This window comes from Salvia hispanica, chromosome 3 (genome assembly GCF_023119035.1).
Source record: "Salvia hispanica cultivar TCC Black 2014 chromosome 3, UniMelb_Shisp_WGS_1.0, whole genome shotgun sequence".
Lineage (NCBI taxonomy): Eukaryota > Viridiplantae > Streptophyta > Magnoliopsida > Lamiales > Lamiaceae > Salvia > Salvia hispanica.
The window spans coordinates 37,636,729-37,706,957 of record NC_062967.1 but is presented as its reverse complement, the minus strand read 5'-3'; the positions used below and the strand labels follow the sequence as shown (position 1 = coordinate 37,706,957).

General features: G+C 35.0%; 9 protein-coding genes, 1 long non-coding RNA gene and 3 pseudogenes across 11 annotated transcripts; 8 read left to right on the top strand and 5 right to left on the bottom strand.

Moving 5' to 3' along the window:
- Positions 1–2,478: 2,478 nt before the first annotated feature.
- Positions 2,479–4,642, bottom strand: LOC125215440 (annotated as a pseudogene).
- A 5,742-nt stretch (positions 4,643–10,384) lies between these two features.
- On the top strand, positions 10,385–11,113 carry LOC125215438 (annotated as a pseudogene).
- A 3,833-nt stretch (positions 11,114–14,946) lies between these two features.
- On the top strand, positions 14,947–17,142 carry LOC125215441. Its single transcript, XR_007175265.1, has 3 exons — positions 14,947–15,182; positions 15,942–16,025; positions 16,906–17,142. It is a non-coding gene; the product is annotated as an uncharacterized LOC125215441 (long non-coding RNA).
- Positions 17,143–18,100: 958 nt separating this feature from the next.
- On the bottom strand, positions 18,101–18,931 carry LOC125213068 (probable NAD(P)H dehydrogenase subunit CRR3, chloroplastic). 2 transcript variants are annotated; one of them, XM_048113422.1, is made up of 3 exons: positions 18,691–18,931; positions 18,479–18,621; positions 18,101–18,325 (listed from the first exon to the last, which is right to left on the bottom strand). In XM_048113422.1, the coding sequence occupies exons 1-3, from the start codon at positions 18,921–18,923 to the stop codon at positions 18,201–18,203; spliced, it is 501 nt and encodes a 166-aa protein (XP_047969379.1). In that variant the 5' UTR covers positions 18,924–18,931; the 3' UTR covers positions 18,101–18,200. The 2 variants fall into 2 exon arrangements, with proteins under 2 accessions (XP_047969379.1, XP_047969378.1); XM_048113421.1 differs by having other exon boundaries at positions 18,101–18,621.
- Positions 18,932–18,950: 19 nt separating this feature from the next.
- Positions 18,951–23,065, bottom strand: LOC125213065. The gene is made up of 9 exons (XM_048113419.1): positions 22,741–23,065; positions 22,137–22,487; positions 21,836–22,051; positions 21,113–21,762; positions 20,557–20,662; positions 20,428–20,481; positions 20,242–20,345; positions 19,802–20,013; positions 18,951–19,728 (listed from the first exon to the last, which is right to left on the bottom strand). Exons 1-9 carry the CDS (start codon positions 22,942–22,944, stop codon positions 19,112–19,114), a joined length of 2,514 nt encoding a protein of 837 aa, XP_047969376.1. The 5' UTR covers positions 22,945–23,065; the 3' UTR covers positions 18,951–19,111.
- Positions 23,066–23,170: 105 nt separating this feature from the next.
- LOC125213066 (NAD(P)H-quinone oxidoreductase subunit L, chloroplastic) lies at positions 23,171–24,178 on the top strand. The gene is made up of 4 exons (XM_048113420.1): positions 23,171–23,383; positions 23,454–23,564; positions 23,649–23,743; positions 23,838–24,178. The coding sequence occupies exons 1-4, from the start codon at positions 23,201–23,203 to the stop codon at positions 23,986–23,988; spliced, it is 540 nt and encodes a 179-aa protein (XP_047969377.1). The 5' UTR covers positions 23,171–23,200; the 3' UTR covers positions 23,989–24,178.
- A 9,091-nt stretch (positions 24,179–33,269) lies between these two features.
- On the top strand, positions 33,270–35,143 carry LOC125214332 (DELLA protein GAI1-like). The gene has a single exon (XM_048115321.1). It carries the CDS (start codon positions 33,445–33,447, stop codon positions 35,005–35,007), a length of 1,563 nt encoding a protein of 520 aa, XP_047971278.1. The 5' UTR covers positions 33,270–33,444; the 3' UTR covers positions 35,008–35,143.
- A 2,764-nt stretch (positions 35,144–37,907) lies between these two features.
- LOC125210077 lies at positions 37,908–38,578 on the top strand. Its single transcript, XM_048109655.1, has 2 exons — positions 37,908–38,065; positions 38,138–38,578. The coding sequence occupies exon 2, from the start codon at positions 38,156–38,158 to the stop codon at positions 38,576–38,578; it is 423 nt and encodes a 140-aa protein (XP_047965612.1). The 5' UTR covers positions 37,908–38,065; positions 38,138–38,155.
- A 73-nt stretch (positions 38,579–38,651) lies between these two features.
- Positions 38,652–40,350, top strand: LOC125210804 (protein C2-DOMAIN ABA-RELATED 7-like). The gene is made up of 2 exons (XM_048110397.1): positions 38,652–39,307; positions 39,943–40,350. The coding sequence occupies exons 1-2, from the start codon at positions 38,900–38,902 to the stop codon at positions 40,240–40,242; spliced, it is 708 nt and encodes a 235-aa protein (XP_047966354.1). The 5' UTR covers positions 38,652–38,899; the 3' UTR covers positions 40,243–40,350.
- A 1,231-nt stretch (positions 40,351–41,581) lies between these two features.
- Positions 41,582–42,730, bottom strand: LOC125212527 (kirola-like). The gene is made up of 2 exons (XM_048112727.1): positions 42,489–42,730; positions 41,582–42,034 (listed from the first exon to the last, which is right to left on the bottom strand). The coding sequence occupies exons 1-2, from the start codon at positions 42,676–42,678 to the stop codon at positions 41,769–41,771; spliced, it is 456 nt and encodes a 151-aa protein (XP_047968684.1). The 5' UTR covers positions 42,679–42,730; the 3' UTR covers positions 41,582–41,768.
- Positions 42,731–51,871: 9,141 nt separating this feature from the next.
- Positions 51,872–54,192, top strand: LOC125217121. Its single transcript, XM_048118948.1, has 7 exons — positions 51,872–51,958; positions 52,775–52,963; positions 53,067–53,122; positions 53,215–53,293; positions 53,370–53,508; positions 53,672–53,785; positions 53,861–54,192. Exons 2-7 carry the CDS (start codon positions 52,806–52,808, stop codon positions 54,050–54,052), a joined length of 738 nt encoding a protein of 245 aa, XP_047974905.1. The 5' UTR covers positions 51,872–51,958; positions 52,775–52,805; the 3' UTR covers positions 54,053–54,192.
- A 7,117-nt stretch (positions 54,193–61,309) lies between these two features.
- LOC125216036 (kirola-like) lies at positions 61,310–62,411 on the bottom strand. The gene is made up of 2 exons (XM_048117638.1): positions 62,240–62,411; positions 61,310–61,755 (listed from the first exon to the last, which is right to left on the bottom strand). Exons 1-2 carry the CDS (start codon positions 62,281–62,283, stop codon positions 61,500–61,502), a joined length of 300 nt encoding a protein of 99 aa, XP_047973595.1. The 5' UTR covers positions 62,284–62,411; the 3' UTR covers positions 61,310–61,499.
- A 1,213-nt stretch (positions 62,412–63,624) lies between these two features.
- LOC125210075 overlaps positions 63,625–70,229 on the top strand; it is an 8,351-nt pseudogene continuing 1,746 nt past the window's right edge.

The window sequence follows — 70,229 nt, the reverse complement described above, 5'->3', positions numbered from 1 at the left end:
GTTTGATTTTAAAATTGGGGGAATTTAGACGGACGCGGCGGACTGAGGTCGGGCGGCGAAGAGGGCTAGACTGGCCGTCGGCGGTGGCGAAGCTGACTCTAGTTTTGATTTTGTATTCTCAATTAGTTAGTCTTAGTTTTTCTTTTCTTTATTTAATTTTCTCCATTCGTCTCTCATTTTTGGTAATATTATGGATTTCCATATTTGCAAAGATGGTATGCGGGATTAATATTTCCATATTCAATCTAGATTAAATCTTCATATTATTTTATCTTAAACACAGAATACAAGCTATATTTCTCTTTTTCTTTCTTTTTCATACTTTATCAATTTTATCTTCTACTTTTCCATAATATTTTATTTATTTTCTCTTATTCTCTCTTTTCTTATCAATTTCTTATTAAAACACATTCATATTAATTTGTTTTTAATAAATGGAGTAGGAGGAGTAGTAGTTTTATTGACTCTATTTGATTAGTCAAAAAAATTGAGTCTAGAAACCGAATTCAGTTTTTTTTGCGAAGTAGATCCAGTTGAATTACTTCTTCCTCTCATGTGGGCTTTTGTTGGGCTGATGCATTACGTGGGCTTTAGAAGAAAAAAAAACCATATCATAAAGCTTTCTCTCAGCATAGGTGCAAAAGTTTTGTAGTGAAAACTCTCAGACTATAAGATGGCTAAGGGTCGTGGAAATCATTTTACATTTGAGTGTGTACTACTGCAATTTATTCAAAATATTATCGGTGCCCACTATAGTGATACACTGTGATGTGATAGCCAAACAGTTATAAGGAGGGCATAGAAAAATAGAAGAAGGAAATAAAGATGATTAGCAAGTTACAAGTTCTATTATACAATAAAAGAAGGAAATAAAGATGATTAGCAAGTTACAAGTTCTATTATATAATAGAGTGAACTACAAAATTGGTCTCTACGTATGATAAGTCGAACGCAGAGATACTCAGTTTAAAAAATGCATTGTAGAGCTCTACGTATGGATATAATATCATTTGAACCTTTTCACTATTTTGAGTCTTTTATACTCTTTTCCCCTCACTTTTAACCTAATTGTAATTCCAAGGATGTTTTAGTCCTTTTCATGTTTATTACTTCGTCCATTTAAGATGGCGTTTTAACTTTTTAGTTTGTCATAAGATGAGCATTTCCTTTTGGTAACTTTCTCTCTCCGATTAATATTCAACCATTTTTCTCACTCTATTAAAATATCCATCTTTCCTTATCTCTACTTTAATACTTACACCCCTTCTCTCTTCAATTAAACACTTTAAGCTCAATAACTCCTAAAATTGTGCGGCTAAGCAACGTGTCATCTTAGCCGAGACGGAGGGAGTACTATGTACTATGTTTATTTATATTAAAATATTATTTTATTTAATCCATAAATATTGTAAATTTAATTAGATTGATAAATTAAAATACTTATATCAATAGTTATCACAAGAATGATTTATGTTTTTATTTTAGTTAAACTAAATAGAAGATGGATTGTCGAAATATTAGGATTTATGTTTAATATTTTAGTTAAACATCTTCTATTTAATTTTAATACTAACCTAATTGAGAAATTAGGATTTATTTTACCTCTTTTCAATAGTAATCATACGACGTAAACTAAAATAAAAACATAATTCATTCTTATGATAACTATTGATAGGTATTTTAATTTATCAATCTAATTAAATTTAAAATATTTATGGATTAAATGAAATAATATTTGAATATAAAATAAACATAGTACTACATAGTAATAAAAATGAGAAAGACTAAAACATCCTTGGAATTACATTTAGGTTAAAAGTGAGGGGATAGGGGTATCAAAGACTCAAAATAGTGAAAAAGGACCTGAAATGATATTATCTTAAATGCGTGAGACAATGCGATTTTTTTACATTGATATACAGGAGTTCATTATTAAATACGTAGAGCATTTTGTAGTTCACTCTATATAATAAAAAAGTCGTTTTATCCTCTGAAGACAATAGATACGTCCATTCTATTATTCTATAGCACCTGCCATGACATAATGTGTCATGCGGAAAGAGCGTTCTTTCGAACTAACTTGCAATTAGTTTGCTAAGTTCGTTGTAATTTATGTTTCATTTAATTAGTTTGTTACACTTACAATGCCACCGAAAGTGAAAGTCTTTAATTGGATTCAGAGAAAATGACTTTATTTGGTGAAGTTTGGATTGAATAAAGCTAATTATTGATGCTGTTAATTCTCACAATATACATGGTTCATTGATAAATGTCAGCATTTAATATGCAAGAGGATATGTCAAGTGTGAGTTTAATAATTTCCGACTGGAACGCTCAACAACTTGTTTTGCATTTATTCACAGAATCATTGGGGATTCGACTATAAATTGTTTTAACAATTAATAAATTGTTTTAAGATAATCGGTTATATTGCAAAGATTCTTCAAAAAAGAAGCATATAATCCGAGACCAGTAACATATAATAAGGCGATATTATATTTAACACAATATTTTGTCGTCTGGGGAATGAGGAGACAACTCTTAACCACAGACACAAACACAATACCAAAGATGTGGATTGAGATATTAATAGTTGCTTTGGAAAAAATAAGCCTATGGAGATAGAATTAATAAGGATATATAGATCATAGATGGCTTGATTTAAGGTTAAAAATATGGATTAGAGAGAGGGTGAGCTTTGCCAACCACTCTTGCTTCAAATTGTGGTCATGATTCATGAATGTGCCGCAAAGTAAGCCAGAAGGCCGACCAATGGCGCGTTGATATAGGTCGTTGGCTCGGACTCCTGAAAGAAGCCTCGAGTCAGGGAAGGCGTCCGTGCTGTTAGGCCCCCAACCACCGCACCAACCAATATGTTCGGGTTTGGATTTGGGCTCAAGTAGTATCGCGACCCTTCCTTGCACGCAATGTGGGCCGGGTGGGCGTGTAGGGGAGTGAGCTCCCCGGTGGTGGATCCTCTCCGGATAACGCCTCCCGTACCCCACCATATACGACATTCCCATCGGATTATCCCCAAGAATGTAGTCCACCTACAAACACATGATCCAACCAACATGATCCAACCAACCAACCCCATTCAATTGGAGATAGATAAAGAGATATGGAGATAGATAGAGACCTGACGCTTGGCCAATCGTTTGAGCAGAGCAGGAGGCAGTGGTGTGGGGACATGTCACTGCGTGATTGGCGTGGCTGAGATAATTCGAGTAAGCCAAAAGCAGAAATGAAAAGGATGTGACATGCTGCATGTTACTACTCCCTGACTTGTATATCAGCCACCTTTTTTTCATATCATAGATTTAGTTAGTAAATTATGATTAATTTAGGTGGATAATTTGCATAATGGATTTATCTACCTGGTGAATACTGAATTTGAGGATTGGATATGCCAGGTAGTATTGAGCAAATGAAGCCATCTGCATTCACCTGGAATGATCTGAGATCATTGGCTCTTCCCATTAGTACTTCCCTGCATTAAATGTGTTGTTTTAATAACCCGAAATTGAATACGACTCAAGTAATATGCGACGGAGACAGAGAGAGTGTAAATGAAGTAAACCTTGGAAAGGAGGATGTTGATGCCGGCGTGCTTGTTGTCCCAACCGAACTCGTTGATGGTATCCCCGGCTCTTAACACGACCTCGTTCCGAACTATGTACTCACGGTACACTCTCCTCCAGGAGGCCTTGTGCAGCCATGCCGCGCCCCAGAGGAGCTCGTCCTGGTAGCCGTTCACGTCGCAGTAAAACGGGCACACTGCGCGCCTTAGGCTCGAACTGTACGCGCCACGGTGCCTGTCTGCGAACTCGAACACCTTCCATTTTTTAAAACAGAAAGGATAAGCCAAGACGACATTATTTCGTTAGACAAGATAATAGTGAGATGGATGTTAGATTAATTTGATAGTACAATTCTAATCATGCTTTTCATATTATATTTAATCATGTTTAGCGGCCATAAAACATGCGTTAATTACTCCTAAATTGACGTTTCTTTTTATTAATTAATTAATTAATCAATTTACCAGAAATCAACCAAACACGAGTGACTGTAAACACAGTCTGCACCTCTCAACATCAAAACGGAAAACTCATTGAAAAACTGAAACGATGAATTGGACTAGACTGCGAGCTCTGCTCACTCACGTGAAGCTAAAACGCAAAAGCATATGTCTCTGCAAATTAAGAAATTCTCACGCACCAAAAAAGGCAAAAAAAAATGTCAAACAAACTTACTTTGATCGCACGGCTGAGCAGCAGCCTCGAGTAAGCCGGATCGCGCGATCGGAAAACAATCGACGCCGCGGCGAGAGCGGCTGCGGTCTCCCTGCCACGTCAGATCCAGGGTGATTCGCGTCGATCTTATACGCCGTTCGCAGAGTATCCATATCCTCCGGCCTCTCCCAGCAGTTATGGTCGGATAACGGATCCCCTACCTGCACGTACACGACACCTTCGTGCGCCGTTGCTTTCAACAGATAATCCGTTCCCCATTTCACCGCCTTAATCGCATTCCCGAGCTCGCTCCCCATGATTCTGCCGAAATCGATGACGCTCCACGCCAGCAATGTGGTGGTGAACGCCATCGGGAAACCGAACTTCACGTTGTCGCCGGCGTCGTAGTACCCCTCCGGTCAAATCGACCTAATTCACAAATTAATTAGACGAGAAATGAATTGAAAAAGGATAAAATTGAAATGTAGGTTGAATTTGAAGAGTTACGCCGGCGGAGGCGCCGTCGGGGGAGGGCGGAGTCCTGGCGCCAGCGGGAGGCGCTGGTCGGGGGGAGTCTGCCGGAGCGCTGGCCTTCGAAGAAGAGGAGGCCTTGCGGAGAGCGTCTTTAGTTGTGGGGGGAAGCGGAGGAGAGGGGGGAGGAGGAGGAGGAGGAGGAAGAGAGAGGCGGAGAGTAGCGGAAAGCGGCGAGGATTTGGCGCCATTGTGATTGAAGTTGGTCGGGTCGGGGCGGGGCTCGAGAAGAGGAAATGGCTCCGGATTATAATTATATATAGGAGAAAAGGTGATGGGTGTCATCGGATTTGCGGGGCGGAGACACGTGGTGTTGCCTCATTGGACTGAGCTGCAATACGGGTAAAATCGTTGACTGGTTTTGACTGGAAATTGGGGAATTATATGAAGGTAGAATAGAATCTATTGAGCTAACGACATCCCAATCCTAACTTCTTTTTTACTTTTTTCTCAATTATATTCTTATTATACTCATTTCGTTTATGAAAAATAGACCATTATATCGACGCATGAATTTTAATGTATAATTTGTAAGTATGACTAAAAAAAAGTAAGTAAATTATAAATTAAAAAGTGGTGAAAAAGTTTTCTCAAAAAAAAATGAGACTATTTTTGTTGGATGGAATAGAAAAATGAGACTATTTTTCGATGAAATGGTATATTTCATTTATATGATTAGCGAATAAATGAAAATATTCCTCACCGCTGACATACATAATTTTAGATTTAGAGTGCAACAAATAATTACAACATTGGTGACTTTTAACATCTAAAATGGAGGTTCATAGATTATATAAGTCCTCAAAAATAAGGGATAAGGAGAATAAACATGAGTCTTAATACGAAATTGTTGAAGATGGAGAAATAGAAAGAAAAAAGTTATGGGGAGTTAATAGAGAATTGAGATTAATTTATGAACATACCTAAAATAGAAAAGAATAGTCTATTGTTTGAAGACATAAGAAGTACTTCCCATGCTCTATCAAAAGAAAGCTTTCCATTTTACGTATTAATTAAAAATAAAATGTTTCTTGAAATAAACAACACTATCTCGTAATTTGTAATCTATCTTACTTTACTCTTTCATTAATCGACAAAACAACACTACATAAATCTCGATCGAAAACTAAATGTTTCATATTCAACCACGTAGTTCATAGACCTTTCATTAAGAATATAATTGTAGATATTTTATTAGTTATATCGATATAATGCCTATACCATCCGTAGGGAGTAGTACTTTAGACGTAAACATTTCAAATTTAAATTATTTGAGCAAAAAATTTTTTTATTTTATAAAACATAAAAGGTAAAACGTAAATTACATAAATAATACTGTATAGATTATTTGAGCAAAGTTTTATTCATTTTCAAAGCATATAATAAGGTACAAAAAGTGTTGTTTTATATTTGTGTTCATTTATTTCAGAAATATAATAGATTAAAATTAAATTGTGTTTGATTTGTTTTAGGAAAGTAATAAACATAAATTGGAACAAGGACCAAGCATAAAAGATAAGAGTAAAAAAACAAATTATGTTTCATTTGTTTTAGAAAACAAGAATGTAATAGTTGTAGATTAGATTGGAACAACAGGTAAAAAAGTAAATTGAAACAATGAAGCAGATAAGGTAAAAAAAAAACAAATTATGTTTCATTAGTTTTATGAAACAACAAAGATAAAATTGAAATTAGAACACCAGGTACAAAAAATAACTAAGTGGAAAAATTTGCATGTAGTTTTATACAGTAGTTTTATGCAACATATATAACTATACCCATCGGCTCTTCCATATTCGATAATCACACTTCAAAAGAGATGAACCACGCAAATAATATTTCCATTATGTTAGTTAAATTGTTCTCGACTGACCTCGATAATGATCCAATCCCAATGACATAACCCCAACATGACCTTTTATTTAAAGATCTCGCTTCCGCCTTTAACCTCGAACATGACCGTAACTGATGTAATTCCTTTAACGTCACGATATAATACAAATTAACACGACATTATAACAACATGGTGACACAAACCTGATTTATATTATTAAATCTGAAATTTTAACCTAATTTATACCGTAAAACCCTAATTTACTTGTTTCTAATCTGATGCAAACAAACATAGGAAGCAAAAAATAGTAGTCTATCTTAGTCTAATCCAATTCACGAAATAAATCTCAAATTATTGGGTTCCTTACTAATTGACTTAATATGGACAAAAATCCAATTAGACTGAACTAGAGCTTATTAATTTACGCATTCGTGTCTAGATAATGAAGCTCCATTAATTTAGCATGTTCTTATGGTGAGATAAAATTGTTTGGGCAAATATTGTGAGGACTATATGGAGTGATCACCGGAATGTTATAGATGAAGTATTGAGAAAATGATGATGGAAGTAGGTGAATTTTAATGAGCAACGGTGTGGGCGGAAGAGGAGGTTGAAAATGATGATGAAAGTGGTTCTGTTCACCGCCAGTTGATGAGCAACACATGGAGAGCCTGAAAAGTGAATTTCAGTGGGTCCTCGCTCAGCTCGGGTGTACTAACTTAGTTTCGGATGGTGGAAATTTGGTAGGATCGATGAATCTTGTGAGAGAGAGAAAACTCCATTTGGACTATTGCAATTTGCTCAATTTATGTTCAGACCAAGTTGCATTTAAATTTGATTTTTTAATATCTAATGAAAATGTGGTTTGTTTTAGATCTAAATACATAATGTGTACTAGAGTAAATCTTGTGGAAATATGACATGCGTGTGAAAGAGTTTAGGAATGAAGAGAAAAGAGAAAAGCAATTACGGTTTGTTCGTCATCAAGCAGACAGAAAGCTACTACATGGTAATGGTAGCCATAGATTTGCTTTTGACCCAAAAAGTGTATAACCATTTTTTTCTACTTATAAACATACGAAAAAGAGAATGTGTATATGTATGTATGGGCTCTTTCACTCACTCTACACAAGGCCCAACTAAGTTTTTTTTATTAGCCCAATTGTATTTAGGTGATATTCATATCTAGGGAGTATTCATCTAATTTGTTTATTTTAATTTTATTTTTTAATTTTAGGTGAGGTTTAGGATGCTATTACAAACTATTAACAAAACAGCCAAACTAATACATACTCAACTTTATAAAATACTGATACAAACTTTACCGAGATTTGGGAAGAGAACTTGGTCTCACAAGTCACGCCCTTTAATTAGGCCTTTAATTCTGGAAAGTTGGATCTGTTAGCAATTCACAAATCAAGGAGAAACATAAGGAAAAGAATCCCAGGAACAAATCATGGATAATTCTACTAGAAATTAATAAACATATGATTTTTTGTATTTACTTGTTACGTCTATCCCATCAAAGGGATTGCAAGTGTCTTTTATCAGCGAGGATGACCCCACCATCACTTATCATATTTGTGTGTGTAGTAGGAGATGTAGTAGGTGATCTTTCTCTCATCTGTTATGTTATTATTCAGACATTGGCCTAGGCCAGGTCGCAATGGGCTAGGGCCTGGGCTTCAACCCAAACCGAGGTTTATAAAATGGCCCAATTGGAGCCCACTTCAACCAATGAGCTCAAGTCCGCTTTGTTTCACTAATGGACTGACTGACACTGGGTCTGGCTAGCCTGGCCTAGCCCAATTAACAACTAATCATTCCTCTCATTTTTTTTAGTCCAACCACGCAATGTCCACATACCACAATGTTATTGTCCTCTAGCCATCAATCTCCAATTTATTTGCACTATTATCTATTTTCACTTTAATTAATTGTAAATTTAAAATACATAGAACAAGTGAAAATTACTTTATTAAAAATATGGGGAATTACATACCCTAAAAAGTTTTAAATTTTAAAATTAAATCCTAACATTTGAAAACTACATAAGGTGGCTTGGGGGATCCATCTTTTATTTGAATTAATGTAGTTCAAATTAACCCAACATCAACAAAAACAATCGACAAAACATTTACACAGAAAAACCTCTTCTCAAACATGGCATCTGTACCCATTGATAGGAACACTTGAATAATTTTAAAAAGTTTTTCATTGGATGGGACGTGCATAAAAGTTTTTCAATGATAAAGGCATGCAGCAGTTAGCAGTGTGATGCCAAGATTTGCGGTACAAGATTATCATGTGTGGATGTGGTTTGTTATACTACATGATTATGTCTTGACTTTTTTTTAATCCTCAAATTTTACTTTTGAATCTTTTCTGTTTTCTGTGTAAAATCAGGAAAAATAGTGCAACCGAAAATTGCGGCAAAAGTAGTTATGACCATTTCACTTTCACATCTACTTATTGTGTTGCTGTCTCACTACTACTTCTAGTCCCACCTCACTCAAATTCTACCAAAAATGATTAAGCTTCTTGTCATTTGACTAACCTTAATCAATTTCTTTAATTTATCACCTATAAATAAAGGTTGTGCTTTAAATTAAGATGTTAATAAATACTCCTTCCTTCCCCCACAATATAATGACCAATTTTTATCATTTTCGAACTACCACAATGAAAAATGCATTTTCTTTTTCCATCTTAGTAAATTGACTCCACGTCTACTAAATCATTACTCACATTACATATTTAAAATAATTGATATAAAAATAAGATTCATAATCTATTAACTTTGTCCCCACACTTTCATTTATAGAGTCAGGTGTTACATCTTCTACTACACTAGTCATAAAATAACATGTGATTATAAGTTACTTACATAGTACCATTTTATAATTTGTATAGTAGAAGATGTAATAGTTAAATTTTTTAGACGACACGAACCCGCACGAAATTAATGGGTATGTGTCAAAGCTTATTGGGTTCGTGTCCTTCGTGTCGACACGATAAGGACACGAAACTTCGGTCGTCCTCGTGGTCGTGTTCGTGTTACACGTTAAGAAATAAGATTAATATATTATAATAATATTATTATTTTATTTATTTTAAAATTTTAAAATTAAAATTTAAAATTTAAAATTAAAATTTAAAATTTAATATTAAAATTTAAAATTTAATATTAGAAATAATATTTATATATTATAATATTATTATTATAGTGCCATATATGTGTTGTTATCGTATCGTGGTTACCGAAGTGGTTCGTGCGTTGTTCGTGTCCGAGGGTAAGATCGTGTTTGTATTCGTGTTTGGAGTTTTTTAACGGGTCGTTCGTTAAGATGTATCAGTGTCGTGTCGTTATCGTCGACACGATAACGACACAACACGCACGATTTGCCACCCCTAAATGTAGCAACAAATGTAGTAAGCGATCTTCATTGAAGAAAAAGCTGGTCTTCAAATCATGGAAGGATGAAGTAATAAAGTGGCTTAAAATGCCCATCTAAATAAGTTCTATTTTCTTTGGAAGAAATGTCAATTGAGATGTTGAACTAGAAAATTTTCATATAAAAAAGTTGAACTAGATATACCTGACAAGAAACCTTTAGTCATACTCATAGCTAATAATTGCAAGAAGGTTTAGTTAGTGAAAGGTGGGCAGTGGGGAAGCAACAAAAGGTTATTCAAATTCAAGATTGCCATATACAAACACAATAAAATAATTATATGAATTAGAAAATTAAATTTCCAAAAGACAAACAATAATCATTGCATGTAACTAAGGACACATATAAGTCTAAGTTGAGCTCTCTCACTACCATAACATTACTCAAACTAAATTCACATCCAACATGAAAGTCCTACTACTCCTAGCTCCAATTTTCATCGCCGCCGCCGCCACCATCGCCTCAGCCTCGGCCTCCCGGCCGACTTCATCCGGACTAACTGCGACACGACCCTCTACCCGGACCTCTGCTACCACTCCTAGCCGGGTACGCCAATGCCGTACAAAGCGACCCGGCGCGGCTTGGCCCGGGTTGCCGGGGGGTGTGCCTCTCACGCGCCAAGCGCACGACCCTCTACGTGGCCAACCTGACCCGCCAGGCCGACTACTCGCCCGACCACCGCGCCGCCGCCGCCCTGCACGACTGCTCCTCCGTCCCGGGCGACGCGGTCGACCAGATACGGGGATCCCTCAAGCAGATGCGGCGCCTGACCGCCCGCACCACCGAGGACCTGAGGTTCCAGCTCAGCAACGTGCAGACGTGGATGAGCGCCGCTTGACCAATGAGGACACGTGCGTCGACGGCCTCGATGACGTGGACGATGGCCCTGTCAAGGCTGACGTGTCGGCACGGATCCTCAAGGTCAAGGAGGTCACTAGCAATGCGCTTGCTCTTGTTAATATGTTCGTTACTAAGGTCACATCACTGCCTAATTAATTAATTATGTATAATTATCATTTTGTTAGACAAGCTAATTAATGTGAGTTATCTTAATTCCCATATTCACTAAAGTGTGTTTGTATTTAATTAATCTGTGCATTATCATTTTGTAACATATCTCTTCTATAGTATTTTTTTTGAATCATTGGAAACTGCATTTATTCTTGCAGGAATTATTGTAGTTTTGTCTTGGACCAGTAAATCTGAAAATATTGGACTTATTCATCTGAAATATGAAGAAGATAACATAAGATAAGATCAACAGAATTATTTGAAAAGTATTAAATGCCATTGTTCCCATCACTATTTACACTTTTACTAAATTAAATTTGTTTGCTCGATATTTAAGACATTTACAACTCAAAAAAACTTAAATTATGCTACACTTCAATTGAAGGTTATTATTTTAAACTACTCCCTCCGTCCTCCATTAACATGATCACTTTGATCTGGAACACTGCTTTAAGAAAGAGAAAATTTGGTTAAAAAGTAGTGAAGAGACCCATTTTTTATATTAGCTTTATAATAAAAGCTGAGTAATCGAAGCAATTAACGCTGAGACTATTTACTATTTACGTAAAACTGAAGTCATGACTCTTAATGAGGATGAACTCAAATGTAAAAGTCACGACTTTAATCTGATGATTGAGTATCAATTATGCTACACTAGTTCATCGATTAATTGAAGGTTAGTATCAAGAAAAGATATGGGAGTAGTGTATAGCTTCTTTTTTATGGAATAATGATTATGGGTTAATTATGGTGTTTAATCTTTATTACTTTAATAATTAGCGTTCATAGAAATGATTCAACGGGGTTTTCCCCTCACGAAAATTCCCCCTGTGGTGGCCATATGATTTTCACTTTTCATGATAGCTACTACATAATTATGTTGGGATGCCAAAAGAAAGCAATATTATAAAATATCAATATAAATATTTTAAATTTTTTAAAGGGGTTAAAAGGCCCCCTTTTAAAAATTTTAAACGGAAACGCTTATACGGAATATTAAAAAACCACACGGAATATTCAAATACGGGAAAGAAATCTATGATTTTGTAATAGTTTGGTTTTTTGTTTTTTTTGTGGTTTTAAAAAAAGCACCCGGGTTGTTTCCCCCGGCCTTTTTCCCAAATTTTTTTTTTATTTTTTTTGCCACGTGGCGGCTTATTATTGCCCCACGTGTATAAAGAAAAATTGGATTGTTTTTTTAAAGGGGGTGGTTCCCTTTAAAATCCATTAATTACTATAAAATTAAATATCAATATAAATATATTAACCTGACTAAATTATTATATCCACTAATCCACGCCACATGTTCGATTCAACTTACTAATCCGTCCTTTTAAAAAATTAAATTCAAATTCACCAGTTCAAACTAACCGTAGATGAAAAATTTGGGAATGATAGTTGAAAATAAAAAGCTATCAATTACCTACATAGTATAAATGAATTTGATTTTAGTTTAAAATATTATTTTTAAATAAGCGTGCTACACTATTTATCATGGCCTAGGTCGATTATGAAAGAGATGATCCTCTATGTGCATATTTTAGAATTCAATAGAATTATGTAGTACTCCTTCCGTCCCGGCTAAGATGACACATTGCTTAGCCAGTACGGGAATTTAGGAGTTATTAATTAAAGTGTTTAATTGGAGAGAGAGAAGGTGAACGTAAGTATTAAGTAGAGAGAAAAGAAAGATGTATATTTTAATAGGAGTGAGAAAAAGTGGTTGAGTGTATTAATTGTAGAGAGAAAGTTACCAAAAAAGGAAATGTGTCATCTTAGAGCGTCCTTCATCCGCAGGACCCACTTCTTTACCTCCTTGTCCAACGTTTAAGAAAGTACAACACCGCGCATCCAAGTGCTCTTAGCATGCTGGACATGCTCTCGGGATGGTCCATTAATTACTATTATTCAATTTTAAATACTCCAATTATTAAAAACATTTCTACATTATAAAATAATAAATTACATAATTAAAATCCTAAAAAAATAAAAATACATAATTAAAATCCTAGAAAATAAAAAAATACATAATTAAAATCCTACAAATTAAAAATTACACACGTAGAAGACTAGTCCTCTATCCCCAACCGCTCTCTTGAGACCCCAGATCGTTCCCTCATGTGTTGCAAGTTGATCAGGTAGTCATCTTAGACGTATCGTTCAAATAGAGTTGACCCAAGAGAGTCCTACAACGTGTTGTTCTGGGAAGGAGGGAGGCACAAAGGGACGGAGTGGGAGCGGGAGTCGGGGGCGGGTAGTCACGGATGGAGTCGGAGGCGCGGCGGCGGGTGGCCGTTGCCTTCTTCTTTCCTTGCGGCGGCCCGTGGAATTGCTCGGGCCGTTTGTCAGGAACTACCCAAGTTAGTTCCCAGGCAGGCGGGTACCCACATCATCTGGGAGCGCCGTCGGATAAGGACTACCGAGCCTCGACCGTTTGGCTAGAGGAGGCTGGAGGAGGATGCTACTACGCCGCCCTATACTTCGGATGAAGGCGCCCTCTCCGCCAACAAGCGAGGTACTTGAACGCTTTGAACTTCAAGCTTTGGTAGGTCGCCAAGGCGACGCTGATGATGTCGAACTCGCTCTTTGCCGCTCCTCGCCGCCCGCTCTTCCTGTTGGAAGTACCCTTGGAACTTAACGATTGTCTCGTTGCATCTGTAGATGCAATTGCGCACCATACTATCATCGCGATAGATGGTTCCCCCGACCGGGTTTCATTGTAAAGACGAGTGATGCGCCACCAATACGTATCCTCGGTCTGGTTCGTGCCAACGTCCGGATCTTCGGAGACTGCCAAGTAGGCTTTGAACATCGCCATCATCTCACCCGAAGTGTACGGGGTGCGGGTGCCACGAACAGGAGGAGTAGGAACAGAAGTAGGAGTAGGAGTAGAGCTGCTGCTCCCTCCCGATCCGGGTTCGGGTGCCCACCCGAACCCGGGGGCGTTTAGGTCGTGCACCGGGTAAGGACGGTAGCCACCCGGAGCTTGCGAACCTTGGGTTTGAGGAGGGGCCGTAAATTGCGTTTCCGGACTAGGGATCCGGCCTCGGAGTCGAACCAATCGTGGTTCCAACCGCGATTGCCGGAGGGGTGATCGCCGGAGCTGGACATTGTGTAGTGTGGTGGGAATTTAGATGAGTGAATATGAGAAAAAAGATGAGAGAATGTAGATGATAGAATAGATGAGAATGTGATTTTTTTTGTGTTGTAGTGAGGGTATTTATAGATGAAAATGTGAATTTTGGTGGAAAATAATTGAAAAATAAATTAAAAGTGGGTAGAAAACGGATATGATTTTTTGGGAAGTGGGAAAATATTTTTTTTATTTAAAAACATTTTAAAAATAAATTTCAAATTTTCAAATTTTTTTTTTGAATATGCCAACGGCTATGCCGTTGGCCAATCAGAACACGCCACGTAGGGCTGCTCAGCGGCACGGATGTGCTCTTAGCTAAGAGCAGCGCCGTGCCGCTGGAACGGACGGACGGCTCGCAGCGGCGGACGAGCTCGTCCTTGCCGCTGGCACGGTCAGACGGACAACCTTTTTTCAACCGCTACAGATGATCTTATGTAATAACCCAAAACCTTATAAATTTAGAAATTTGAGATTTAATAGTTAATTAGTGGTTTTATATATGTATATGCTTTTATTAATTTTATGTTATAGAAATATAGGAAATAGAAATAGAAAAAAAAATTAATTAGAATTAAGAAAAAGAATGAGATAAAGATGGAAATTAGAAGATAAAGAAAAAGAAGAAAGAAAAAGAAAAAGTGATTAGTAACTTAGGAAAAGAAACGTGTCTTATGGGAAAACAAAGAGGAAAAAGGAAAAAAAAAGAAAAGAAAAAAGAAAATAGAAAATAGAAATTAAAATTCATCATCCTTCTCATCTCTCTTTCGGCTCTCTCTATGCTACTCTCTCCCTCTCTGTAAAATTTCACAGCTTCTCTACTCCCTCCGATCAGCCACCGTGATAGCTCCGATCACTCCATCGTAAAGCATGTAGTACCCCCCATCAATCCAAGCTCTCAATTCTCCCCAGTTTTTCTCAATTTTGGAGCTTAGGTTGCAAACTCATCTCCACTTAACTTTTCAAATTAGTTGAAATTAGAGGTTAGACTCCTCCATAACCTCCTTAACCTTGTTTCTAAGCATAGTAGTGATGTTAATTCGATGTGATTCTTGTGGTGGGAGTCGAAATTAGGGTTCTTGAATTTGGGGTTTTGTGATTTTGATGCTTTTGTGTAAATTGACTATAGAAAAATGCAATTGGAAGTATGCTATGATATGTAAGCATGAAAGTGATAGAAAAAGCTAAGTTTGGGGATGATTTTTGACCATATGCTCTTGCCATGGGTTTTAAAACTACCTTCTTGATGGTTTGATATTATATAATGTTGGGGCTGATCTTGTTGTGAAGTTTAGAGTTGGTTGTTGATGCTTAAGCAAGCTGAATTTTTTTAAAAAGGATATGGTGAAAGAGGTTCAGTTGTGGGTTGATATCAAAAGACTTTTGGTTATGAGTTTAGCTTCAAAATGTCAAATTTTTTAGTTTAATGTTGAAATAAAGTTGCTGCCCCGTATTCTCAAAATTTATTAGGTTTGACTTATGGAGAAAAATGGAATTTTGAGGTTTATAATTTTGGGACAGCCGTGTATAGCTCTCTTTTTCCGGAGTTATTGAATAGTATTATCGAATCTCCTTGCTTCTTGTTTGTAGAAGTGACGTTAGAAATGATTTAACTTGCATATATGTTTTAGTTAACTTTTTGTGATGAATGAAATAGTATAGAAAGTGAAATAGGTAAAGGTGATTATTTGATTTTACTTGTGTTATTTATAAAATGTATATGTGACTGTTTTAAAAATTAGGTGAACCGAGTGCAAGCACAAGCGATAGGGGAAAGGGGCACATCCCTGGTTGACAAGTAATAGCGTTTTTGTTGACGTGTACAGGTAGTGTACGCGTGCTCTAGAATTTAATTCCTTTAACTTCGATAAATATTACTACTTGTTTGTGTGATTTGTATGCTTATGCAATAGAACAAAAAAATAATTGTGTGGATTGTCTACTTCAAGGTGAAGTGACAGAAACAGTGGTATTGAAAGATGAGAGTTTGGTATTTTTTTTAGAGAGATACAAAGTGATTTCCAACAGTTATATATGTTGAATGATGTGAAAGTTGATAGGAATTAGTTGTATTATACCCCATTGCTTGAGTGAATCACAGGGTATAGTTGGCATGCCATAGGACAGCAGTACTGCACACATGTTCGATCATTCGTCTTCTGGATAACCGAAGCGATGATCCATATGATATGTTGATAGTTGATATGAGCCATATACGGGTAATATGTGATAGATTCCTTATGATAGGCTATACGAAAGATATACAACGTCTGATAATACCTCACCCAGATGTATACATGACAGAGGCCCTCATCGGATTACTTATAGTATCCGTGTACCCGTGTTCATCGCTAAGCATAATTTGGGGGCTGATATGTGATATGAATGTGATATGGATGTGATATGAATATGATATTTGATTAAGAATTGATGTTTTTGTGCCTTAGATATCTAAATAGTTTTTCCTAAAGCATATTGTTGATTAAGGAAAGGAATTGATAGTTGTATGATATATGTTACTTTGTGCCATATGGTTTGATTAATAGATGGTAAATGGATGCGTTTGAAAATATACGACATTCCAGGTAGTAAAGCGTTTGCTTGTGATAGTAATATAGATTGAAGTTTTTAGAGACTTTTATTCTGGAATGCGATTACACTACGGGCTTTTTGAAGCTCACTCCCCCTTTCTTCTCCCTCCTGCAGAGTATAGAAGCGAGTGATCTCGCTCGTGGGCAGCTGCACGTGTCAAGTCACTACCCTCCTTTTTGCTGGTATAGTTGGAGTTCTCACGTGGCATGCTTAGGCTAACTTTTGATTGTATATAGTTGGTTTAGAGATGTAAGGTTTTGAAACCTTCTTTTGCTAAAAGGGTTGTAAATAAGTATCAAAACCTGTTAATATTACCTTTGTCATGTATAGTAGAAAAAGGCTGTTTTAACATGTTTAGTTACTTATATAATAATGTTGTATGTTGGGTGGGTGTAGAAAAAAAATTATATCACCAAGGAAAGGAGAGATTTCAGAATATGAATCTCAATTCGCTGACATTTCGAGATTTGAGGTTAAATTATTGAATCGAGGTATGCGGATTTTTAGGAATAAGAGTTTTTTTTTTATTTTTATCATTTTTTTCTCTTCTTTTGTCTTATTATTTCCCTTTCTATATTTATTAATTGACAAAACTACCCACTCAAATTTCAATCTCCCTCCTCTACATCATCTCTACCCCTCATCTTCACGTTGCCCCTCCTCCACAACACCTCTTCGCCACCTCCTCTTCAGACTTCAACATATACATGTGTACGAAGCATTAGTCCACTTTCAACCTTTTTAAGAACTTTGTTCACTTTATTTTTTGACTACAGATATATGGAGCCTTAGCTTGGGTTATGAAAGGATATAGATTATTAGATTGTGAAATTAGTTGTGATTTATCAAATTAAATATGTTGTAAGATTAAACTAGAAAATGGAAATCCTTTACAACATTGGAAAAAATAAATCATTAAAGTAAAATTATCCAAAATCTTTGTGAAATAGCAAAAAAAAAAAGTGAATTCATAGTATTCTATATTAGCTCACCACATCATATTAAATAAAACTAAATATAAAAAGTGTTTTGGAACGATATATTTTGATTTTATTTATGAATTAGGGGTTTGCCTAAACTTTCGCTCACACTGAGTATTTTTTATTAGAAAAAACTAAATATAAAAAGCAATTTGTTTTTATATACTAAATAAAATTTTGCGAATTCAAAGCAATTCATAATACTTAATTCTAGTTAATTTATAAACATTAATAATCAGATTAATCAATTAATATAAGCAATTATTAATGATAAGATCTAAATACAATGAAGCCCAGCTAACAAAATCAAATCAAATTAAGCCAAAATATGTAAAAAGTGGTAAAATAATATTGACACACTTAATCTGTGTATTGCATCCATATCTCTCACTACACATGATAATATCATCATTAATGTGACATTACAAATCAAGAAATAAGATCATCTAGAAATGGGGTGTGAAATGGCAGTGAAATGATGCCCGCAGCCACAAGAAATCCAGCTATCCACAGAGGTATAATCCATACAAATATGGTCATCAAGATTTGCTTTCCTGCAAACCACAAACTAGTTGATCAGCTACTCTTGCAAACCCGAGTTATCTTCGAGCTTTGATACCACTTATTAGGACGGTCGACTGTATTAGTTTGATATTGTCTGTCCGCTTTGGGATGAGTTTGCAACCCAACAAAAGAGCGATGAATACCTGCAGAGCGAGTTCTGGTCTCGGTTTGATCGAGAAGCCATTCCCCGGTCTCCCTCAGCCTCTTCTCCACAGACCCTTCATTCTTCCCAACTGAATTCTTCAGTATATTATCAACAAGATTTGCCTTCTCTCCTTCTCCTCCACTGCAAAATACTCAAACCATCAACATCATCGCCGTCGTCTTCTTCTTCCGAAAATAAATCCATACCTGCCTGTTGACATCTCTCTCCCGGAAAATCCCAGCTCCAATGGCCCGTTCAATCTCCATAACAGACGGCTGCTGCTTCTGCTTCTTTTTGTTCGCGACTCTATTAGGCCTCACCTTAACACCACGCGGCTGCTGCTGCTGAGGCTGAGAGGGCGAAGACGAGGAAGAAGAGGAAGAGTCATTTGAAGCCACAACCTCAAATCTAGTGACTAAACCAGAGCTGAGGAGGATATGCATAGTGTGAGCAAGCAGAATGATAACAAGTTGAGATAAAATTTTGGATTATTTGATAAAAAATCACAAGGAATGTATATGGACCCCACTCACATCCAAATATCTCCAACCACAACTCAACAACCTATGTATCAAAATGATAAGTAAAGTAAAAACATGTGTAACTAACTAACTAACTACTAACTAAGAAGCTAATCATATAATGTGGGCAGAGTTCGAAGCAAGCGAAGCGCACGCATCCACTGCGGTCTATCCGAGAGCACGAGCCTCCTCAAGACTGGAACTGCTCCGGCTGCTACAATCGCGGCATGGTTCTCTGCATCCATGCTCAAGTTGTACAGTATGGCTAAGCAGGCCTCCACCGCCTCCTCGCTCCCCGTCTCCATCAGCTTCACCACCACGAATATTCCTCCGCCACGAGCAACGGCTCTGCTGGAATCCACCGTCCCTTGAGATATTATCCGGTTCAGCTCCATCACCGCGCTTTCCTGTACTTGAGGGGAAAAGGAGCTCTCCATCTCTTCTATCAGCCTCGGGATCCTCTCGTGCAGTGTCGTCACTTCTACGTTAATGGGGTCTGGATGTATAGAGCTCAGTTTTACGAGGCAGGCAGCAACCCATTCTTTGTATTGGAGGGGGATACTCAATATGAGGATTGAACGAAGCAGCTTTGTGAAACTATCCGAATTCAGAGATTGGCAAAACTGTTCATAGTCGAGCAATCTTGTGAGCAGACGTGACGCTGCAGATACTGCTAGACCGGCTTCTTCCACCTCCAGGATGTGCACTTCGCTTCCATTCTCCTCCTCTGTCAAATCAAGATCGTTATTTCGCAACTTTGCCAAATGAATGTCGCATTATCAGTAACGATATGTATTTACCTGTTAAAGATTTCTGGCGAAAAACGGCTTCTAGGCCAGATACAATACCCGACAACGGTAGCTTTTCTACACTAGGCTCCTCGATCACCACAACGAACTCGAGGATGGAAGCAGCTTTTCTCTGCAGATCAGGGATTGGTGTCTTCAAGATGTCGACGAGGCAAGACAGCAAGCCAGAATCGACCAGCTCTCCCACACCAACGCTCTCCGTGCTGTCAAAGTGGTTAATTTGTACAAACTATGTTAATATAGGTACTTTTAGTTAATTTGATCGTGCCAAAAAAAAAAGTCGTTGCTGCTATAACATCAACAAGGATATGTTTTCATGACATGAGATAATAAACTAAATTCACGACATATTAGTAACGTAGAACAGTAGCATAATTAGTAATGTAGAACAGTAACTGCGTTTCTCTAAGTTTAAAGATGCTTGCAAAAACCTGAAAGTCGGTTCTGCTGAGATCGTATCTTGAGAGTTTACTGATGCTGTGGTTTTAGTCGAATGCAATCCCTTGTTCAATCCATTTACTGGTCCATCATATAACTGAAATATATAATTGTTAGAGAAACTGCTACGTACAAGAATACTGTTGAAATAATTTAATTAATATTTTATACGGACAGACCTTCGATTTCAGCTCTTTGTTAGGGTCTAGAATCCGAGTGAGGATATTGAGAATCTGCAGTTCGAAAATTCTTACTCAAGTAACCAACATATAAAATACTACTCAAGAGAGGATGTACTGGTTCAATACCGTTGAAGTTGAGCTATGGGAGATATCTGATCTAGACTGCTGCTTTAGCAAATTAATGAGAGGATGCAAAACGCCTTCTGCTTGGATAGTCCGACACACATAATTGCTGGAATGAGATGCAAATGCAAGATTTATTATAGTGAATATAGAGAAAGATCAAATGGATTGATGAATCATTCAAAAAGTTCATTTCCAGCCACTCCTCACTACAACATCACGGAAACTCATTGTCAAGTCGAGAAACAGATTCAACACAAACCATCAACATAAGACAGTAATATGATTCAAGAACAGAAAAAAGGATACATATCTAGACTGGTTTGATTCATGAACATACATATGTCTTATATGTATTCATTATCATATGTGTTATGTATCACATCAAATTTTAAAAACTCGACACTAAAAAAATGGCTGGTAAGGGCTGCTGCTCCCTCCCTAACCGCTATAAAGTCTACCAGAATATATTAAGTTATGCACGAGTTAGAATGAAAACAGTAAAAGATCGCTCTTTCGATATTTCTGTATCACATGCAAATCAGTAATATAGTACTACCTGATAGACAGCCGGTCCAAAGCTCGGATTACAGCCATTCTGACATCGTCACGAGGATGGTTAATCAGCTGAACAAGATGCTTGATTGCACCAGCTTCTCTAAATGAGACACGCATATGCTCATTGATAGATGCATCAGCAATCGACTCTGCAGCTTTGGCAATAGCAGACTCATCTTCAAGTCCGAGAATTAAAACCAAGCGTGCAACGGCATCCACCCATGGTAAAAGTGTGACTCTATGACTGGACGAAGATTCAACGTCAGATTTACCATCATCCTCAATTTCAATTGCTCCTATACGAGCAAGAAACTGTTGCTGCGTTCGTCCAACAACTGCTTTCATCTTTGCCTCCTCTAAGTTGGAATTCTTCTCTTCGATACTTAATCCAAGTAGCAGCTCTGAAGCACCATATCTAGAAGGACTTTTGGAGCCCTGTTCAATCGTTGTACCATCGGGTAACGAAGGCCATGAATATAAAGCTGGCCTAAAAGACTTGTATGCTGCTGCACCTACCAAGGGCACCGGAACTAGACCTTCCTCCATGACAAGTATTTTATAATACTCGTCTTTAACAAGTTCTAGCAATGCATTTCTTGCCACCTTCCGAACCACTTTTGATTCTTCCTCGTCAGCTGTCAACAGCTTTGCCTGAATAAGGCACAGAGTAATTCTCAATTCCACAGGTTAAGATGCTAAAGAGAGGCAAAGAAGATAGTCTTACCAATTTCGGAATAACTCCAGCTTCAACAAGTAGTTTATGATTTGATTGCGTCAATGCTAAATTCGCCAAAACTCCACCAGCAGTCTCCTTGACTTTAACATCTTCATCCTCCAAGTACTTGACAAGTAGAGGAAGGATCTCCGAGCTAGTCATTCGTGCACTGACCTCCTTATCTACGGACAAGTTCCACAGAGTACACATCGTCTGCTCCTTAACCTGCATATATTTGCTCAAACTTCACAAATACTATAAATCAAAGAAAGAGAGCATCAAAATACAAACAAAAGATTTTTTCAAATACATTCGAACATAAGGAAGGACGTGTCAACAGGACAGTCATCTCTTCTATCGCAGCACTCTCAGCTACTACGTCTCTATAAAGATTGGTCGATGATATAACCCTTAGAAGACCAGCAGCCGATTCACACGCAGAATCTGAGTCCGACTTTAGAAGGTTTACAACAAGGTTGACAGTTCCCGGATATTTCATGATGTTATCAACGCATTGTTTTCCGCCAAGTGAGTATTTCCAGAGAGCTTCCACAGCCTGCTCTCTATCCAACGGATCGTTGTCCAACCCAAGCATGCGAATAAACAACGCAATGTAACCATCACTGGAACTAGATGAGCTGTTTCTCAATGTCTCATCATCCTGAAATTAAAAGGTGAATTATTTCTAGTTCCAAAATAGCCAATAAACAATCTGCAATAAAAATAAATGTCGATTAACTACTCCAAGTAAGGCTATCAGTGAACAAACCCTTATAACAAGAACAAGAATCATCAAAATAGCATGCTAATTGGGGTAAGTAAGCCAAATATCATTCATATTCAAATACACACAAAATAAAGAAATATGCAAGCAGATAAAAGCCGAAGTAAACTATGAATGATAGGATTCTTACAGAAGCTGAAGACACCTTTTTGGGAGAAAAAATCTCAGCTTTACCACCATCGCTGCAAGCCCTTGTTAGCACAGAAAATCTAGAGCAAAATAGCATGGGATTCCTTCCTTGAAAACGAAAACAATACACTGAGGGTCTTGTAAAAACTGAGCAAACTGGATTTGGGGGTTTGAATTTCAAATGAGTTGGGATTGTCGAGCTCATATCGAGTTAGCAAAAGTAGCAAAATTGAAACACTAGAAATTGATTTCAGGGTTTAAGTGGTACGGGTTTTTGCAAGAGAGGATTTTTTAGGTACCCAGTAATGAAATGTGTGTTTCAACAAACGAAAATTAAATAAACAGATGGCTTCTAGAATATTGTATTTTTTCTCCTTAAAAATTGAGTCTTTATTGCTATTTTCTTAATACAAAATGTATATAAGTGAGAAAGATAAGGAAAGAAGACAATTGGCTGAGAAATGAGCAGCTCATTGAGACTGAGCTTCAGCATCCCCAAGGCCTTGCCTTCTCTCAATCCTCCCAATCATCATCCATTCACCATTTCATGTCAACAAAAACATCCCCAACAGAAGAAAAAGATTTCAAAATGCACAAGCAGAGTTCTTGGCCTGGCCCTTCAAGTTGGAGGAGCACTGGCAGCTGTATGATCATTCTTGTGTTTGGTTTCATTTCATTCATTAGCTTGTTTTCACATTTGAAGTGTTTGAACAGGTGGCAGAGCCTGCTTTTGCTGTTACTGGGATGAATAATGAAGGAGAAGATTTGGTGTGGATTCTGATCCAATCTGGAATCTCAGCCTTCATCTACTTCCTTGTTGCTCCAGTGAGTTAGTAGCATCAATTTCATATATATATATATATACATGTGTGTGTGTGTGTGAATTGTTGAGTGATTGTTTGTTTGTAGCCCATCATCATGAATTGGCTGAGGAGGAGATGGTACAAGAGGAATCTGCTTGAGATGTATGTGCAGTTCATGTTTGTCTTCCTCTTCTTTCCGGGGTAAGTGATGTTCGCCTGTTCGGTGCATTACTAATGGCGCGTTCTCTTTGGTTGTAAATTTATCGTATATCGTTGTTTTGGGGTTGTGTGGCAGAGTGCTGCTTTGGGCACCATTCCTCAACTTCAGAAAATTCCCTAGAGATCCTGCAATGAAGTATCCTTGGTCTGTGCCAGAGAATCCTTCAGAGATCAAGGGTGGATTCTTGAAGTATCCATGGGCTCAACCTGAGGACTATGAAGTATGAATAACACACCCTATTTGTTTCATGTATATCCAATTCATAATTTAGCATCAACTTCTTTGGTCTCTCTACAAGTAAATTATCAAACAACATAAGAATAGTTGAAGAATCTTTTAGTTTATACACATTGTACCTAAGTAAGATAATTCAATTTGATCAAATATGGATGGCTGCTTAGCCATTGCTTGTAGCAGTCTGGATTGTGATGGTTGTTGCTTCCTTTTGATCATCTGCTGTAATACTTGCTTCACATGAAGAGAAGAAGAATGTACAATGTCTCTTTGGACTTTGATAACTTAAAACAAACAACTATCTTTACCTTTATCAAAAGCCTTATATGTTGGTAAGGTTATCAGTAAACTACCTTGTGATAAAACTGCTTGCCTCTCACCCTTCCAAATGTTACTAGGGACTCTGCAACTGAAGAAAACGTGTTCCAAAGTCTTTGACCAATAGTTCCAAAAGTTACTAAACACTCTGCAACTGAAGAAAATGTGTACCAAAGTCTTCAACTCCTTGCACAATGCACACTAGTCATTTTCAATTCTTGAAATGCCAAAATCTGAGTAGTTTATCCTTTGTTTTGAGCCTCCCCCGCACAACAACCGAACATGTAGTTGTGCCCTTGGAGGGGCAACATTCCTCCAAGCAATTCATTTCTCCGGATAGCATTATCGTTGTCCAAATTTCGAATAATGTACAACACAAAGTTGGTTAGAGACAAAATAACGTGAGCAAAATTCAAATTCAAGTAACACAAATTTTTATTGAGCTTGAATTTGATTCTCTATAGTGATGATTATTTAATTGCTAGTACAACTTAATTACAGCCACCTTGCTTTAATATATAGGGTTGATCGACTCTTACACTAGGAAAGAGGATATGCACACACATTTGATCGAATTCAATTTCACGGGAAGTTAAATCTTGTTTACTCTCTTTCATTTCTTCACTTGATTTCTCTCATGCTTTCTAACACATTTGAAATTGGTTAAACATTCAAAGTCAAATCAAAACGTAATTAAGATAAAACGTAGTATTTGAAAATGACTCGTGCGCATTCATCACCTATAAAGTTGTACTTACTGTGTAATTGGAAAATATTAAAGTTAATCCAAATAAATTCCTAAAAATGTCAAAAGATAATTGTGTATCCAATTATAACATGGAATATGCTTTACCAAGAAAGTTGTGGTCACCATCTAGCAAAGGCAAATGCAAGATGAGATATGGTGAGTTGGAGAAACTATTAAAGGATATGGGACCGAAAGCATTGTATATATATCTTTTTCTTGAGTGGTGGTGATTGTTTGTAGATACATACATACAAGACTTATGCCTAATTAATTGCCTTATAATTTAAATTGTATTTAGCAAACAATGCATAATAGGCTTGTGAAACTTTGCGTTTTTCTGTTAGTGTTTCTCATGTTAATGGATTTCCGGTCCTATTGAGATATGTTATACTGAGCGCTAATTGTAAGCACATTTTTTCGCTTCATCCATCTCTGATCTTTTTGTTTTGTTTTATATATTTATTAGTTACTATTATAATATCTTAAAAACTATTATTGACGGCATTAATTCATAAATTACTTAAAATTTTTATTTTGATTTGTTCGTTTTCTCTATTACTTCCAATAATGATAAAGTAACAAATTGAATTTAAAATTGTTTGTAAGTTAATAACATTAATTATGTTAATAATAAGTTTAAGATGCTAGAATCAAACTAAACATATAAAATAAAATAAATATCACTAATACGTGAATTATATAAAAATGATGCTCACGTAAGATATGAACAGAAAAAAAGCCACTCTTACTTAGAAAACCGAATGAACCAAAATATATCTGAAAGAGAGGGATTCCGACAATATATACAAATTCGAAGTAAACTTAACAGTTTTAATAGATAACCTTTTATAAAGTTTTCTGATAACATATGAATAAAAGAAAACAAGCTGAAAATAGTTGTGTTGTTTTGAATGGATATCGTCAATTTGAGAGCCACATTGTTACAATTGGTGACATATAATATTTCTTATATCGAGTAACTAAAATGATAAGATACGTACATCACAAAATAATGATTTAGTGTATGCGCCTTCTTCCATTTTTTTCTATACATATAAGTTGAATATTATACTACATTGTTTACATATACAATGAGTTGGCATATACGTATATTATAAATTTAAACACATTATAAAGTCCGACAGCGTGGTTAGGAATGTTCGCCTATTAGATAAGCGGCGCCAAATAATTCTAACTGATCAATCATTCTTCATGTTTATTATTGATTGTTAATTCAACTTTATTTACAATATATACATTGTATATTAAATCATGTATTACGCCGATTTTAAGGTATCAAATAGTGCAAATTGGCGAGAATGAAAAGGTAAATTAAAGGTATTTTGTTTTAATCTAATCAAATATATATAGCTCACTCCTTGTGGCCTTGTAGTTAGAGAGAATTTAATCAAATGGATCACTCCTTGTGACCTTAAAGTTAAAAGGGAATTTTATCCATTGACAATTAGTCAATTACAATTGAAAATGATTGGTACAACAAAGCTTAAGGAATATGATGTTCCAACAAACAAGTGGCTAGATCATGTTCGCTTTAAATTTTCTAGTTATTGTTAGATGGGGCAATTATTTAGGTCATATTTAAATGCTTCATTTAGCCATCTTGGTTATTTGGTGGTAATCATATTCTTTTTCAACTATATTGTAAAAAGGAGATTGTAATATCTTTTGTATAAATATTATTTTGATGTTGATAAAAAAGATAGATGAAATATTGCTATATATTTTTTTATAATAATAAAACGTTTCATTCGCCAAGATAGAGATGAGCTTAAGCTCTATATAACAATCCAGATAAACAATAAAAACTAAAGCCCTTGCAACAAGTAGTAAAACAATCAGCGACATGACACTGTTGTTCTTTCGGTATACTGTGTTGATTTTGTATTGTTTGAATTGATACTATTTTTAGTGGACTCCATCCACTAGTTTCTAATTTTAAGCACTTTTACATTGATCAAAAAAATATAGACTCGGAGACCAAGAATACAACACGCTATCGATCAAAACTATGCCATTCCAATCAAACACAACCCTTGACTAAAACTCAAGATTTAAACTATTATCCATGGACAAGTAGTGTATCCAAGTAGAACCCCTCTATTCAATAATAAACAAATAGTATTAGCCACGTCTCAATCAAAAACTTTATACCTAATTTCCACTTGTAATAAATCGGAAAGTACTAGATACAATAATGCATCTAATTAATTCATTTAAGACTCATCATAACTACGTGGCCCTCAAATCCAACACATGCATGTTTCCCTAACAAATCTATGCTCCAAAATGCGGCGGCGCCGCCGCCAGAGGCGGCGGTGCCGGCCACCTGACCGCGCGTGTTCTGATTGATAGATACATCGGACCTTATTATGAATTTGGTAGCAATAAATAATAGACCGGCTTTATTAATTTACCTATATGAATAGTAAATGTGACATTAAATGAAATCTATTTAAATTACTCAGATTGGTTTAATATTAATGTATGACATCTTCCACTTATAATTTAGTCGCATTCAATATCCATTTTTTTTGTCAAAGAGTAGCTTATTGAAAACTTGCGAATCTATATCCTACTAAAGTAATGTGAAAAACTAGCCCTTTGAGTACACTACATAGTTGACTTAATAAATGGTTAATTAATCCTAAAATAAGCAAAATATATTAAAAGTAAACAGAGTTGACTTTAAATAGTGATAATATAATGAGGTGTAAATTACTAAGGGAGTGAAGAATATCCTATTTGTTGTATTATCTGTTAGAACTAGATGTTTGATAAGGTAAATAATAGTCATTTATATTCATAGAATTTTTTTTATTGTTAGATGAGTTATTTACCTTTCAAATATGCACTAGACTGATGGATAAAAAATAAAATGTGTAAATTATTCTTAATGTATATAGTTCATTTGACTAATAACGTGTTAAACTGAGGGTATACAAGTATTTTTATCCAAAGTAATAAATTGTTCAAAACTTATCCAAAGTAATAAATTGTTCTTAGTATGTCAAAATAAACTAATCATAAAAGGTCAACTAAGTAGTATTCCCTCCGTTAAAAAAAAATAGAGCACAATTACTATTTTTGGTCGTTCATAAAAAATAAAACACATTCATTTATGGAAAGTTTTCAATAAATAATAACCCTACACATCATTCCACTAACACTATTTCTCACTTATTTTTTCTCCTTCTCTCTTATTTTACCAATTCTACATTAATTTTCGTGTCATATACAAATTGCTCTACTTTTTGTGAATGGAGGGAGTACTATTTATTATCCCTTTGTCATACAATACATATCAAGATAAAATGCATACAATGCAAAAGGTTAATAGTAGTTTTTACAAACACAAGATCTTAATTAAGAGTAAGAGTTTTACTAACTTTTAACCCATTTTATAACTAAAAACTAAGAGTGGTAACCTTAAGTCCTTACATTTGATGTAATTTCATCGGTTCCGATTTGAATAAAAATAGAATCATTATTGGCTTGACAACATATTTGAAAATTCTGATTTTGAAAGGATAATCGACAATGCTGGTTGAAAATCGGTATTTTTAATCAATTTTAGCATTTTCCTGCAAAATTTTTAATACATTTTTTTTTCCAATTTTCTCCAATTTTGGGCCAAAATTGATAGTCAACTGCTGATTATCAATTCAAAATTATTGAAACCAAAATCAGAACGGTGGAACTAATAAACTAGTTCCGGCTAAAATAATCAAAATGAGGTAATTTGAAAAATAAAATCATAATCAAAGTGAGTGTAATTTGAATAATGAACACTGATTCGATTCAGACTTAATAAAGTGATTACTCAATGAATAAGCAAAAAATATTAATTAAAAGGAGTTGACATAATATAGGTAATATAGTACTCCTACTATATAACTTTATAACTATATTCGTTCCTCGTCAATTGAATTTTTTCACAAGTTTCAAAATAATTAAGTTATTTCTATTTTTGAAAATATTGATACTTTCTCACACTTTATTCTCACTTCAATTAACACAACATTTATTGCTTAATTTTTGTGCTAAAAAGAAGCGACTTGTTTGCTTTTTTAAAAAAATTATGGATAAAATATAAAATATCTAAACTATCCTCATTGTGTTTTTGTTCATTTCATTAATAGTGTTAAATTAAGGGCACCAAAGTCATTCAACCAATATGTTAATTTGTTCTTACTTTATTATTCCCTCTGTTCCATAGCAGTGAAGTCATTTTGCAATTTTGGTACGTTCCATAACAGTGAAGTCATTTATCTTTTTAGTAAAAGTTAACACATTTTTTCTAATTTACTTTACCATCTCTTATTTTATTCCTTCTACATCTCTCTACCTTTTTCATTTTTTATTTTATCCTTTCTTTCCTTAACTCACTTACCACAAATTTTCTTAATCTCTGTGCCGAAAAGAAATACATTCACTACTATGAAACGGATGAAGTACTATACAATGTCCTCGAATTTTTCGTAATATCAAAAAAAACGAATCATAAAATAACAACCGAAGCTTATCCCTTCGTCATACCTTGCACATCAAAATAAATGCACATGGTGCTTGCATCTTTTACTACAACTAGGGGTGGCAAAATGGATAGCGGGTAATAGGTAATTCCCATTTCGATCCGTTACCCATCGGGTACGTGCTACCCGACGAAAACAGAAAATGGGGCGGGATTGGGTAGTGTGTTTTAGAGTTTTGCGGGTATACCCATTAATCCCGATAATACCCGTTATTATTAGTATTAGCCATATACCATCTTTTAATACTTCATCCGTTCCATATTAATTGAGGCGTTTCAAATAGTTAAGTGGAGAAAAAACTTAAGTAGTTAAATAGTAATATCAATATATACACTCATTTTGAAAAATTAAAAATAAATAGTTGTAATGGAGAAAAAGTAAAGTAAGAGAGATAATAATGTAAAGAAGAGTATTTATATTATTATTTTTTCAAAATGAGTTAAGAAAATGAAACACCTCTATTAAGGAGGAATAATGAAAGTACTTTACATAATCTAAGAGTTCTTTTGAAATATTATTATATTTCAACGAACATACAATTGAAAATTTACCAGAACTATCCCATCACTTTTATTCTAAATCTATCAAAGCTTATCATCGATATTAAGAGCATCCCCATCCGTGCTCTTAGCTAAGAGCACGGAGGTGGGCCCGGACCCACTTTTATTCCTTGTCCTTAGCTAAGAGCACGACACCCACATCCGTGCTCTTAGCTAAGGACAAGCTCAAGGGTCCCACCATTCTATTATTCAATTTAAATACTCCAATTATTAAAAACATTTCTACATTATAAAAATACATTATAAAATAAAAATTACATAATTAAAATCCTAAAAAATACAAATTACATAATTAAAATACTAAAAAGAAAAATACATAATTAAAATAAAAAATACATAATTAAAATCCTACAAATTAAAAATTACAAACGTGGAAGACTATTCCTCTAACCCCAATTGCCTCTTGAGACCCCGGATCAATTGCTCATGTGTTGCAAGTTGTTCCGGAGTCATGTGAGACGTATCGGTCATATGGAGTTGACTCAAGATGGCCCACAACGAGTTGGTCGGGGGTGGAGGAGGCACAAAGGGAGCGGGGGCGGCGGAGGCGGCGGCGGCGGCGGATGGAGTCGGGGCGCGGCGACGGGTGGTCGTCGCCTTCTTCCTTCCGACCGGCCGGCGGGAACCGCTCGGGCCAGCGTCGGGGCTACCCAAGTTAGTTCCGGCAAGCTGGGTAGCCACATCATCGGAGGATGATAGAGCTATCGACCTCGACCGTTTGCTGGAGGAGCTGGAGGAGGATGCTGCTATGCCGCCCCTATACTTCGGATGTTGGCGCCCCTCCTGCCAACAATTGAGGTACTTGAACGGTTTGTACTCCTCCCGTTGGTATGCCGCCAAGGCGGCAGTGATGATGTCGAGCTCGTTCGTGCCGCTCCCCGCCGACCGCTCTTCCTGGAGGTAAATCCCCTGGAACTTCCCGATTGCCTCGTTGCATCTGTAGATGCAATTGCGAACCATACTATCATTGCGATATATGGTTCCCTCCGGCCGGGTTTCATTGTAGAGGCGAGTGATGCGCCACCAATAAGTTTTCCCGGTTTGGTTCGTGCCGACGTCCGGATCTTCGGAGACTGCCAAGTAGGCTTTGAACATCGCCATCATCTCACCCGGAGTGTACGGGGTGCGGGTGCCACGAACAGGAGGAGTAGGACCAGAAGTAGGAGTAGGAGTAGAGCTGTTGCTCCCTCCCGATCCGGGTTCGGGTGCCCACCCGAACCCGGGGGCGTTTAGGTCGTGCACCGGGTAAGGACGGTAGCCACCCGGAGCTTGCGAACCTTGGGTTTGAGGAGGGGCCGTAAATTGGGTTTCCGGACTATATCCGGCCTCGGAGTCGAACCAATCGTGGTTCCAACCGCGATTGCCGGAGGGGTGATCGCCGGAGCCGGACATTGTGTAGTGTGGTGGGAATTTAGATGATAGAGTAGGAGGAAAAAAGATGAGAGAATGTAGATGATGATAGTATAGATAATAGATGAGAATGTGATTTTTTTTGTGTTGGAGTGGGGGTATTTATAGATGAAAATGTGAATTTTGGGGGAAAAAAATTGAAAAATAAATTAAAAGTGGGTAGAAAACGGATATATTTTTTTGGAAAGTGGGAAAATATTTTTTTTTATTTAAAAACATTTTTTAAAATAAATTTCAAATTTTTTAAAAAAATAAAAATAAAAAATGAAATTGCCAACGGCTATGCCGTTGGCCAATCAGAAGCCGCCACGTAATTGTGCTCAGCGGCACGGACGTGCTCTTAGCTAAGAGCAGCGCCGTGCCGCTGGCACGGACGGACAAGCTCCATCGGCGGACGGACGGCTTGGTGCTCAGCGGCACGGACGGACGAGCAGCGGGTTGAGCACCGCTGCGGATGCTCTAATAAAGTAAATTAGGTAATATTGACAGATATTATGGTTTTCAACTTTTTTATTAGGATTTCGGATCAGGTACGGGATACCCGACACGGATATCAGGTAATCCCGGCATGTCGTGGGGCAAATATTGGGACAAAAATTTGACTAAAATCGGTATAGATACCTGACTTGTCGGGTGCGGATACCTAACTTGTCGAGTGCGGATATCCGCGAATAACCCATTTCGCAACTCCTAACTACAACAATTTCTTATTACATTTGACCCATTTTATAGCTAAATATTAAGAGTGGCAACCTTTACCCATTAGATATACTTTCATCTAATCCAATTCCAACAAGAAACCATAACCGAATCAGCTTGTCAATATATTCAATAGTCCCGATTTTGAACAGTTAATCGACAATTCTGGTTTAAAACCCAGCATTTAAACCAGTTTTAGCCTTTTTGTAAGTTTTCCTAATGTTTTATTCTCGAGTAAATGTCATTTTGGTCCTAAACAAGTTATCAAAATACGAATTTAGTCCAAAACATTCAATTTTTTGAAAAATAAGTCTATAACAAATGAAATCCTCCGTCAAGAAACTAACAGTCCGCACTGCACAGTAGCATGACCGTTAGTTTTTTAGTGAAACCGTTGGACCACTTTAACATGAATTTCATTTATTATGAACCTATTTTTTAAAAATTAAAATTTTTAACTAAATTAATATTTTAGTAATATGTTTAGAACAAAAATTGACCTTTACTTTTTAGGCCAAAATCAAAGCTAGATACATGCTACTTCTGTTCCTGAAAATTTGTCCCAGTTTACTATTTCGATCCGTTTCTAAAAATTTGTCCCATTTTACTTTTACCATTTTTAGCAGTGGACCTCATATTTCACTAACTAATTACTATTCACATTTTATTAAAAACTAATATATAAAAGTAGGACCTACAATTCACTAACTTTTTCAATTCACTTTTTATTACATTTCTTAAAATCCGTACTCGGTCAAACTGGGATGAATTTTTTGGACGGAGGTAGTAAGTGGTAAAAAGTTGGTCGAGTTATAATCATAAAAGTGAGTGTAGGGAATCACCGGTCCGGTTGAATCTAACCCCGAATCAAATTAACGGTTCCGATCTAACGACGGATTCGTGATTTACTGACAGTAAAAACAGGATAAGGAAAAAATTAATCTTATCTGGTGGATCTGTTTATGTACAGTCCGCAATAATAATATTCAGTGTTGAGCCTCGCGCCTCCTCTCTCTCTCTCTTCTTCTACTCTCCAATAGCATCCATTTTCTCACCACAAACTCTCCATCTGCTCCCAAATCACACCTCTTATGTCAAAAAACCAAGCACCTCTTCTCCAATCCTCGCTCCTCCACCACTTGTTTTGAGCAGCTATTCCGATGAAGCGGGAGCATACCAATCACTCCAGCAGCGGCAGCTGCAGCTCCTCCTCCATGCCCCCGATGTGGCCCTGCGACGCCGACGACGAGCTCTTCGCCGTCCTCGGCTACAGCGTCAAGCCCTCCGACATGGCCGACGTCGCGCAGAAGATCGAACACCTGGAGCAGGTCATGTGCAGCGTTGAAAACGACGGCCTCTCTCAGCTTGCCTCCGACACCACTCACTACAACCCCTCCGATCTCTCCTCCTGGCTCGAATCCATGATTTCCGGCCTCAATCCTGCTCCGGAATTCGATTCCGGCGTCAATAGGATGGTTGTGGACTCGGATCTCACTGCCATACCGGGGAAAGCGGTCTACCCTAACCCTAGGGCGAAACCCCCATCTCCGGCGAAGAAATTGAAACTTTCGCCGCAGGAGACTGAGTCGAGCGAGTCGATTGTGATGGTTGACTCGCAGGAGAACGGAATCAGGCTCGTTCATTCACTGATGGCGTGCGCGGAGGCTGTGCAGAAGGAGAATTTCAAATTGGCGGAAGCGCTGGTGAAGAACATCGGTTTTCTAGCGGTGTCGCAGGCCGGAGCGATGCGGAAGGTCGCGACCTACTTCGCTGAAGCCCTGGCGAGGCGGATTTACGGATTGTTTCCGGCGAATCAGGACTCCGCCTTCACCGATCTGCTCCAGATGCATTTCTACGAGACGTGCCCCTATCTGAAATTCGCGCATTTCACTGCGAATCAAGCGATTTTGGAATCCTTCGCCGGTAGAGATTTAGTCCACGTTGTTGATTTCAGTATGAAGCAGGGGATGCAGTGGCCGCCGCTGCTCCAGGCGCTGGCGCTGAGGCCGGGTGGACCTCCGAGATTCCGGTTGACGGCGGTGGGGCCGCCGTCGACCGATAACACCGATCAATTGAAGGAAATCGGACGGAAATTAGGTCAATTAGCTAATTCAATCAACGTGGATTTTGAATACAGAGGACTGGTAACGAATTCGCTAGCGGATCTGACCGCGGCGCTGCTGGAGAGACGAGCAGGCGAAACGGTCGCCGTGAACTCGATCTTCGACCTCCACCCGCTGCTAGCTCGGCCGGGGGCGATCGAAACAGTTTTGCGAGTCGTCACAGAGGTGAAGCCAGAGATCTTCACGGTGGTGGAGCAGGAGGCGAATCACAACGGGAGCGTGTTCTCGGATCGGTTCACGGAGGCGCTGCATTACTACTCCACGCTGTTCGATTCGCTGGAGAGCTGCGGGGGCGGGAGTGACGAGGATAGGGTGATGAGCGAGATCTACCTCGGGAGGCAGATATGCAATGTGGTGGCGTGCGAGGGCGCGGATCGGGTGGAGAGGCACGAGACGCTGGGGCAGTGGCGGAGGAGGCTGGGGGCGGCCGGGTTTGAGGCGGTGCACATTGGGTCCGACGCGCACAAGCAGGCGAGTGTGCTGCTCGAGCTTTTCGGGGGCGGGGACGGGTATAGGGTGGAGGAGAAGCATGGTTGTTTGATGCTTGGATGGCATACGAGGCCACTCTTTGCTACCTCTGCTTGGAGGCTTGCTTCTTAGTTGTTAGTTCTTAGTTTTCATTTCCATGGCTTCTTCATAAATACCATCATTCTTCTTTCTTTTGCTTGCTAGTGCTCCTCTTCAATGGTTGACGAGATGATGCTTTCATAATAATGCTTTGGATGTGTTTTTGTTCGATGTTTCTACTATTCGATTTCGTCACATTCGTGTTTCTTAGTGTATCGTGCGAAAGCCAAATAGCGAGACTTGTCGATGGGCGATCAAGAACGTGCACTTTCCTTTCGAATGTGTGTGCATGGAGTGACAAGAAATCCGTTATAGAGCTGAGCTCTCTTATTGATATCGTCTAAACAATAAATTCTCAACTGATATCGTAGCAATAAGTTGTCAATCATGTCATGCTATTGAACGACAATTTACATTCACCTTAAATCGCCTCAAGATCAAAGCAATAATTTCTGGATTATCATTTTATATCTACGACTATATCCATATTGTATCAATCATGAAAAGTAGACGAAAGTTTAGCAAGTTAGAATAGAACATACCATGTGTTTGCGACAAACTCCTGCTTCTGTTGTCTTTTTATCATTACGAAACAATCCTCCACCAAACGTACGGCCAAACCCTCTGTAAACATATGTGTCTAGCTTCAGTACAACCATTGGCGAACCTAAATGAGAAACTTAAGTGAAAAGTTGTGTAAAATCGTTATAGAAAAGCATCTATCCCTAAATTTCTTTAAAATATTTTGTCAAATAAAATGTGAAAAACATACTCTGTTACTAGGAGTATTATTTTTTTATACATTCGCCCCTGAAATTGGTTATGTTGCTCTATCGTGCATCTTTTGCTACACTCATATTTAATTATTCCAAAGCTATGATTGAGTTGGGGGAATAAAATCTAACCAAATTACCTCCATCATGTGCTTGCTTAATCATTTCTTCATTATGATTGTTGCAATGGAATAAATTAATTCCCAAAACCGTTTAGACTTTGTAACTCAACAAAAGAGTAGTACTCCAAAAACAGTCATCGTTGCCGGCACAATTATATTTAACAACGCAACTTTTCAACACTTCACTTATTGGCGATTCGCCACTAGCCAGCTCATTTCTTTTGATTTAATAATTGCTAATTGTGAAAGTTACGTGGGATTGATAATGACATGTTCACAATAAAGTTTTTTTGAAAAGATTAAAGATACTTTCTCATTTTTGATATGACATTCTTTTACCATAGTTCACATTACACTATTAAAGTGCCAATAATTAATTCTTTAATAAAGAATTAATATTACTAAAGAATCCATAAGTTATGGCAAACATTGAAATTATGCATATGGTGTACATGCACAATTATTAAATGCAAAATTGACAAAGACAATTTTAAAGACAATGGGGCAAAAATTTCAACACCAACAATAGTTGTTTCAACATATATTTGATGGAGTGGGGAATGAGAAAGGAAAATTAGATGGGAAGTCAAAATCACTTGTTTTCAACAATACACCGCCGTCTTCCACTAAAAAGAATGTCCCTTTTGCCTTAGAATAATATTCCATTTCCATCTCATATTATTCTATCTTAATCTAAGAAATATGAATATTGACCACTTTTTTATTAAGTGGTGTTCAAAATTTTCTCATTCTTCCTTCTTTCTTGCACTACTCAATTAGTTGCTCATAATCATTTGAAGTTTGTATTGAATGCAACGTAATCATCATAAGATTATAATGACCAAATAAATAACTACAACTTAGTTTTTAAAGAGTTTCAATATCAAACAATTTCCCACAAATGGAATATTTCCAAGTTACTTGAAACCCACGCACTATTAACAGTGACACATTTGAATTCAACAAGTCCACATTCTCAATCTTGCTTAACTTGGGCTTAGTGCTAGATTATTTTCTACATAGAAGAAGCCCAATACAATTTATAGTAAGAGTGTCACATTTGAAGTGAGCGTGTTAATCGTAATTTGATGGAAAACTCTGAAGTTTGTTCAATTTTGGCCAATCCAACAACTAAGTATCATTAAGATTTAAAATGCATACTCCTATATTTCTTGCCACCCCAAATTGTAGTCATCTACTTATTAAAGGGTGTGTATTGACTCTTTAAGGCATGTTATTCATAATATTGATGGGAATTCCTAAGTTTCGTCAAATTTTTTTACCAATCCAGAGACTTTTGAAAATAGTTGATCATGTTATAACTTTAATATTTACCTTATTTTTCACATTGATTTGAATTTGGAGGATATTGTATGATATAGAAGCCAAAATCCATAATTCTTTTACGTAGACTTGTAATATCACTTACAAAAGTCATACTGAATAATACTCCTGGCTATCATTTATCAGCTAAGAAGGAGGTAAATACATAACTTATACAAAATGTTTCACCTTTATTTCATATTAGTACAAAATGTTTAAAGTTTACATAAATCATACAAAAAGTTTCATTCGTGTTTCAATTTAGTACATTCCGTTATGTTTGTTTGGATGCCAACTCTTTGTCTCTGTGAAGTACAAAATGTTTCATAATTGTTTCACGTTGGTGTAAAAAAGTTTTATCATTGTTTCATATTCGTACAACAAATTCCATCATTGTTTTATAATTTGCGCGTCATATAAGTAAAAAGTTAACGCCGTTTAAACAGATTTGATGAAATGTATATTAAAATGAAAATTTTTGTACGAAACTTCAAACTTTTTTTGTACTAATATAAAATAAATGTGAATCATTTTGTACCACGCATGTATTTATCCCGCTTTCATATCATATAGTACAATTTCTCCCATATTGAAAGAAATGATCAGAAATTAACCAAGTTTTGTGATTTTTTTTCCGATAATTTATCATACATAATACCCCCATTTAAAAGTAGCGCTTTCATTTTGTGATTGTAAATTTGAACTGATATACAAATAGCGATTTCATTTGTGAAGTAGCGCGTTTATACAGTAACAGTAAGCAGTTAGCAACTTAGCATCAGCTCTGTTCCAAAACCCAATCCTGAAATCCTCAATTCTCACCCAATCAATTCAAAACCCGCCACCGATATCAAAATCCGGCGATTCCTCAAGGTAATCACCAACTCTTTTATCAAATTCATTTCACAAACAATGATTTTATCGATCGAGATTCCGCAATTGCAGTGAAATTCGAAGCAGACGATGCTCTCCTTAACCGCTTTCCCTTGCCATCTCCTCCCCCCTCCCCAACACCGATCCCTAACCCTAACCAGATGCAATCCAGAAAACGGCGCCGATCTCAGCCCACCGCCGCAAAAAATCCGGCCGCCGGAATCAGTAGAAATCCGATTCAAACGCGGCTCGAGACGGCGGCGAAGGCAGGAGGAGGACGGCGGCGTTAAAAAAGCGGTTGAAAAGCAGCCCAAGGATTGGGATTCGATGAACTTGAGTGAGAAGGCGATGGAGCTGTACGTCGGCGAAAAAGGTCTGCTGTTTTGGCTCAACAAATTTGCATATGCTTCCATCTTCATCGTGATTGGTGGATGGATTCTCTTCCGATTTGTGGGGCCCGCTTTGGACTTGTACCAGCTCGACGCTCCTCCATTTATAATTGACTATTTTTAAGAGTTGCGTTATTGATTAGAAGATGAACAAACTTGGTGGGGTTTTTTTTTTTTTTTTTTTTTTTTTTTTTTTTTTTTTAATTTGCCTTAATATAAATAGAATTGTATAAACAAACTCTTTATGATGATCATATTCTACATTCAGAAAATGAAATGAATGAATGGTGGAAAGTATAGGGAGAGAAGCAATGGACAGAAAATAATGTTTGGAGAGGAAATGGTGGGGAAACATGCATGTATATAATGAAAGGATGGAGGTGGGATTGTGATTGAAAGGAGAGAAAAAGGTGGTTATTGATAAGCGTAATGTATAGAATAGGTAATGGTCTTTGGCCGTTCTTTGCATAGGGTCTCCTTGAATATCTGCAGTGATCTTGAGGAGGTCTTTTCCTATCCCTTCCGACACACTTGTTTCGATAACAAGGAGAAGAAGAAGAAGAAGAAGCCGAGGAAAGGAGGAGGATCGCGAGGGAAACCGACCGGATCAAGCAAGGGCGGCGTCGTTGAAGCCAGGCTCGTCAGCCTCATGGACGTTTTGGGACTCATCCGCATCAGGGTGCGCCGCGGCATCAACCTGGCTGTCCGCGACACCCTCAGCAGCGACCCCTACTGCGTCGTCTCCTGCTCCAACCAGAAGGTCAAGACTAAGGTCGTCAGGGGCAACTGCAATCCCATCTGGAACGAGGAGCTCACTATCTACATCAAGGATTTCGATTCTCCCATTGTGCTGGTATGTACGTTCGGTGCAGTGTTCTTGCAATTTCTCGAGATAAAAACTCGTAATAGCCAATCCGTATACGCAGTCAGTGTGTGACAAGGACACGTTTAGTGCAATGTTCTTACATTCTCGTGATAAAAAGATTCTTATAATAACCAATCGGTATATCCAGTCAGATAGGGGTGAGTATCGAATCCAAAACCTGAATATCTAAACTGAACCAAATTGAATTTTAATCAGATTTTGGTTTGGTTCGATTTTACTTTTTAGGAATTTTTGGTTTTTGGTTTTTGGGTTTGTTGTATGACTAGGACATGTTTAGATGTTTAGACTTAGTGCAATGTTCTTGCATTCTCGAGATAAAAAGATTCTTATAATAACCAATCTGTATATCCAGTCGGTTAGGGGTGAGCAACAAATCCAAAACCCGAATATCTGAACTGAACCAAATCAAATTTTAATCAGATTTTGGTTTGGTTCGGTTTTATCTTTTAGGAATTCTTGGTTTTTGGTTTTCCGGTTTGGTGTATGACTAGGACATGTTTAGTTGTTTAGACTTAGTGGCTAGTGCGGTGTTCTTGCTTTCTCGAGATGAAAAGATTCTTGTTGTAATAATTAATAAGCAATCCGTGTGTGTGTGTGCGCAGAATGTGTACGACAAGGACACGTTCACGGTGGATGACAGCATGGGGTGCGCGCACATAGACATAGAGCCTCTAATAAAGTGTCTGAGGATGGGGCTGTCGAGCCTCCCCGAGGGGACAAAGGTGGAGAGGGTGCACCCAACGAAGGAGAACTGCCTGGCCGAGGAGAGCACGATTGTGTGGAACAAAGGCGGGAAGATGACACAAGACATGATCCTCAGACTCAACGAGGTCGAATGCGGCAAAGTCCAAATACAGATCGAATGGATCGAGATTCCTGGCTGCAAAGGCCTCCATGCCTAATCCAATATCACTATTTTAGCTCATTACATAATTTCCAGTTTTTTCCTCACATTTTCCACACAATTGCATATGATTAATATATATAATGTCTAATTTACAATTCTGATATTCACAATGTGTAATGTTCTTTGTTTGTTGAATGACTTCTCAAGCTTCGAAAAGACAGATCTTCTATTATAGTAGTTCACCAAATAATAAACAACTTCCACTGTATTTAATTATCCAATCAATAATTTGGCACTTACAAAACGAAAGTTTGCTATCTAAACCCATTAAATTAATCATCAGCCATGTCATAAGAGCATCAACAACATCATCGGGCTCAAGGGAGTAATTGAGCACCATTGCCGCAGCCTGAGCACGTGATAATTGCACCTAATTTGTGGGCTAATTAATAAGTGCGCCACATGACACCGCTCTAATAAATTTCAATTCGAAATGTTCAGGACAAATCCATCCCACATCGGGAATGTTCAGGACAACCCCAATTAGTTTGAGGCGTTTTAGGAGTGACCGAAAAACAAATTCGTACGGGCTTAATCCAAAGCGAACAATATCAAACGTCTGTTGCAGTCGACACGTCGAAACATTACGGGCCCGACTCGAACTTGCCATCAATCATTCCTCATTTGATTGTTTTACACCTCCACACTTGCCATCTTTTCCATATTTTGAATTAAAAACCTTATTTTATTTTGTCAATTTTTTGAAAATTTTATCTCATTTTTTCCGTGTGAAATTTCTCGAATAACTTGAATATGAAACCACTTAAACCAATTCGCCATCATTATGCTTAGTGATTTCATATCAAGGTGATCAACTAATACCACTATATTCCAAAGTAATGCACCGCTGAAATTACGTAAAATAAATTAATTATGTAATTTTCGTTATTTTATTTTAAACTTTAAATTAATGCCTTATCAAGGAGTATTTATTTTTGGTATTGGCAAACCAATTTAATTGCTATTATTATTATTGTTATAAAAGCTAAGAAATTAGAGATATAAGACTCAATTCTTAATGCTTTAAAATTGTGAATAATGCTCAAGATCTTAGTAATTTAAACAATTATTAGACGAAGTAGAATGAATAACACTGCAGCCGAATTCTACTAATAAAGTCATAGTATGAATTGACATAAATTTGTGTCAACACCCTTCCTCAAAATATATTAAAAATGTTAGTAATTTTTTTTCAGCCTATACATAGCTTAATTGGTCAGTCAATTATTTTCGTTTCGATTATTATACTATAGAAATCAGTTAGTAAGTAAGACTTATGTATAGTTTAAGTCTTACAAAATAATAAACTCGATGATCTAGCCAGACTAAGAAAATACACAAACTTGATAGTAGTTTATATAAATACGAAGTTCGATTTGAGGAAGAAACAAACAGAGCAGGCACTCCCACAAATTACAACACACACCATAAATACATAGACAATCGAACAAGAGATAAGATGATACTCGACAGAGTATTTATTAAATTACAAATAGGCGCCACGGAGCAGATGAATGGGCGCTAATTGAGGTGGTGAGTCTCGATATCTTTGGTGACGTGGAGGCAGAACTCCATGAGTGTGTGAGGATCAGCAGTATCATCCTTCACCTTCTCGTACTCGATGGTCCACGTCACCAGGTTGTCTTCTCCTTTCGTGTCCACGTGGACCGTCAGCTTTATCTCCTTGTAATGCTCCATCAGATCCCCTTCTATCACTTTGAACGTCACCGACTTGTTCTCCTCATCTATGGCTTCGATTATCTCCTTCGCCACCCTGTCCTTCCCATCTACACACGCGAACAAACTTTTTTTCAAAACCTTCACTGTAGTGTTCTCACATAGTACTAACAATAAAAAACACATGCGAACACACACACACACACACATATAACACGTGGGGCTTAAGCCTCGGTCAACCTCTTTATATTTTTCTTTATCGATATTATCGAAAATTATCTTCAGTTCTTACTAACTTGACGCTGACTGCTTCTTCCAGTCTCTATTAAATGTCCATATTTTTTCCTGGTGCGGTTTGTAAGAAATTGTTTGACTTTATTAAAGTTAGTGAAATATTAAGTCCAATTACCGTAAATAGTAAAAGTGATAGATTGAGACAATTAATGAGGATCAGACGAAAATAACAAAATGAGACAGATAATAGGGACCGAAAGGAGTAAATGTTGGTAAAATGTAAGAAAATAGGTTCAACGAGAGCCTCTACCGATATTTTTTTCTGCGTACCGTGGAAGTAGTTCCAGACGAGTATGGATCCGACTTTGCCCCATTCGCCTTCATGCAAATCACATGTTTGGATCTTGTCTGGGCAAATGCCTGAGATCTGATGTGGCTTCTCCCTGAACAATTCATGGAACACATCTCCATCAGATTTTATGTTAATCTTATCAACCAACTTCCCTTTAAGCTCAGCCATACTCTCTCTCTTTTTCTAAATATGAAATATCACAATGTAAGTTTTGATGTGATTATGAGCTTGCACACCCCTCTTCATATAGGCCTCTAAATGCTTCTAGAATCACATTTTTCCCATATTTTTAAGTTTTTCATGATGATAATGTGGGACACTGTTTCACTGTCATTTAAATTATTTTAGTTTTTTTTTTTTTTTTTTTTGCATTATTGCCTCTTAAATTTATTAAATTTCTTACATATTTACAGGTCGATGAATATGGAAGAATAATTCAATTATTTGAGAATAAAATAAACGTGTATCAATAATTCATTGGCATTCCATGATACACGTTAATTTAATTATTGCATGGTGCAGGTATGTAAGATCTGAAGATATATAACAATGAATACATTGTCCCACAAGTCACAACTAGACGATAAATATATGAAGATAGATAACAATGAAACATTGTCCCACAACAAGACGATAAATTTCATTGAAAGACATTTCTCCTTTAATTACAAAATTAAAAGTTTGAATTAGCATGATTAATTGATTATAGATAATGAGAAACTATAACTTTAAAAATACTTGATGTATGAAAAAATTAGTCTTTGTTAGAGAGAAAAAAAGAAATAATAACAAATAATTATGGAACTAAACATGAGGTCGCTTAAAGGGAAAAAACACCTTAAATACAGAACACAGACCAAAAAAGAAATACAGTTTGTGAATACCAAGGTTAATTTTACTTCATTATTTGAAATTCGGATTTTAAGATGAACTAAATAATCTAAAATTGACCTAGGTCATTTAAAAATCCGAATTTCCTATAATGAACTAAAAACGAAGTAAAAATAACCTTAATTGCTCTCTTATAACGACCTAATTTAATCCTGTATTGATCACATAACACAAAGGACTACCTCTAAATATTGAAAGTTCTATGTAGAAAATCTTAATTAGAGCATCTCCAAGGGGGAAAGGTATATTGAGAAGGTATATTTCTCATTTACCTCCTCAAAAAGGTTATTATACCTTCTTAAAAAGTAATGGACTCCAAGGAAAGAAGGTAAATTCAAAAAGCAAATAAAATAACTAACTTTATACCTTTTCTATCAAGAAGAGGTAAAGATACCTCCTCAAAATAAAAGAAGGTATAATACCTCCTCAAATACCCTTTCCCTTGGAGCATGAAATTTTATGAAGAAGAGGTAAAAATGGTAGTTATTTCTCTTTACCTCTCCATTTACCCTCTCCCTTGGAGTTGCTCTTAGAGGATGGAATGGATATAGTTTACTCAAAGCTTAGATTTTGTTCAGCTTAGATTTTTTAACTTTACTCATATGCAACGTTATGAATTCAAGTGTCAATAAATTTTCTTGATTTTGTACATGATTGGTTGTCCTATCATGAAGATTTGCTGAGATTTTGTTTGTTTAGTTAATTGAAATATCAATTATGTATATGTTAGTCACATTATCTGAGATCGGCAGATAATGACTATCTTAATTACAGCTAACTATCATTTTTTAATCTTGTTAGTCATATTATCTGAGATTAGCAGATAATGACTATATTAATTAGAGAAGAACTATCTTAATTAATCTGACAGTAATTATTTTAACATTAATGGGATGAAATGATTATTTTATTTATAGGTCAAATTTAAAATAACCATGGGCTTAAGTAAAGGTTAATAACAGTCGTAATCGTAAAGGCTACTGACTATCTTGAAGTTGAAGATAGTCATTAACCAATTTTTAAATTTTTTATTTTTATTAGTACAATTTTATCAAGGGCAAAGTAGTCTATCCATACAAAAACATCAGAAATTTGATCAAACTTTAACGAGTTCCGTACTTCTAAAAAATTAAACAATAAATTGAGATGTTTTAGAAATTTGTCCAAGATTATTTTTTTGAGCAAATGAATAGTGTATATTATAACTACTGATCAAATGAATTGTTAAATCCACTCAGTTTCAAATTTCAAATGAATTATTAGATCTAGGGCTGGGGGAAAATACCGAAATACCGAAATACCGGTCTTATCGTACCGAAAAAATACCGAAAATACCGAATTTTCGGTATACCGTGACTTTCGGCACGGTATGATATCGGTAAGGTAACGGTATGAATTTTCAAATACCGCGGTGTACCGTTGCATACCGAAATTTGGTATATACCGTAAATTAAGGTATATACCGTAAACTAAGGTATATACCACAAAAATATAAACACAATTATATATAAAATATATTTTATATATTTTTAAATTATAAAATCTATTGTGAAATATAAATATAATTATGAATAAATTATATTTAATTTATTTTTAAAATTATAAATAAATTAATATTTTAAATACTCTAATTTTCTATTTTAATTGATGTTGAAAGTCAGGTATACCGCAAAAGTAAGGTATACCGAACTTCGGTACGGTATCGGTATGGAAATTCGTCATACCGAAAATAAGGTATACCGAAGTTCGGTATACCGAAAACTTTGGTAAGATAAAGGTATGACTTTTTCACATACCGTATTTACGGTAAAGTATACGGTATGGTGGTTTTGCTAAGGTATACCTTACCTACCCACCCCTAATTAGATCCACTCAGTTTCAAATTTCAATCCTGATCGAGGCCCATGATGCTGAAGCAAATCGATCTATTATTGTCATTGTTAGACACAGATCAAACTAAATCTTAATGTTAGGAATAGTATTCTAATTTTCTAAAACGATCACTAATACTCCCTCCGCCGCGTCTCATTTCTTGGCGCCACGAGTTTTAAGAAATGTTAAGAAAAGTGAGTGGAAAAAGTTAGTGGAATATAGGTCACACTTGTATATATTGGTTTTAAATGAAATGTGAGTGGAATGAGTTCGTGAAATGTGAGACCCTGTTACTGCCATTTATGATAAAAGTGAACTATGACTTCTATTCGCAAACAGATGTAGTAACTAGTACTCCATCCGTTTTTTAAAAATAACAACTCTTTCCATTTTAGTCCGTTCTTTAAAAATAGCAACTTTTAAACTTTCTATTTTAGAAAATTTTTACGCCCCTATACATCAATTTATTACCACTTATACCACTACAATTTACAACTTACAATGGACCCCATGATCCACTAATATTAATTCCATTACATTTTTCTCTTTCTGTCTCTTACTCTACCAATTTTTCTCTCCCTCTCTCTTACTTTACCAAATTATTCAATAAAAACCGTGTCGTTTCAAACCTCCATATTGTTAAAAAACGGAGGGAGTAATATTCAATTTAACCTCTTTGCTTTATGACCCAAAGTCTCTAATCTATGACTGAAAATGAACCGTTTCACCAATTTAGATGTGATTCATCAACCTCACTTAATAGTATAATTCTTGTTATTTGAAATAAAACAATTCTCGTCGCAAAATGTGGCATTGCTTCCATTATCCGCACTTTCATATTCCCACCTACAAGTAGAATCACAAACGAATAATAATTTAGTCGACCAGACATATTGCTATATGATGTGTCTAGCCAATTAGACATTAATTATCATATGATAATGTGTCCGAACCACCAATATTTTACTCATATTTTCAGGAATTGATTGTAAATCTGGAGCGTTGACTTTGTGAAAAAAAAATCCCTTCTATATCTGCAGTTTAATTTCAGAATGTGAGCTTGTATTTTGTTATATTTTGTAGCAATCATCCAAGCAATGCAAATTTAATTTATGTCCTAATATTGACTCGAGCATGTTATGGTTATAAGGGTAAACTGATTTCTGTCACCCTGTATTATTTTTACTCCTTTCGTCCCCTTTCCGTTTACATAAATTTAATCTTTTGGATGTCCCAAATATATAGGCTTGTTTCGATATAACTAAAGGCTATAATAATTCCTTTAATCTAAAAACTAGTGTTAACACCCGTGCTATGCACGGGTCATAGAATTTTCAATAATGAAGACAATTGGTAAGTAATTTAAAATTTAAAATAAATATAAATACAATATAGAGAAAAATATCAATCTCTGTCCGCGAAGTAAACTATTTAGTAATAGACATAATTTATAAAAAAATGATTTGTAAAATTGAGTGAAAAAGTAAGACAAAGTAGAATGAAGAGATAACGATGTTTATATTTAAGAATGTAGAATATAATTCCGTTGATTAAAATGTATATAAGGAAATGTGCAACTAAAATGAATTTTGAGGGCTAATCTTACACAATTACAATATAATAAAATCAGAGTTACAAAATAGTAGTTAACAATTTAACTAAATAAATAGATCATAAGTTTCCACAACAAAATCACAAAAATAGAAAAATAGAAAGTACAATAGTAACAACAACAACCATGAGTTTATAAATTTTGAAAAACTTCTTTGTAAACAACATTAATAGTAGAATCTCCACTCCTATCAATATCATCTTTACAAACTAATATCTTCAAACCATCACGACTTGTGACTCTTGATACAACAACATACAGTTGTCCATGACTGAAGACGGGCTTTTTCAGAAACAATCCAACATGTGAAAGCGATTGACCTTGACTTTTGTTAATAGTCATTGCATAAGACACAGTTAATGGAAATTGTCGTCGTTGGAATTTGAATGGCAACGATGGATCAGATGGTATTAAAGTCATTCGAGGAATCAACACCTTAGGCCAGCCCAACTATAAAACAATGTAGTGTCCCAAAAATGTGAAAATCATGGTTAAAGGACTTTTAAATTATCTCATGTAAATGATATGAATGATATATCACAAAATAGACTTAGATAATTTTTAATGTAAATAAATATATAGTATACAATATATAAATATAATAAAAGTAAACACAAACATACCCAAATAATAATATGATTTGTAAAAAGTGAAATTGTGTTATAAATATTAAGATCTTAGAAAAAGAACGTAGATATTAAATCCATACTTACATTGAACTAATAATTAAATAAATAAAATAATCTATATAATCTACATAATATATGTAATATATAAATATATTTATACATATATACACCAAAAACGGCTGAATCATAAATAATAAAGGAATGAAACTTGAAAACCTATTTAAACCTATTCATTAGTGGGCCGTCTAACTTGGCCAATAAATACTGTATTATTGAATTTGGTCTATTTAAATTTAAATTGTATTGTAAATTGAACCTTTGATGAGCAACAGTTTTGAAATAATAAAAAATTATTTAAATTGTATTGTAAATTGAACCTTTGATGAGCAACAATTTTGAGATAATAAAAGATTATATTAATTGACCACGTAACAAAATAGTTCCCGCCAAAACAGCCATCAATGGCAATCTTGTGAATTTTAATACAACTCTCACTTTATATTAGTATAGATTTAACTAAATAAATAAATCAAAAGTGTCCACAACAAAATCACAAAAATAGAAAAATAGAAAGTACAATAGTAACAACAACAACCATGAGTTTATAAATTTTGAAAAACTTCTTTGTAAACAACATTAATAGTAGAATCTCCACTCCTATCAATATCATCTTTACAAACTAATATCTTCAAACCATCACGACTTGTGACTCTTGATACAGCAACATACAGTTGTCCATGACTGAAGACGGGCTTTTTCAGAAACAATCCAACATGTGAAAGCGATTGACCTTGACTTTTGTTAATAGTCATTGCATAAGACACAGTTAATGGAAATTGTCGTCGTTGGAATTTGAATGGCAACGATGGATCAGATGGTATTAAAGTCATTCGAGGAATCAACACCTTAGGCCAGCCCAACTATAAAACAATGTAGTGTCCCAAAAATGTGAAAATCATGGTTAAAGGACCTTTAAATTATCTCATGTAAATGATATGAATGATATATCACAAAATAGACTTAGATAATTTTTAATGTAAATAAATATATAGCATACAATATATAAATATAATAAAAGTAAACACAAACATACCCAAATAATAATATGATTTGTAAAAAGCGAAATTGTGTTATAAATATTAAGAGCTTAGAAAAAGAACATAGATATTAAATTCATACTTACATTGAACTAATAATTAAATAAATAAAATAATCTATATAATCTACAGAATATATGTAATATATAAATATATTTATACATATATATATACACCAAAAACGGCTGAATCATAAATAATAAAGGAATGAAACTTGAAAACCTATTTAAACCTATTCATTAGTGGGCCATCTAACTTGGCCAATAAATACTATATTATTGAATTTGGTCTATTTAAATTTAAATTGTATTGTAAATTGAACCTTTGATGAGCAACAGTTTTGAAATAATAAAAATTTATTTAAATATATCGTAAATTGAATCTTTGATGAGCAACAATTTTGTGATAATAAAAAATTATATTAATTGACCACGTAACAAAATAGTTCCCGCGAAAACAGCCATCAATGGCAATCTTGTGAATTTTAATACAACTCTCACTTTATATTAGTATAGATAAGAGATGTATATTTCTCACAACTCTTGTTCCTTGAGTTGGCAATTGTTTCTTTAAATTTGATAGAAAAAAATAACTATTCAAAATAATTAACTACCAACCATACATAGATACCATCATCATGTTAATATAAACATTGTTGGGTGTTGGGTGCTTGAGCTTATCATTCATTAATTGCATCTTCATCATCTCCACCTTGTGTTATGTTTCACTCATATTTATGATCAACATATCTTAATATCTAGCCAAACATTCATACTAATATTTAACAATTTTCGAGCTTCAAGAAAGAATCTTTCCTCCTCAAAACCATCGCTTATGGGTTTGGTAAGAACCTTCCAATTTCAAGAAAGTTGAGATTTCAATACCTTATTTTTAATTAAGATCACTCCTCCTAGAGAACATCAGCCCTCTTCTTCAAAAAGGTGAAGGCAAAAAATTTTTTGACTACTAATATTTTATTGATTAATTGTGGTTTTTTTTCTCATATCTTAACACTTGGAGAAATTGGAAGCATTGAAATCAATAAAAACATCTACTAGACTTCTAGGAATAATCAATCCCTATATTATTCAATGTTTCTACTACAAACATTGCAAATTCGCCCCAAGACTTTCTTAAATTATCATCCACGACCCCAACTTTTTAAAATTAACCATGGCATTTTTTCATTTGTTAATTGAATGATTCGAAATGTAATCAGTAGTTAATAATGAGGTGCAACAAAAAAATAAGCAGAAGGCAAATAATAATAAAATACTAAAAAAGGCTGAGTAGATGAAGAAAAGTAATTTAATTTCAGCAATTAATATAGCAGCATTAATGTTCAACAGAAGATGCAGAAAAAAAATTAATAATAATAAAAAAACTGCAAAAGGAAGAAACAATGGCATTAACATCATGTAGCTAGGCTTCTAGCCTTGTTTCTTCCTCCCCCTTTTTTCATCACACCTCATTTAACAATCACTGAGAAAGCTAAAAAAGGGGGGCTTGCTATATTCAATTCTAATTCAGAAGAAAAAAAAAGAATAAAAGAAGACAATGCAGAAATAGCCCCTCTTTTTTTTTCTTTTTTTTTTTTTTTTTAAAGTTAACTAACCACATTAGTTGTGAAGAGGATTTGGCCCTGTGTGTATCAATCTCTTGTCTTCTTCATACACTTTTTGTGATGATGGAGTTGAGCCTCTTGCATGGTGGTGGTGGAGCCGCATCTTTCTCGCCGGAGAAAACTCCGCCGCCGCGAGTGGTGAGAGTAACAAGAGGAGGAATGTTAGTGAAAAAGCTAGCACAATTCTTGCCCTAGAATTGCTATTCCTCCTCTTATTTCCAATTTCACTTGACATTTTTATTGACCACCAACTTTTACTTCTTCTCTAGTGATGCTATATTTGTGTATCATGGAATATTCTAAACCCTATTGATGAGAGAGAGTAAGGGAGAGAGGGATGAGTCCTTATCTTAAGGGTTTAGGCACATGATCTTGACCCTTGAATCATGGAAGCTTCTTATGCATAATATCTTACTTTCTCCAACTCTTTCTTGCATATGTTGGCTTCTTGTGTTTTTAAATGCAATAGTTTTGGGGTTTTGCTTGTAATGGTGATTAGGATTTGGGAATGTGGTTGTTGTCTATATATGTAGAAAGTCATGTATTGTGGTTGGTTGGAGGATAGTATTAATAGCCGCTGTCTGCGGATAAATAAATTATTTCTATTATATTTTCTCAAATTAACGAAATATAGTGGCTTTGTGAATGTGATTTGCACAACATATACTACTATCACTCTTTTGACAAGGAAGGTCCAAATGGTAGCATGTAAATATTTTGAAAATGAGAATCATTTTATAGCAAATATATAAAGGCAGATTTGTAGGGAAAATAAATTTAAAAAGACATAAAAATAATACTCCCTCCGTCCCATGTTACTCGCACTTTTCATTTTAGGCCGTAAATTTGAGATTGATTTTTTAGTATAATTAAATTAGAATTTTAAGTGTAATGAGACGTCATTTAATAAATGACCTCTTAACTTAAACTAACATATTAATTAAATGCATTAATTCTAACTTAAACTATAAATAGTGTAAGGAGTTTGTGACTTGCCGAAAAGTAAAAATGCAAGTAACATGAGACGGAGGGAGTACATATTTTAGTTTATTTTCATTCAATAACTGTAAGATAATACTAGATGAGGACAAAGGGTGTATAAGTTTAATACTTCCTCCGTCCCACTTAGAAATGAAATATTTGTTTTTTGGCACGAGATTTTATAAAATGTTGTTTTATGAGTAAATGAGGAGAGAAAAAGTAGATATAATGTTGTTTGATTGTTTCTATTATATAAAACGTTTTATTTTTAATAGAACAACCTAAAAAGAAAAATGTTTCATTTTTAATAGGACAATCCGAAAAATAAATATGTTTAATTTTTTATGGGACGGATGGAGTATTACGTCATGCAACTCAATCCAACGACTTTAGGACAAGGTTCAAAATATTTGTGGGCCGGATTAGGAGGTTTTGGGCCATATTTGAGTAAACTTAGATAAGGCTTGGTAATTTTTTAGGCCTATATTACTTTATAGAGGCTTTGGGCCTCAAAATTAAACTCCAATATGTACTATAAAAAGAATGAGCCAAATTTGATATTGGTATAATGGTATATGTACTATATACGCAAACGAAGAGAATATGCGATGCATTTCGCATTTTTTAAGGAAGATTCCTATTTTCAAATTCGCATATTTTCCTCAATTTATTTCATCCATTTTCGTTCCTTCAACCACTTCACTAAATTCTCTCCTGCGCATTGCATTCGCCATTAATCCAGGTATAATTTGTGTTGCAAAGATCGTTTTTTTCAATCTTTAAATAATGTGACGGTTTAAATTTCCAAATTTTAATTATGGGTTTGTTGCTCTGTCGCATTTAAGGTGATGTCGCCTTAATTATATGGATTTAATATTATTCTACATTTGTACTGCTGCAAAACAGCAAATTGGCATTTTCTCTACTAAAATGATTGAATTATTTTTGCCTCTGAAAATTGTCTGTCTTGTTGGGGGAATAGTTATACTTATACCTCTATTGAGAATTCTGTATGTGATTGGAATATCTTGGAATGAGACGATGATATAAGAAATTAACTATGTATGTTACTGAAATGGGAGTGATTCAGTACTTATTTTATCATGAATACATAGTACCTTTGATTTAGGAGAGAGAATAAGAGTTCATTTTTGTCAAAGAGGAAATGAGTTACTCCCTCCGTCCACGAAAATTTGTCCCAGTTTTCCATTTCCGTCCGTCCCCCAAAATTTGTCCCATTTCACTTTTACCATTTTTGGTAGTGGACCTCATATTCCACTAACTCATTTCTACTCACATTTTATTATAAAACTAATATTTTAAAAGTAGGACCCACAATCCACTAACTTTTTCAACTCACTTTCCATTACATTTCTTAAAACCCGTGCCCGGTTAAACCGGGACGAATTTTCGTGGACGGAGGGAGTAGTATTTAATTTGGGACGTTTTGAAAAGGAATGCGAATCAATTAACTTGGGTCTTGCTTGTTGGTGTGATCTTAATGAAGTTGTAAAATAATCAATCTAAGTGATTCAAGAATTGTTCATCCTTGTGGCAGACATTGATTGACTGATTAATTTCAAGATAAAATGAGTCATGAGAAGTCTAATCAAGCCTTGGCTGGAGTTCATGGAGTGCAATTGGTTTCTCACTCACCATTTTCATTTCAAGAAGTAACCAAACATGGTGACATAGCCTGTGGAGCCTCTAACACCGGCAGCAGCAGCAACCAACGACGAATCGTGCAGTAAGTGAAGAGATTTTGAAGGTGCTTATTATAGTTTATTTCTGTCCACACTAAAATGTTGTCAAGGTTAGGTGTCTAATGATACTAATTATATGTTGATTAGGAAAGTTTGGCAAGAAAGACCTGCTTGTTTGAGGCCAATCCATTGTATTCATATTGGTACTTCACACTAGCTAGCTAGCTCCTCGTAACTGTGGCTTTTCTTCGCTGCTGCTGTTGTTGTTGTAATATTGAACCAATTGCTCTTTCAGGTGATCAACATTTAGCCGAAACTGTGGCTAATGTCCTTACTTCACTTCCTTTTATTGCCATTGGTCTCCAAGCCCCAAGGTGTGATATATAACTCGATAAGTTGCGTTGCGTTGCATATGTGTCTTGCTTGCCATATTCATAGCTTCTCCTGCAGGAAGAATGTCAACTGTAAAATATACGCGAATTCATTGATTGGAGTAGGACTTGCATCGAGTTTGTACCATTCTTCGAGAGGCAGGTTGAGGAAGTATCTCAGATGGGCTGACTACACTATGATCGCAACAGCCACCGTTGTAAGTCCCAAAACTAAGCTGATATTCTCTAACGGAACTAGTTTCTTCGGTTTGTTAATTGGACGAGGATTGTGCTTAGTTAGTGAAATTGGACTTTAACAGAATGCCCATCTTGTTGTTAACTTGGCTTGTGATTGTGGTGTGTGTTGGTTCAATTCGACAGTGTTTATCGAGAGCTCTGAGGAACGAGAACCCCAAGCTGTTGATGACAGCATCAGCTTTGTTTCTGCCTATACAACCCCTCATGGTTTCAGCTGTCCACACAGGGATTATGGAGGTAGTTTTTCCATATCTAACTTCTCTTGATATACGCGGTAAAACATTGCATTTAGGATAATTATACATGTATCAGGTTGCATTTGCTAAGAGGGCATTTGAGGATCCAGATTTGAGAGTGGCTCATAATGTGCATAAGATGTCGTCGTTGTTAGGAGGGGCGTTCTTCGTGGCAGACGACCTGCTCCCCCGGACTCCGTTTCTGCATGCTGCTTGGCACCTTGCTGCTGCTGTTGGAGTCACCACTTGCAACAAGCTCTTAGACTAATGTAAACATCACCTGCATTCATTTGTTGCTTAATTTTAGCTAAATAAGCTAGGTAGAATTGAATAATATCACAATCAATCTCAAGTGTATTTTACTTAGTTCCAAATGGAATAACAGTATTTTAAATATAACTTGATGCAGTCCAGTTATTTAATCACTGCTAATAGCTTTAGTAGACACAATTAAAAAAAAATGTATATATGTATGCTTAGGCCATGCGCCAATAATTGTAGGAATAGTATAGTTACCATTATACACGTGGATACCAAATGAGACACAAGAAAACATAAATTTCATAATAATGTGAATATGTATAAATGCTAACAACCTGAGGATCAATTCACATAAATTGCATCTTTATATCTTTAACTGTCAAAGTGTAATGTATAGAGGTGCATATATATGTATTCAAATACTAGCTAGCTAACCATATGATACAGATTCATATTTTTCAACTATAAATTTTTTAGTATTTATTTGAGTGGTTTCCACATCAAGATTCTTTACTGCACTACAACATCACTAATAAATTCAATATTTATAAAAAATGACTGACTGACTACCTAGCTCCAGCTACATTCATGTTGAGGGGGTTAGGCCGGTGCCAAAAGATTAATCACAAAGAAACTTGCAATAATACTATTTCTAATTCTAATTTTGGATAATGTGACACATATATAGTACTCCATATTATGGTCATAGATTGCTAATTATCTATACTTTGCTAACTTGTCAATCATGGAGTGTTCAGTTCGTAATATTGTATTCCATGATTAAATATGTTGTGTGTTTGGTTTATAAGATTTAATCCCACAACTCAATTCTAGATGGATTATCATGGGATAATTAGTCATAGTTAACCCCTTGAGACTAGAAAGATCTCACAACTCAATCCTAAATTATATTTTGGTATTATTTTATCTAGGAGATCGAACACCACCTATGTATGTCATTACGATGCTATTAAGTGACATATAGATGTCACTTAAATTTGTGTTGACATATTAATATCACAGTGTTGACATTGATAATATGTATAGTCGACAAGTTAACAATTTAAGATAGTTACGTTAGCATTTGATAATATTCCTAATACTAGTATATCTACAGCAAAATTAATCTTTGATATTTATATGATTTTAGTGACACCCCTAACAATATTTAGTTACACCAAACATATGAATTTGTCTAATTTTGTTACAATATTTATAAATTTTGTGACACAGGCGCCCATCACAAAATGCCACAATTATGTTAAGTCACAGGCTCACAGCCCATCACAAAATCATGCTGCTAGCTACAAATAATAGGTAGTTGGAAACATTGCTAGCAATAAAACTGGGAGATGAAAAAATTAATAATGTAAATAATATACATATGGTTTTGCATGCACAAAAGCATAAATGTAGCTAGAACAAGTGTAATAGACAGTACCAATAATTCATCCACAAAATGTAATTACTATTGAAGAAGAAGCCATTAATAGGGTTGGAGATAATGTATTGAAGAGACAAAAGATAATTAAACTATGGCAGGTATGAGAATTAGTTGAGCATTAACCAAAGAATTAATTAACTCAATTCTACAAAAACACACATTGAGGCAGAATGGAATGTGGAAAAAGGTGAAACAAGACATTGAAGTCCCACTGACACACTCCTCATAACCTCATCATTGTCAAGTCGCTTTTATATTTCCATCTCCCAAAAAACAACTTCCAAATTTCAAGCCTCAACTCCAAATTGCAGCTATATTTTCACCACTAATATATAGCATAGTCAACCTATTCTTTCTTCTTTATAAAACTCCATCTCTCATTAACCTATTTGTCTACATCTCTTCATCTAAAAGAATTCCATCTATCCATCAATATATATACTAATAGCCAAAATCAATGAGGATGACATCGACGACGATGGATAGTAACCGCAACGAAGCCCAAGAATTGAAGCCGCCGGCCATCGGCTGCAAGCTCCGACCTCTGATGCGACGCCCAAATTTTCCACCTTAAGGCTTACGAAACACTAATTTCCTTTCCATAAGTAAGCCCTCTCACAAGTTTGCTTAGTTTCGCTAAAACTGAGTATATTTTACAATGTAAACTGATATTTATGTATCAGTTGGCATCATAAAATATAACCGAGTATATTTTATGATGTCAACTAATGTTAATATATCAATGAAATGATAGTAATATTTAATTATCAAAGTTCTCAGTTTAAAAAAGTTGTCACCAGGTGATCATGAGAGAGCGGCGCCGTTGGTGAGCACGAGGTGGAACCCTACGCCAGAGCAACTGCAGGCGCTTGAGGAAATGTATAGACGCGGGATCAGAACTCCGCCGGGGGAGCAGATTCAGCATATTGCGACGGTTTGGGAAAATCGAAGGGAAGAACGTTTTCTACTGGTTTCAAAACCACAAGGCGAGAGAGAGGCCGAAGAAACGTCGTCAGCTCGCCGCCAGAAAAATCAATATCCACCTGCTAATTATTTCATTATTCACTAATCAATATCCATTAATAATTAACTTGTTTGATAAAGATGCTACATGCAATGATACAAACATACGTTAATTAACCTTATTTTATTAACGTTCATTAATTTATACTTACTCCGTTCAATTACTTTTGTGCACTCGTTTTGTTAAAATGATACTCCTAATAAATAGTTAAAAGGGAGAAATGGTAAAGCAAGAGAGAATAATGTAGTTAAGACTCTTCTTTAGCTGAGTTGTATTCCTTTTCTGGTAACCGCGACTGCACAAAATGAGTGCAAAGTAACTGGGACCGCTAAAGTAGGGCAAAGGGAGTACTGTAATGATAAATTGCTGTAAAATGATCAAATTTGCTAATTTCTTGTCAACGTCAAAGCTTTGAATTTAATGACATGGCACATACATGTGTAAAAATTAAAGACATGACTGACTAAATGTATTAAACCGTCATTAAAGTAGCTAAATATTTTGCCACATTATACATAATTTCCTCTATATCCGAAATCATGGTACAATTAGAAAAAATGTTAAAGATAGTACTAGTATTTTTGTAATTAGTTGCGAGATTAACCAGAAATTGACCAACCTTGTAAATTTTCTGGCAATTTGCCTAATTGTATATGCTACAAAATTTTTTTTTAAAAATAAAGTTGATATGGTTTTGCAGGACTTATCAGGGGATATTTGGAAATTGAACAACACAGGAAGGTCTTAAACTGCTGCACACCTTCAAAGGTACACTGCAAATAACATTATTTTTTTTTCACCTAGGTAATTAATTTTGGATATGTGACATATGCATAAGGTCAAGAAATTGAATAAAAGAATGAAAGTACTTTTTGCTAGAGAATTCCTTGATTTAGGTGAAAAAATCACTCAGCTTTTCATTAATTATGTGAAAAATTTACAGGATTGTGCATCAATGCAAGGTGCAGTGATTGCTGCAGATGGATGGAATCACAAGGAGGAATTGGAAGCTAAGGCTAAGGTTGTAACTGTAGGGAATGAATGGCAGTCTGATTTGGACTTATCTTCTTCTTCAAATGGACAAGAGAATACCAAACCCTATTTTTATCAAAATCAAACTACTCTTCACCTCTTTCCCAGCCCACAACTAGAAGACAGTCACAATTCTCGTACATTTACACCTACTTGCTTCTTTAAGTTTCTTCCACTAACACTATATTAACCACTAGGAGTATCATTTTTCTCTTGTCCCTTGCTTTACCGTACTATTTTTCTCTTCTATCTTATTTTACCAATTTTATCTTAATTATCGTGCCATATACATTGTCCATATTTTTATGGGACGGATGGAGTATTTTGATATCTCTTCTTGTCAATTTCATATTAGTGGACTTCTGGTTTATTTCAACCTGCTAGATTCAGGACTATATAATCATTGTCAACTGAGATACCAACAGCACTACTCATGCTACTAAGACCAACTACACCAACTGAATTTTGAATTAACATTCTTATTTTAATTTTATTATTGTTGTTATTGTCAACTACTCATGTTGTTGTTGTTGTTGTTGTTGTTGTTGTTGTTGTTGTTGTTGTTGTTGTTGTTGTTGTTGTTGTTGTTGTTGTTGTTGTTGTTGTTGTTGTTGTTGTTGTTGTTGTTGTTGTTGTTGTTGTTGTTGTTGTTGTTGTTGTTGTTGTTGTTGTTGTTGTTGTTGTTGTTGTTGTTGTTGTTGTTGTTGTTGTTGTTGTTGTTGTTGTTGTTGTTGTTGTTGTTGTTGTTGTTGTTGTTGTTGGTTGTTGGTGTTGGTGTTGGTGTTGTTGTTGTTGTTGGTGTTGTTGGTGTTGGTGGTGTTGGTGTTGGTGTTGGTGTTGTTGGTGTTGGTGTTGGTGTTGGTGTTGTTGTTGTTGTTGTTGTTGGTGTTGGTGTTGTTGTTGTTGTTGTTGTTGTTGTTGGTGTTGGTGTTGGTGTTGGTGTTGGTGTTGTTGTTGGTGTTGTTGTTGGTGTTGTTGTTGTTGTTGTTGTTGTTGTTGTTGTTGTTGTTGTTGTTGTTGTTGTTGTTGTTGTTGTTGTTGTTGTTGTTGTTGTTGGTGGTGTTGGTGTTGGTGTTGGTGTTGGTGTTGTTGTTGTTGTTGGTGTTGTTGTGTTGGTGTTGGTGTTGTTGGTGTTGGTGTTGTTGGTGTTGGTGTTGTTGGTGTTGGTGTTGGTGTTGGTGTTGGTGGTGTTGGTGTTGGTGTTGTTGGTGTTGGTGTTGTTGTTGTTGTTGTTGTTGTTGTTGTTGTTGTTGGTGTTGTTGTTGTTGTTGTTGGTGTTGTTGTTGTTGTTGTTGTTGTTGTTGTTGTTGTTGTTGTTGTTGTTGTTGTTGTTGTTGTTTGTTGGTGTTGGTGTTGCTGTTGGTGCTGCTGTTGGTGCTGCTGCTGCTGTTGGTGCTGCTGCTGCTGTTGTTGTTGCTGGTGGTTGTTGTTGTTGTTGTTGAAAGATAAGAAATTAGAGATATAAGACTCAAATTTTAATGCTTAAAAATCTATACATATATAAAAGGCGAGTTTTGGCCTTATTTTGAATTTTTATAAGTTTTGAGGTAAATTTAAATATTTATAACTATTGTGTAATTAATCAATTAAGAGCATAAATGATGAATGTGTAAGTTAAAAACTTCAAAGAAATTAAAGTCTCTTGACGAACATTATTAAACAATAAAATTAAACCACACTGTATGTAATAATGAGGAAATACTTAAATTGGAACAGTCAACTATCTTATTTGTATTTAATGTACGTAATAACGTTTAGTAAATTTTTAAAAAATTATTTTACAATCTTGACCCTTATTTTTATTTTTTTAAAAATAAATGGGACAAGTGAAAAGTTTGAGAATAAGGTCTTCATTTTTTAATGGATTATAAATATATGATATGTGGTACCTATAAATCCGTTCAGTCATTATTTTTAAAAAATTTATAAGTTTTGAAGTTTAAATATGAATATTTATGAGTTATGGGTGATTGAGTATAAAATTATAAATTTTCAGTTATTATTTAATAATTAATTATAAATTATTGCATATATACAATGTGCAGTAACGGCCAATCATAAGCAGTTACAAATCTTTAAATAGGATAACTTTTAATCCATGACTAATAACAATAAAAATGAATAAGAAAAGTCAAATTTTGAAACCTTTATTGTTTTAATTTTATAATTTATGATGTTTTAATTCCATAATCTCTCATGGACTAATTTTGTACTTATAAAAGACATAGAGTTGTGGATGAATCACACACCAACAATAACATTTTCATTCTCTCTCAAGTTGTCAACATTTGATTGTACATTTTAGGAACATTGTATTACTTAATTTTTGGAGTCTCATCAATTTCATCGGTGCCTAGCGGGTTTGAGATGTTATGTACGTTAGGAGGATTTCATCTTTGGGGATAATACGTCAATCCGAGATCACTAACCGTAATGTAATTTGTAAGGAGGGGTTTTCTCAACTAGACTTATAGTTCAATTTATTTTATATAATTTTTGTTATAATTTCCATTTCATTTATTGTTGTTTTTTGCTTTTGATTACAATAGTTAGAGTACCGCGTGTATATATGATTCGAGAATTTTATCCTAATATTTCTTATAATTCTTAGAGAGGGAAGAATTGCAAATTCTTGACTCGAGAATTTTATCTCAATATTTCTTACAATAGTTACATCGTGTATATATTATGATTTGCATTTTTCAATAGAGAGATATGAATGATTATTCTAAATATAGTTTTCAAAAAGTATCAACACTTGATACTCTCTTTTTCGTTGCCCAAATAATTGTGTTTGTCTTGGTTCCATTTTAAATAGTAGTATATTTATTTAATTGTTATTTATATATATTTCTATTTAATCTTACATAGTTATTATATTTATCCACTTTTCTATATTGTTTCTGTGCATAGTCATTATTCATCTTGGCTCCACTTCACTAATAATCATAGTGGTTCTTTTTGGTTATACCTAGGATCCATGATATATTGTTTGGGCAAATTCGGTCAGAAAATTGATTATTGATTAGTATGTTGAACATTACTGATTAAATTGTTGTTAAACAGACTATTCTCCACTAGGCAATTTAATCAAAACAAAACAAAACAAAAAAAAATTAGAAAAACAACCGATCGAGAACAAAATAAAATTGAAGCAAAGCTAAGTTGTTGTAATTTCCATTTCATTTATTGTTGTTTTTTTTATGATAGAGTACCGCCTGTATATATGATTCGAGAATTTTATCTCAATATTTTTTACAATTCCTAGAGAGGGAAGAATTGCAAATTCTTAACTCGAGAATTTTATCTCGATATTTCTTACAATAGTTAGAGTACATCGTTTATATATTGTGATTTGCATTTTTCAGTAGAGAGATATGAAGGATTGTTTTAATTAATTTATTTATAATTTAAAATCGTATGATGAAAAAATATTCCGTCGTGCATCGCACGTGGGCTAACACTAGTTGTGAATAATGCTCGAGATCTTAGTGATTTAAACAATTATTAGACGAAGTGAAATGAATAAAACTGCAGCCGAATTTTACTAATTAAGTCATATGGATATACATAAATTTGTGTCTAACACCCTTCCTCAAAAAATCTTAAACATGTTAGAATTTTTTTTTTGATCAAGTTGGATCAGTCAATTATTTTTGTTTCGATTATTATAATAGAAATCAATTACTCCTATTAAGTAAGACTTATGTATAGTTTAAGTCCAATAAAATAATAAACTCGATGATCTAGCTAGATTAAGAAAATGCACGTACAAACTTGATAGTTTATATAAATACATGAAGTCTGATTTGAGGAAGAAACAAACAGGGCAGACACTCCCACAAATTACAACACACACCATAAATACATGGACAATCGAACAAGAAATAAGATGATACTCGATAGAGCATTTATTAAATTACAAGTATGCGCCACGGAGCAGATGAATGGGCGCTAATTGAGGTGGTGAGTCTCGATATCTTTGGTGACGTGGAGGCAGAACTCCATGAGTGTGTGAGGATCAGCAGTATCATCCTTCACCTTCTCGTACTCGATGGTCCACGTCACCAGGTTGTCTTCTCCTTTCGTGTCCACGTGGACCGTCGGCTTTATCTCCTTGTAATGCTCCATCAGATCCCCTTCTATCACTTTGAACGTCACTGACTTGTTCTCCTCATCTATGGCTTCGATTACATCCTTCGCCACCCATCTACACACGCGAACAAACTTTTTTCAAAACATTTCACTGTAGTGTTCCCACATAGTACTAACAATAAAAGGCACATGCGAACACACACACACACACACGTAACAGGTGCTTAAGCGTCAGTCAACCTCTTTATCTTTTTCTTTATCGATATTATCGAAAATTATCTTCAGTTCTTACTAAGTAGACGCTGACTACCTCCACCAGTCTCTATTAAATGTCCATATTTTTTACTAGTGCGGTTTGCAAGAAATTGTTTGACTTTATTAAAGTTTGTGAAATATTAGTCCTACGGAATGAAATCAGTTAGTAAAATATAAAGTTCAATTACCATAGATAGTAAAAGTGATCAAATGAGACAATTAATGAGGATCAGACGAAAATAACAAAATGAGACAGTTAATAGGGACTAAAAGCAGTAAATCTTAGTAAAACGTAAGAAAATAGGTTCAACGAGAGTCTCTGCCAATATTTTTTTTCTTCGTACCGTGAAAGTAGTTCCAGACGATGATGGATCCGACTTTGCCCCATTCGCCTTCATGCAAATCACATGCTTGGATCTTGTCTGGGCAAATTCCTGAGATCTGATGTGGCTTCTCTCTGAACAATTCATGGAACACATCTCCATCAGATTTTATGTTAATCTTATCAACCAACTTCCCTCTAAGCCCAGCCATCTTCTCTCTTTTTCTAAATATGAAATATCACAATGCAAGTTTTGATGTGATTATGAGCTTGCACACCCCTCTTCATATAGGCCTCAAAATGCTTCTAGAATCACATTTTTACTAAATTTTTAAGTTTTTCATGATGATAATGTGGGACACTGCTCACTGTCATTTCAATTATTTTAGTTTTTTTTTTTTTTTTTTTTTTTTTTTTTTTTTGCATTATTGCCTCTTAAGTTTATTGAAATTCTTATATATTTACAAGATGCGAATGGAAGAATAATTCAATTATTTGAGAATAAAATAAATAGATATCAATAATTCATGGCATACCATGAGACACGTCGATTTAATTATTGTACGATCAGAAGATATTATTATAACAATGAATACATTGTCCCACAAGGCCACAAGTCACAACTAGATGATAAATATTCATTTTCCCACGAGGCCACAAGTCACAAATAGACGATAAATATGTGAAAAGAGGATTCGATCAAATAGTAACTAATTTATAATAATAGTAATAATTAATTTTAATTTTATATGTTAAAAATATCAATATAAAGACATTAATTTATCACAATCTTGTGTTGATAAAATGTTTTGTGTTATATTTAAATTTATATTTTGTATTGATAAAATAATATATTTGTACTGATAATACGCAGAATACTGATAATAAGCAGAATTGAAAGTTACTTCCTCCATCCCCAAAAAATATGCACTTTGAGTTAGATACGGGTTATAATGCAAAATTGATAAAGCAAGAGAGAAGTAGAGATAAAAAGTAACTAAAGTATTGTTATAGTGGGAAACAGGTCCCACTTTATTAGAGAGAAAAAAGTTTTCAAATTTAAAAAGTGCATAATTTTATGGGACGGATTATATAGGAAAAAAGGCATATTCTTATGAGGTGGAGGGAATAATAGTTGTCACTGTAAATTAGTATACCTATATAAAAATGAATACACTGTCCCACAGGCCACAGGCCACAATAAATTTCAGTTTGAAAAAGGTTTCTCCTTTAATTACTATCTCCGTCCCCCAAATTTTGACACACTTTGACTCGGTACGGGTTTTAAGAAACATAATGGAAAGTGAGTTGAAAAAGTTGGTGGGATGTAAGTCCTACTTTTAAAGATTAGTTTTATAATAAAATGTGAGTATGAATGAGTGAGTGGAAAATGGGGTCCACTACTAAATGGTAAAAGGTGAAGTGTGTCAAATTATTAGGGACGGACTGAAATAGTAAACTGTGTCAAAATTTGGGGGACGAAGGTAGTACTAAATTAAAAGTTTGAACTAGCATGATTATAGATAATGAGAAACCATACCTTTAAAAAGACTTGATGTATGAAAAAATTAGTCCTTTTTTGAGAAGAAAAGAAGAAATAATTACAAATAATTATGGAACTAAACACGAGGTCGCTATAAAGGGAAAAAACTCCTTAAATACAGAACGCAGAAAAAAAAGGAAATATAGTTTGAAAACACTTAGGTCATTTTTGCTTCATAATTTAAAATTTGGATTTTAAGATGAACTAAATAATCTAAACTTGACCTAGATCATTTAAAAATCGGAATTTCCTACGATGAACTAAAAACGAAGTAAAAATAATCTTAAAATCGAGTTTGTACCATTCTTGGAGAGGCAGGTTGAGGACGTATCTCAGATGGGCTGACTACGCTATGATCGCAACAGCCACCGTTGTAAGTCCAAAAACTAAGATGATATTCTTGAACGAATTGAAACTAGTTTTCTGCAACTGGACTCTTAAGTCTTATCAGAATGCTCATCTTCTTGAAACTGGTTAATTTATGTATTAGGTAAGTATGCCTACTAAGAGCAATCTTGTTAATTTGGCTTGTGATTTTGACAGTGTTTATCGAGAGCTCTGAGGATCGAGAATCCCAAGTTGTTGATGGCGGCATCAGCTTTGGTTCTGCCTATACAACCCCTCATGGTTTCAGCAGTCCACACCGGGATTATGGTGGTAGTTTTATGTTGGACATTATTTATCATCATATATTCAAGATTGCATAATTGAATATAAATAAAGCAAGATCTTCGAACATCATGTATTTCACGTAAAACCATAAACTTAATAGGATCGAAAACTTACCTTCACGATCCATAACGGAAGTGATTGGGGAAGACTGAGAGAATTTCCTCAGGCTTTCTTTGGCGTAGTAGCGCAGCTCCAACTCCAAGGATTTGTTTCTCTCTCTTTCCTTCGTTTATGTGTTCTCTATAATGTGTGTGATTTGATGGGATCACCACACTTGTATATATAGGCAGAGAGAGGACAAACCCTAATTATAAAACGTTAAAAGCCCTTTCCATCAAAGAGGCCCAAAATAATTAGTAAATACGTTTCTTATTGATCAAGAATATAATTGATCACAATCAATTAATATACACGTTTATTCAATCAATTGGAAACACTAATTGATTACAATCAATTATTTTAATATCAACTATTAAATTAATTGTAATCATGCCATATATATATACTCTCTAATTGAGTAGCCGAATGGAGGCTAATCAAAATGTATATATATATTCTCATTTATTGGTTAGTAATAGGAATGAAGATATTCCTTCTAATTCGACCAATTAATGCCTAGTTAAAATAGGCAATATACATTATGGCTAATTAATTGATTGAAGACCAATAATTAATTGATAGCTAATTAATTAGGGAAAAATGTGTCTTGTACCAAGTTAATGTATTATATTAAAAATCCAATTCTATTTAAGATTCTATCACATGTCACATATGTGAGACATAAAACTTACATTCTCCCACTTGGCGAACATGTGGGACACAAAGTTTTCGATTCTCCCACTTGTCACACTTGATAGAGCCACAGTAAAATAGACATAGTAAACATAAGGCGCGCATAATATTGGACTTTATAAATACTTTCATCATTGGCAAACATAAGTATTATATTAGAGAGACTACTAATGCGGGTCATGGCGGGCGTATATCATTCAATCGATATAGTTCCTTCCATGTACCACATCACCAATATCCACTCTAATATAATCTATAAGTGACACCGCGTCCGTAATTGTCTTATTTCAAGACCTCCTGCATTAATACTAAAAACGTACATATGCATATCAAATAATAAGTATATGCAGGAAAAGTAGAAACAACTTTATTGAATTCAAAATATCCATAACTTAAGTGTCTGAACCAACATGGAAACATAAAGATTAGACGTTTCCATACCCAAGACCCATTCTGTTAACTTATTCCATAAATGTCTTAGGCGGTAACGCCTTAGTCAATGGGTCAGCAACTATAAGCTGTGTGCTTATACATTCTATAGATATTATTTGTTCCCTGAACTTCATCTTTCATGACAAGAAACTTTAATTCCATGTGTTTAGCTCCTTTGGATACTTGTCATTCTTAGAGAAAGATTCGATTGCACTATTATCACAATACATTTCAAGGGCTTGGATATTAAGGAGACAATACCAAGGCCTGAAATAAAATTTTGCAATCATTAATGCTTCAAAGCAAGCCATAAATTTAGCTTTAATGGAAATCCAATCATTTCTAGTTGATCAGATTTCCTTAATGTGAGCATAAAATCTTTTGTTCCCTTTAAGTATCTCATTATTATCTTTGCAGCTCTCCAATGTTCAATGTCAGGGTTACTTTGGTAACGACCTAACAATTTGGAGCGCAAAGCTTACAGACTTGAGCATGCATCAAACTTCCCACGATAGATGCATAAAAAATATTTTTCATCTCGTTCTGTTCTAATTCAGTTTTTGGACATTGATTCAAATTGAATTTGTCACCTTTATGAATTTGAACAACACCAGAACATGCACTCATGTCGTATCTCTCTAAAAGATTTGATCTATGTAGCTTTTATGAGACAATCCAAGAGTCCACGTGATTGATCACAAGATATTTCTATCCTATGACATAGGATGTCTCATACATATCTTTTATGTTGAAATTTTTAGAGAGATAATTTTAGTGTCATGTAGTAATCCAATGTCACTACTAGCAAGCAATATATCATCAACATACAAAACCAAAAATATGAACTTGCTCCCACTAACCTTGAGGTATATGCACCGATCAACGGTGTTCTCTTTAAAACCAAAAGCAATAATAGTGTCATGGTATTTAAAATACCATTGTCGAGAAGCCTGTTTCAATCCATAAATTGATGTCTTAAGTTTGCAGACTAAATTTTCTTTCTTAATGAAGTCTTCAAGTTGTTTCATGTAGACTTCTTCTTCCAAATCATCATTTAGAAAAGTAATTTTCACATCCATTTAATGTAGTTCCAAGTCAAAATAGGCTACAAGTGCCAAAATGATTCTAAGTGAGCCCTTCTTTGATACTTGAGAGAAAGTCTATTTACAATCAATGCTATCTTTTCTGAGTATAACCTTTGACAACAAGTCTGGCTTTAAATCGTTAGATTAAACCATTTATGTCGAATTTGGTCTTGAAGACCCAATTACACCCAATACACTTTTGTTTATCGGGTAATTCGACAAGGTCCCAGACTTTAATCCATAGATTTTAACTCATCTATCATGCATTAATCCATTTATTAGAATTATTACACTTAATGGCTAGTGAATATGAAACTGGATCATTACGTATTCCTATATCACATTCGGATTCTTGGAGATATGCCACATAGTCATCAGAAATGACACTTCTGTAGATGCTTCTTCCACACCTATGTTCAATGACTTTGGCATCATCATTAAGTGGTTGGTCATTCAAATATTGTTAGGTTGTTCAACAATATTTGACACACTTAATTCTTGAGGAAATGAGGGAAGAAGGTTATACCCTTATTTCATTAATGACCGCATTACGAGTGTTAGAACTCCCACTGATCTCACTATTCTCAAAGAATCATATATTTCCAGTTTCCATAATTCTCATGCTATCATTAGGACAATAAAATCGATAACCTTTGGATTTTTGTAGTAACCCACAAAATAACCACTAACTGTCCAAAATCCATTTTTCGTTTCTTGCAAAGAGTATACTCTAGTTTCCGCTGGACAGCCCCAAACATGAAGGTGCTGGAAACTGGGTTTTCTATCTGTCCAAAGTTCATAAGAAAGTCTTTGGTACAACCTTACTAAAAACCCAGTTTAATACATAAATAGCGGTTCTAAGAGCATAAATTCACAACGTTATGGGTAAGGTAGAATTATCATACTTCTAACCATTTCCATGAGAGTTCGGTTTCGTCTCTCAGCAACATCATTCTGCTGAGACGTACTTGGCATAGTGTATTAAGCACAAATGTCATGCTTTTCTAAGTATTTGGCAAAAGGTCCATGTAATTGACTTATTTTAGTGGTACGACCATAAAATTCACCACCTCTATCAGATCGAATAATTTTCACCTTTCTATTTAATTGCCTTTCAACCTCAGTCATAAAATGTTCAACTGTGCCTGAGATTTTTCTTGCAATAAATAAATCCATAACGCGAAAAAATCGTCAATAAAAGTGATAAAATATTTTTCTCCACCAAAAGTCGAGACATCAAAAGGTCCGCAAATATTTGTATGTATAATTTTATGGAGCTCATTGCTTCTTGTGGCATTTTTACTATTGTGTTTGGTTTGTTTACACTTAATACAATCCACACAAACGGTAATGCTTTGTAAAGTCTAAATTCGAATGAATATTATCCTTTGTAAGCCTCTTAATTCTTTCACTAGAAGTATGATCCAGTTCCTTTATGCCATAAGAATGATAAATTCGAATGAATATTATCCTTTAGACGCTCATTCGGTTGCAATGTGAGCATGAGATGCACCCATTCCATACTTCTTCATCTTATGCTTCTCCTAGACCAATACGTTTTCCAATTCTTTAAGAGTCCACTAATCTTTTATAGTGAATCAATTTGGAATGGTCCATATTGAGGAGGTAAGGAAATTAGGGTCAATTGGACAAGGAAATCCTCATTCACCTATAATCCTAATTTCAGCTTAGAAGAGATGTTATTTATGTCCATCACATGCTCGTACATAGTCCGAGAACTATTATATTGCATGCTCATGAGATCCTTCATAAGTTTTCCTGCAATAGACTTATATGCGGTTGTGAAGCGATCCTCAACATTCTGCAAACATTCTTTTGCAATGTCAGTCGTTGAGAGACTTTATCTGCAACGAACATTCTAATGAACTGTAAACTTAGTCCAGTTAGATTTTTCCCTAGCATTATGGGTAATCAGCCAACTACTTTGATCATAAAATAATTGGCTTATCATTCAACAGTGTTAGGTCCAAGTCCATTTACTCCAAGAGTGAACTTAAGTTTCTCTTTCCATTTAGAGTAGTTAGTTCCATTAAGTTGGGGAACGTTTGAGGTAAACATACTAGTAGAAAAAAAAAATGCTTGACATTATAGGAGCAATTAAAAGAATGAATGCTCACATATAAAAGCTTTGAATAATAACACAAACATTAATTTGAAAATCCATATCATGAGCCAATTATGAAAACTCCTTTGGGTAGTCTTCATACAATAATAAAAATCATGCTTTTAATATCCATATCTCAGTTCAATAATTGAGTACTAATAAATTGGCGTTACCTTTGGGTAATCGACACCAATTTAAATTATTAACTCCATTAGTGTTTATTATGTCGCAAAGACTATTTCCTTTTGGAATCTAGACCTTATAACAAACAAACTATTTAGATAATGAATAGCCACAACAAGCATGATGATTAATCGCATACATAGATTTTCATATTAACTTGATTATAAACTCTTCTCATTTTACCTCACTTTGGTGATTGCAAAATAAACATAATATAATCAAGAATGTATAGCGATTAATTGCTTAAGCAGATTTTCACTTAATTTGATTATAAACTATTATTTTACCTCACTTTGGTGATTGTAAAATAAACATAATATAATCAAGAACATATAGAGATTAATTGCTTAAACAAATTTTAATATGAGTTTGATTATAGACTCTCCTTATTTTGCCTCACTTTGGTGATTGCAAAATAAACATAATATAATAAAAATACATGTTAAAACGAGAATTGACTTATGTAATCATTCATTCCACCATTTCGGTAGATTCATAATCATAAAACATTTAATTGAAATCTCAATTCATCAATGCATATATTCAAATTCAATTTATATAAAATATATACACAATTAAAATATCCAAATTAATTCCACATATATAAATAGAATCAATATGGAAATAATATATTTCAAAGTATAATCGTACAAAATAACAGCCTTTAATTGATAAAATAATTAAACAAATATAATTCACAAACAAATTATGCGAAATCATTGAACCCACTGCCTTTTGGTCGTACAGGAACAGTAAACCATAAAGAGAGAATAATTAATACATAATCAAATCATGTGAATCAAATAAATATTTAGGCAGAAACAGTTTAGCATAAAACATCCGAATCAAAATATAAAGGTTCAACTTAGTCATATGTATTCATCAATGTCACGTAATTTCATGAATCTAACATTATTTGAAATCATAATCCATTAAATTTCAAAGAAAGCGCGCACCGAATATACACTAATATGATTCTAAATTAATCAAATCCAAAATTTATGGTTTTGATAATACGAAAATACATGAGTTCTCAACCATACTCTGATACCACATGTTGGACATTATTTATCATCATATATTCAAGATTGCATAATTGAATATAAATAAAGCAAGATCTTCGAACATCATGTATTTCACGTAAAACCATAAACTTAATAGGATCGAAAACTTACCTTCA

What these genes read in the sequence shown, in the direction of transcription:
- LOC125214332 (XM_048115321.1), top strand. Translation starts at nt 33,445, where the DNA reads ATGAAGCGGGAGCATACCAATCACTCCAGCAGCGGCAGCTGCAGCTCC.
- LOC125213066 (XM_048113420.1), top strand. Translation starts at nt 23,201, where the DNA reads ATGAGCAGCTCATTGAGACTGAGCTTCAGCATCCCCAAGGCCTTGCCT. An exon ending in TCTACTTCCTTGTTGCTCCA is followed by an intron (nt 23,565 to 23,648) that starts GTGAGTTAGTAG and finishes GTTTGTTTGTAG; the next exon opens with CCCATCATCATGAATTGGCT. An exon ending in GTCTTCCTCTTCTTTCCGGG is followed by an intron (nt 23,744 to 23,837) that starts GTAAGTGATGTT and finishes GTTGTGTGGCAG; the next exon opens with AGTGCTGCTTTGGGCACCAT.
- LOC125213065 (XM_048113419.1), bottom strand. Translation starts at nt 22,944, where the DNA reads ATGAGCTCGACAATCCCAACTCATTTGAAATTCAAACCCCCAAATCCA. An exon ending in GTCCTTCCTTATGTTCGAAT is followed by an intron (nt 22,052 to 22,136) that starts GTATTTGAAAAA and finishes AAATATATGCAG; the next exon opens with GTTAAGGAGCAGACGATGTG. An exon ending in TCAGCAGAACCGACTTTCAG is followed by an intron (nt 20,014 to 20,241) that starts GTTTTTGCAAGC and finishes CCACTTTGACAG; the next exon opens with CACGGAGAGCGTTGGTGTGG.
- LOC125210804 (XM_048110397.1), top strand. Translation starts at nt 38,900, where the DNA reads ATGGTCTTTGGCCGTTCTTTGCATAGGGTCTCCTTGAATATCTGCAGT. An exon ending in TCGATTCTCCCATTGTGCTG is followed by an intron (nt 39,308 to 39,942) that starts GTATGTACGTTC and finishes GTGTGTGCGCAG; the next exon opens with AATGTGTACGACAAGGACAC.
- LOC125213068 (XM_048113421.1), bottom strand. Translation starts at nt 18,923, where the DNA reads ATGCATATCCTCCTCAGCTCTGGTTTAGTCACTAGATTTGAGGTTGTG. An exon ending in CGGGAGAGAGATGTCAACAG is followed by an intron (nt 18,622 to 18,690) that starts GCAGGTATGGAT and finishes AGTATTTTGCAG; the next exon opens with TGGAGGAGAAGGAGAGAAGG.
- LOC125210077 (XM_048109655.1), top strand. Translation starts at nt 38,156, where the DNA reads ATGCTCTCCTTAACCGCTTTCCCTTGCCATCTCCTCCCCCCTCCCCAA.
- LOC125216036 (XM_048117638.1), bottom strand. Translation starts at nt 62,283, where the DNA reads ATGGGGCAAAGTCGGATCCATCATCGTCTGGAACTACTTTCACG. An exon ending in CGTCTGGAACTACTTTCACG is followed by an intron (nt 61,756 to 62,239) that starts GTACGAAGAAAA and finishes TCGCGTGTGTAG; the next exon opens with ATGGGTGGCGAAGGATGTAA.
- LOC125212527 (XM_048112727.1), bottom strand. Translation starts at nt 42,678, where the DNA reads ATGGCTGAGCTTAAAGGGAAGTTGGTTGATAAGATTAACATAAAATCT. An exon ending in CGTCTGGAACTACTTCCACG is followed by an intron (nt 42,035 to 42,488) that starts GTACGCAGAAAA and finishes TCGCGTGTGTAG; the next exon opens with ATGGGAAGGACAGGGTGGCG.
- LOC125217121 (XM_048118948.1), top strand. Translation starts at nt 52,806, where the DNA reads ATGAGTCATGAGAAGTCTAATCAAGCCTTGGCTGGAGTTCATGGAGTG. An exon ending in TGATCGCAACAGCCACCGTT is followed by an intron (nt 53,509 to 53,671) that starts GTAAGTCCCAAA and finishes TCAATTCGACAG; the next exon opens with TGTTTATCGAGAGCTCTGAG. An exon ending in TCCACACAGGGATTATGGAG is followed by an intron (nt 53,786 to 53,860) that starts GTAGTTTTTCCA and finishes TACATGTATCAG; the next exon opens with GTTGCATTTGCTAAGAGGGC.